The sequence below is a fragment of the Myodes glareolus genome, chromosome 4 (genome assembly GCF_982192425.1).
Source record: "Myodes glareolus chromosome 4, mMyoGla1.1, whole genome shotgun sequence".
Taxonomy (NCBI): Eukaryota; Metazoa; Chordata; class Mammalia; order Rodentia; family Cricetidae; genus Myodes; species Myodes glareolus.
The window spans coordinates 88,391,990-88,452,937 of NC_142029.1; the positions used below are offsets into that span (position 1 = coordinate 88,391,990).

General features: G+C 47.0%; 3 protein-coding genes across 4 annotated transcripts; 1 reads left to right on the top strand and 2 right to left on the bottom strand.

Moving 5' to 3' along the window:
* Positions 1-33,901: 33,901 nt before the first annotated feature.
* On the top strand, positions 33,902-41,994 carry Nrgn (neurogranin). Its single transcript, XM_048448456.3, has 4 exons — positions 33,902-34,177; positions 40,325-40,551; positions 40,759-40,776; positions 41,164-41,994. The coding sequence occupies exons 1-2, from the start codon at positions 34,163-34,165 to the stop codon at positions 40,544-40,546; spliced, it is 237 nt and encodes a 78-aa protein (XP_048304413.1). The 5' UTR covers positions 33,902-34,162; the 3' UTR covers positions 40,547-40,551; positions 40,759-40,776; positions 41,164-41,994.
* A 261-nt stretch (positions 41,995-42,255) lies between these two features.
* Vsig2 (V-set and immunoglobulin domain containing 2) lies at positions 42,256-47,480 on the bottom strand. 2 transcript variants are annotated; one of them, XM_048448441.3, is made up of 7 exons: positions 47,302-47,480; positions 46,675-46,838; positions 46,205-46,412; positions 45,208-45,366; positions 44,265-44,384; positions 44,007-44,151; positions 42,256-42,448 (listed from the first exon to the last, which is right to left on the bottom strand). In XM_048448441.3, exons 1-7 carry the CDS (start codon positions 47,363-47,365, stop codon positions 42,319-42,321), a joined length of 990 nt encoding a protein of 329 aa, XP_048304398.1. In that variant the 5' UTR covers positions 47,366-47,480; the 3' UTR covers positions 42,256-42,318. The 2 variants fall into 2 exon arrangements, with proteins under 2 accessions (XP_048304398.1, XP_085545865.1); XM_085689739.2 differs by lacking the exon at positions 44,007-44,151.
* An 869-nt stretch (positions 47,481-48,349) lies between these two features.
* On the bottom strand, positions 48,350-58,285 carry Esam (endothelial cell adhesion molecule). The gene is made up of 7 exons (XM_087905703.1): positions 58,074-58,285; positions 54,570-54,757; positions 52,287-52,488; positions 51,946-52,101; positions 49,808-49,930; positions 49,404-49,530; positions 48,350-49,160 (listed from the first exon to the last, which is right to left on the bottom strand). The coding sequence occupies exons 1-7, from the start codon at positions 58,141-58,143 to the stop codon at positions 48,842-48,844; spliced, it is 1,185 nt and encodes a 394-aa protein (XP_087761829.1). The 5' UTR covers positions 58,144-58,285; the 3' UTR covers positions 48,350-48,841.
* Between the last annotated feature and the right edge of the window lie 2,663 nt (positions 58,286-60,948).

Below are 60,948 nucleotides of genomic sequence, written 5' to 3' on the forward strand. Positions count from 1 at the left end.
GTAAAAATTATATAGGTTTCCTTTTTCTGCTTTTCTATATTATTTGTTTGTTTAATTGGCCTGTTGAGAATGGAGGGCCAAACATGGCTTATAAGATCTGACAGGGGAAGTAGAAAAAGACAAGATCTCCTGAGTAAATTGGGAACATGGGGACCTTGGGAGAAGATTGAAGGGAAGGGGAAAGGCAAGGAGGGGAGTAGAGAAAAATGTAGAACTCATTAACATACACACACACACACACACACACACACACACACACACACACACACATATATATATATATATATATATATATATATATATATATATATATTCCGACAGATCTGACAGACTCAGGCCTGGGCCTAATAATTCTGAGCAGTATAACAGTAAGTGATAAGGCACTTAGTTAGCATATGGAAGGTTCTGGATTAGATTCCCCACCACTGGGAGGAAATACCCCAAACTCTCCAGCTTCCATCTCCCACCATAAGCTAATTGTACTAATGAAAACCCAATGAAACCTTGAGATGTTGGAGAGAGTTATACAGGTCCAACTGAGACCAGAATCTGAGCTTCAAATCACCCTAAACCTCCAACAGCAGGATTATAGCTGTTCATTTGCAAAGAATTAAAAAATTCTGAAGACCATACCTTGGAAAGGTGCCATACTATACAATGAAATGTGATTTTCCTGAATATCTTTTTCCATGATCTTCCATAGCTTCTAATCCCTCAAAGAGAATTAAATACCAACAGAGTCCAGGTGATGAAAGTGTAAAACCTAAGAGGAGATGAAGCTTCTACCTAAGGAAGAGCAGAAATTTAAAACCTTAAATCAGGATCTGGGTATCTTGTGTTCAAGTGGGTTCCATAGTCAGTAGGCCAAGTAGATACAACAAGATTTGATGAGGATGACTGTGCTTAAGTGGAGGCACCATGGAGAATTGGAGTTTCCTCACATGATCTGAGGAAGCAGCATGGAGTCAGCTAAGCTGTTCGAAAGTTACAGGCAGCAAAGTTGAGACATCAGAACGTCCCTGGAACCTAGCAGACATGGTAAGTCATTAAAATGCTAAAGGACAGGAAAAAAGTAAACTAGATACACCATGTGTGCTTTGATCCCTGACTGGGTGTCCATATTCTCCTCAGAGGACAAAGGACATTAAGAAATTAACTAAAACTCCTACAGCTGATAAACACTTTTGGCAAAGTGGCTGGATACAAAATTAACTCACACAACAGTAGCCTTCTTATATACAAATGACAAATGGACTGGGAAGGAACCAGGGAAACAACAAATACCTTCCACATATCTTGATATAACTCTAATCAAGCAAGTGAAACTCTTGTATGATAAAGACTTCAAGTCACTGAAGAAAGAAATTGAAGAAGGTATCAGAAGATGGAAAGATCTCCCATAGTAAACATGGCAATCATACTAAAAACAATCTACAGATTCAACACAACCCCCATCAAAATTCCAATACAGTTCTTCACAGACCTTGAAATAACAAATTTCAGTTTCATATAGAAACACACAGAGACAGAGAATAGATAAATCTTTCCTAAATAATGCAAGAGCTGCTAGAATTATCACCATCCCCAATTTCAAGTTGTACTACAGAACTATAGCGATAAAAATAGCATGGCAGTGGCACAAAAACAGACATGTTGGTCAATGGAATCAAACTGAAGACCTAGACCTAAGTCTACACATGTATGGATGCCTGATTTTTAACAAGGAAACCAGAAATACACACTGGAAAGAAGACAGCATCTTCAATAAATGGTGCTGGTCAAACTGGATGACTGCACATAGAAGAATACAAATAGATCCATACTTAGCACGCCGCACAAAACTGTAGTGGTGTTTCATTTGTATTTTAATAAATAAAGCTTGTCTGAAGGTTAGTGCAAAGCAGTCACACTAGTCAGCCATACAGGCGAGGCAGTGGCTGCACACAGCTTTAATCCCAGCAGCAATAGTCAGCCATAGAGGCCTGGCAGAGGCAGTGCCTGCCTTTGATTCCAGCACTAGAGAGGGATATAAAGAGGGATGAGACAGGAAGTCATTATCTTTCAGTTTGAAGATTTCAAAGAGGTAAGAACTCTCTAGTAGCTTGGCTGCTTTTGCTTTTCTTATTTTTATTTGAGCCCCAATATCTGTCTCTGGGTTTTTCATTAATTGTGGTACAATTGATGCCCAATGGGGGCTTGAACCTATGACCTTGAGATTAAAAATCTCATTGCTCTACTGACTGAGCTAGTCAGTAACTAGCTCCAAATGGACCAGAGACCTCAACATAAAACCAGATGCACTGGACCAGATAAAAGAGAGAGTGAGGAATATCTCAACTAATCGGGACAGGAAAAAACTTCTGAACAGAACACCAATAGCACAGGCACGAAGATCAACAATTAATAAATGGAACCTCATGAAACTGAGAAGCTTCTTCATGGCAAAAGACACTGCCATTCAGACAAAACGGCAACCTACTGAATGGGAAAGAATTTTTTTTAACCAACCAATAAAGGACTAATATCCAAAATATATAAAGAAATAAGAAACTATATATCAAAAAAACAAACAACCCAATTTAAAAATGAGGGTATGTATCTAAACAGAATTCCCAATAGAAGAATTTCATGTGACTGGAAAACACTTAAAGAAATGTTCAACATCCTTAGGCATTTGGAAAATACAAATTAAAACTACTCTGAGATTTCATCTTACACCTGTTAGAGTGGCTAAGATCAACAAAACAAGTGACATCTCACGCTGATGAAGATGTGGAGTAAGGGAACACTCATCCATTGCTTGTACAGCCACTATGGAAATCAGTGTGGCAGTTCTTCTGGAAGATGGGAATCAATCTACCTCAAGATCCAGCTATATCATTCTTGAGCATATATCGAAAGGATTCTGCATCCTATCAAAGAGATTCTTTTCAACCATGTTTATTACCCTACGTTCATAATAGACAGAAATTGGAAACAACCTAGATGCCCCTCAACAGAAAAGTGGATAATGAAAATGTGGTACATTTACACAATGGGGTATTACTCATCTGTTTGAAAAATAAAATTATAAAATTCATAAATAAATAGATGGAACTAAAAAAGACATCCTAAATGAGATATCCCAGACCCAGAAAGACAAATATGGCATGTATCAGCTTATATGTGAATATTAGCTGTTAAGTCAAGGATAAGCTACAATCTGTAAAACCACAGAGGTTTAGCATATGGTAAGGGACTAGGGTGACAGAGAGATCTTGTGGGAAAATGGAAAAGAATAGATAATTATGGAGGAAGAGGGGGGCTAGAACAGAAGGATCAAGTAGAAAGGGGAAGGAAAGAGGAGGCCAAGGAAGGGAAGACAGGGAGAGACAGTTAAAATTAATGACCATTTGAGGGCTAGCATTGAAACCAAATACAGTAGAATCTTCATAAAATGTAATACATATGAAGGAGATCTAAATGAAATAACCAAATAGTGGGAGAGACAGAGCCCAACTGTACATCTCCTGGCACCAAATGAAGTTTCCAGTCCTAGGATTGGGTTACATCTAATTGATTTATTGGTCAAAGGGGTCCCATAAGAATCCCCAAACAACCTAGCCTGTTGCCAAGACTATAGGTTGCTCTCCACAAACTGACCGCAAGGCCCCATTGCTGAAGACAACACTTTAACAACTCATTAAAAGTGGGAAGATCAAGCTGGTACCTGCATGGAGCCTTCACTACTACGTTCTAGTGTATTTGGTGCAGAAGGAACTCTGAATGCTACCAAAAGAGAAACATAAACACCAATCCAGTCATAAACTGTTTGATCTACAAAGGTGTCCTTCCTGTAAATTATGCTAGGTCAACGACAGCACAAGGCTTGTAGGAGTAACCAATCAATATCTGATTTGACTTAAGGCCCACTCCACAAGAAAGAACCCATACCTGACAGTGCTTGGGTGACCAATAACCAGAGACTAGGTAGATAGCTTAGGGAATTAAGGGTAAAACCAAATACTACTGTTGTTCAAAACATAGCAATAAAATGACTCCTAATGACATTCTACTATGTACATAAACCAGTGTCTTTTGATCAGTCATCATCAGAAGCTTCCTCCTGCAGCTGATGGGAACAAATACAGTGACCCACAGACAGACATTATAAGAAGAGTGAGAGACCCTGGAATGCTCAACCCTAAATGGGATGTCTCCATAAAATCCCTCCCCTCAGATCTCAGAGAACCGTGATGAAGAGGAGGTAGAAAGAGTGTAAGAGCTAGAGGGGATGGTGGACATCAGGAAAATAAGACCCTTTAGATTAAAAAAGCTCACATGAACTCACAGAGATGGAGGTAGCATGCACAGACCCTGCACTAATCTGCACCAGGTCTTTTACATATATATTATGGTTTCCAGTTTAGTGCTTTTATAGGATTCCTGAGTGTGCTAATAAGTAGGTCTCTGCTTCCTGTGCCTTCTCTTGGGTTCTTTTTTTTTCTTTGTGTTTGTTTGTTCTGTTCAATTCTAATGTTTTAGTTTTTGTTTTATCCTACTGTATTTTATTTTATTATTATTCCTTAGAAGCCTATTTTGTTGTTATTGGTTTTTTGTTTTGGTTTGGTTTGGTTTGGTTTTTTTGGTTTTTCAAGACAAGGTTTCTCTGTAGTTTTGAAGCCTGTCTTGGAACTAGCTCTTGTAGAGCAGGCTGGCTTCAAACTCACAGAGATCCACCCGCCTCTGCCTCCCGTGTGCTGGGATTAAAGGAGTACGCCATCACCACCTGGCTGTTTTCTAATTAGAGACAGGAAAGAAGTGGTTCTGGATAGACAAATTGGAATAAGTACAGGAAGTGGAAACCATAATCAGAATATATTATTCAGGGGGAATTTTTTTCAGTAAAAGGAGACACAGATGCTTAAAAATAAGAAAATAAAAAAAAAGAAATTGAACTGATTCTAATAATAAAACCTAAAATGCCATCTTGGTTGACTAATGATGAAAATATCCTTCTTAACAACAGGTTCCCACCAGGCAATAGTGGCACACACCTTTAATCCCAGTTCTCGGGAGGTAGAGGCAAGTGGATCTCTGAGTGTGAGGCCAGACTGGTCTACAGAGTGAGTTTCAGAATAGCCAGGGCTACACAGAGAAACCCTGTCTCAAAAAAACAGTTCAAGATTTATCTAAGACCAGTGGTATTTTGTGATTTCTGGCCTCAGAATGAATATTTTGAGTCAATCTTTAGTAACTGGGAGAATCCTATATAGATTCCCTGATTCTTAGAGTAGAATCTACTGTAGCCTGAAGCGAGTTCTAAGTAGCAAATAGTAGCTCCTAGAATCAACCCAGCCCAACCCAGTCTTCCTTACTAAGCTAATAACCCAAGGTCACCGTCCTGGGGGGACCCCAGACTATCCTACTTACTGGTGATTACACGCAGGCAGAGCTGTGATTCCAACCGTATCTCTGCTTAGTTTCCACAGACTGTTTGGAAGACGCACTCATGGGTGGTATCATTCATGACTGATTCTGGATGCAGTAACTTGGCGGAGCTAAACAGTACAGCCCTTGGAAGCTAGTCTGTGGAAAGTAGCTTAACAAAATTTTTTTCCTACCGGTCCCATCACCAAAGATAATCAGAAGCAACTTAACTTCTTGTAGCAAAGAGAGAGGTATGCTACCCTTCATACCTCAGCCTAGCCTAAGCTGGTCTAGAGATACCCTGGGTGACTCAAAATGCTAGAGAACACTGAGTTACTTTATTTCTTAGTGATGTGACAAAATTCTCAAAGACTTCCCACATCAGTGAAGATCCAAAAGATCATAGTTCATGTCGTGATACAATTTCTAATGTAAAGAGCAAATGATTGCTCACCGTACGGCTGCTTGTCCATCATGTGTCACCTTCACATGACCCTCAGGTCAATGTTCAAATTGCATGGACTTTTCCTTCTCTCCTTCTCCAGGTAGCTTCTGAGATTTATGGCTTGCCTGCCCTAGGGTCTCTCCTTTAAACTCTAATAAAATTGTTCACTTTAGATAGACTTTATTTTGGGGGGGGAGGAAAGAGGGGTAAGTGGTTCCATCTATCAAAAGAAAAAGAAAAAGGCCAGATGAGTGGGTGGTCTCTGCACACTTTGGAAGCGAAGTGACAAGTGCCACATGTCAAAATTTGCTTTCACCCTTTGCTCTGGAAACTCCCATAGTGCTGCCAGTTTCAAGTGGGGTTCAGAATAAGGAAAAGTTTGCCAACCATCCAGGCAAGCTCTCCTGCCACCCTTAAGTTTAGCAGACAACACCGTTTATACAGTCAGAGATCAGGACAGGCAGGGCAGTCTCTGCAATGGTTGTTCTGCACAGCCACAGTGAAGGAAGGCTTCGGAGTGAAAGACCACAATCTGGAAGGAAGCAAGTGGCTGAAATAACATCAGACAGTAACCTAAGGAAAAGGAGCTCAGTGTCCCCGGGGAAACGTTTGCACAGTGTAATAGCTGTGACTGCTTTTGTCTGATACGTCTGAAAATCATTTACTTTATGTTTTAAAAACTTGTTTTGTTTTTTTGAGACAGGATCTCACAGGCTAGCCTTAAACTCACAAAAATTCTCCTGCCTCATCCTCCCAACCACTAGGATTTTAGGTGTGAGCCACAATGCCCAACTATTTAATTTAATTTTACTTATTGCTAGAAACATAAAATTGTACATATTTATGGCCTCTCATGTAAAATTTTCAATATATGTAAACATAGTATAATGTTTAAATCAGAATAAACATTGATCTCAAACACACAACATCTATGATGACAACATTTAAAACTAGTACTCTGGGGTTTTTTTGTATTTTGGTTTGGTTTTACTTTTGATTTTTCAAGACAGGGTTTCACTATGTACTCTTGGCTGTCCTAGAATTCACACTACACAGACCAGGCTGGCCTCTAACTCTGAGATCTACCTGCTTCTGCCTCTCAGGTGCTAGGATTAAAGGTAGGCGCCATTACTGCCTTGTTTAAAACTAATCTTTTTTAATTGTTTTTATTGAGCTCTACATTTTTCTCTGCTCGCCTTTCTTCCTCCCCCTCCCCTTCTACCCTCTCCCATGGTCTCCATGCTCCCAATTTACTCAGAAGATCTTGTCTTTTTCTACTTCCCATGTAGATTAGACCTATGTGTGTCTCTCTTAGGGTCCTCTTTGTTGTCTAGGTTCTCTGGGATTGTGATCTGTAGGCTGGCTTTCCTTTGCTTTATGTCTAAAAGCCATTTATGAATGAGTACATATGATGTTTGTCTTTCTGGGTCTGGGTCACTGAACTCAATATGATGTAAAACTAATATCTTTAAAAGCATTTCCTACTTCAAAACAGCTATGATTCCCTGGAAGACGGACTTCTTTGTAGGAGTGGGATTTGGATGTCTAGAACTGGCTTCTGAGAATCTTTTTCCTTTAGTATTTGTTTGTTTGTTTGTTTTATGTATCTGTGTGTGTATATGAGTATACACATGCCTGAGAAGAGGCAAGAAGAGACCAGAAGAGGGTATCAAATAGATCTCCTGAATTTGGAACTACAGATGGTTGTGAGCCAGCTTCTGGATGCTGGGAATCAAATCTGGGTCCTCTGGAAGAGCAGTCAGTTCTCTAAACCGCTGAGCCATCTTTCCAGGCCCCTGTGACTCCTTTTTATTGGTCCCCAAATTAGCATTGAGAGGTCAGAGAAAGGGGAGAGACAGATACCCTACCTCTGGATATGGCCACGTTGAAAATGGCACCTCGCACCCATCTTCCTGATATTTGTGAACAGATGGGAACACCCATGTGTATCCCCCACCCCATATGTACTGAACCCTATTCCACATGAGATGGTCTTTTAACATGGGGTCTTTAGAGGCAGTGATTCCCTCATGGTGAGATTAGTAACCTCATTAGAAGAGAGACCTGATGGCCATGCCTGTTGTCCCAACACTGGAAAGCAGAAGCAGGAGGATCACTCACAAGTTTAAGGTAAACCTAGGCTAAGTAGGGAGTTTCAGGCCAATGTGGGCTTCATAGTGACACCTTGTCTCAAAAAACAAAACAGACAGAGCTGGCTTCCTCTCTGTCTCCCCTCTTCATCATGAGAGGGAACACAGAGAAGACTAGTGTCTGTAGATCAGGAAGACGGCCCTATCCAGGAACACTGGATTAGCCAGCACCTGGATCTTGGTCTTTGAACCTCCAGAGCTGGAGACATAAACATTTATCATTTAAGCCATCAGTCTCCAGTGTATCAGCGATAACTGTGGGCGGCCCTAGCTAATAGACAGCAGATTATAAATGTGCTTTCTTGGAAATCTTTTTGGGGTTTTTTTTTCTGGTTTCTAAAGTAAATATATGTTTTTTATTTTTTAATTGTTTGAGAATTTCAGACAAGCATGCAATGCACTTGGTCATATCCCTCTTCTCCTGGATACACCTCCACTCCGACACCCTCCCCGTACCTCCTGCCCCGGCATTATTTCTCCTTCTCCTTCTCCTTCTCCTTCTCCTTCTCCTTCTCCTTCTCCTTCTCCTTCTCCTTCTCCTCCTCCTCCTCCTCCTCCTCCTCCTCCTCCTCCTCCTCCTCCTCCTCCTTCTTCTTCTTCTTCTTCTTCTTCTTCTTGTAGCCCACTGGTTCCAACTTGTATTACTCATATACCCATGAATGTAGAGCCACACAATGGAACATGGCTGACCTATCAGAGATCATTAGATAAAATTTACTATCCCTCCCACAGAAGCCATCAACTGTCAGTAGCTTCTCAGCTAAAGGTAGGGGCTTGTCAGTTCTTACCCCCCTCCATGCTGGAGTATTGACCTGCTTGGTTTTGGGCAGGTCTTGAACAGACAGCTACAACTGCTCTGAGTTTAGCACTGCAGCAGTCCTATCGTGCCCAAAAGGCATCATCTCAGTCCTTTACCACCTATGATCTTTCTGTCTTCTCTTTCACAATGGTCTCTGAGCCCTGGGAGCAGAAAGGGTGAGCTAGAGGTCTCATTTGTGGCAGAGCGCTCCACAGACTCTATTCTCTACATTTTGAACAGTTGTGAGGTTTTGCACTAATGCTCATTCATTGCACAAAGAAACTGCAGTAATCAATCTATTGATACAGAGATGCAAACGCAGATGGTAGTTTGATATTATGACCACTCAGCAAAATAATAGTAGTAGTTTTGCCACAGGATACCAGCCCTGGATTCCTTGGCAGATTTACAGGACCAGGCACACATTTCCCCCTGAAGTGTAAGGCCTTAAATCTAATCACAAATCAGCCGATTAGCCCCATATCATGCACACCACTGTTGCACCACAGAGCATAACTTGCCACAGTTGTCATTATAATTCACAACTGGGTAATACTATTGTACTCCATCCAATAGCCTGCAAACTGCTTCAGGGGGTCAGGGGAAGAATTTCCTGGTCAGTATCAACTTGATTTCTCATTGTCCTGGGTTATGGAAAATTTGTACTGTGTGGAGATATATTGCAGTGATTGGTTTAATAAATATCTGAAAGGCCAATAGCTAGTCAGGAGGTATAGGTGGGACTTCCAGGTAGAGAGAGGAAGTAGGGAGAAGATAATCGAGGGGCAGACAGGATGTCAACGAGACATGGCAGGATCGGACATATAGAATGAAAAAAAGGTAAAAAGCCGCAAGGCAAAAATGTAGATTAATAAAAATGGGTCAGTTTAAGTTATAAGAGCCAGTGGGACATGGTAAGGCCTAGCTTTCATAATTAAGAAGTCTCCATATCATTATCTGTAAGCGGGCCACCGACAACAAAGCTTACTACAGTCCTCTGGTCATATTTTATGGTGTCTTTAGCAGCAAGGTCTTACCATTCGGCTCAGGAGAGCAACCAAAAGCAATAACAAGCCTGTAATATTTGGGGGCAGGGGGTGGTTCTCCAGGATATCCCTGACCAACAACTAGAGGCAGGCTGATCCACACATGGCACTGGCTTTTTTCTTTGGCATCCTATGACTTGACACACAGTTTGAAGTCCTTGTGCCCGATGGCTTCAGCCATCCTCTCTGTCTCTCCAAAAGATGCATTAACAGTGATTCTCTGACCAGCTGAGCCTGCGGTGGCTGAGAAGCAAGGAGCACAGTAAAACTTCGGAACAGTTAGCAGCCTTTGGAGAAGGAAAGCAAGAAGGACTGTGATCTGGTCGCCATGTAGAGGCCCAGGCAGCAAGAGCGTAGTGTTTGCGCCATTCCCCAAAGGAGGGAAAGCAGGGAACCATGTTCCCCTCCCCTCCTTGCAGAGTTGCATGGACAGAAAAAGAGTGCAGCGAGCAAACAGAAGCCAGCTGCAGCAGGGGCATCAACAGTCAGGCAGTCCCCAAGCCAAGGTGGCTGAGACGCCCACATGCGAGTGCATGCCCTTCTGGGACTGGGGAGTTCTAGGCAGCATAATGATTTGTTGCTCCCCAACCGCAGAGTTGTCAATGGTGGCAGCAGTGGTGTTATTGTTGTGGTTTAGCGCTTGGCAGCCTCCAGGCGCTGTGCTCGCTGGCTCTCAACAGCAGTTCTCAGTAGCTCTCTGCCAACCCCTGGGCACAGCCTCCCCCAGCACCTAAGTCCCAGGCAGGCTGGCCTCCTCCTCTTCCTCCTCCTCCTCTCCATCCTCCTACTCACCCTCCTCCAGGACCCAGGCAGTGCACAGCTAGAGAGGGGGCAGACGGGATGCTGAGGTACTAATTGTATTAATGAAAATGGCAAACACACATCCTTTCCATCTGGCAGCACAAAAGAGAGGCTGTTGGGGATGCAATTACCCACTACAGGAGAGAGTAAAGTATTTGTCAGGTTTAGCAATAAAATTAATATCCCCCAATTACTAGAGCCTCGCTAATGAGATGAATACAAATTGCCTTCCTTAGTTGCAAGAAGAAGAACCTGTCACATTAAATCCAAAGTGCCATGTTTTTGTTTGTCTTGCTTTTTTCTAAACCTGAGAATCTCTGCCACCAAGACAGGCATTTTGTATGCCTGACAATTCAGAATAGAGAAGCTAGAGATTACGATCCTGTGGCTGCTGGAGTCCTGTCATCGCAAATGGGGGTGTTGGAGTGGGTGTCTTCTGTGCCAAAGGGCCCACAGCTAGCCTGCACCTACAAGACAAGATTGCTGAAGACTCCAGCACATTGACCCACTTAGCCACTCTACCCACTCTATCCTGCGGGTCTCCTGCAGACAGTGGTATAGTATCCCACTTTCCACCAGATAATGCAATTTCCGACATAGTTTGCCTTTGTGAAATTTGTATATAGCAAAAGCTGGGTTTGCTTTAAGCAGAGCATATGCTTCATATTTATTGGAATAAGTTTCCTAGTTCCTTAGCATTCTGTTCACTGATATTCCGTATGTTAAAAATATCTCTGCTTTTCCCCTGATACTCAGTAGTAGGCAGCCACAGTTTGCCTCTATAGTTTTTCTGGGCAGAAACCAGAACATGTTCTCTACAGCCTGAGGGAGTTTGCTATACCTTGGCAGAGCCTGACCTGATTTCCCACCCATGAAGAGAAATATGATTTTCTTGCTTTCTACCAGTTTCATAGATAATGATGTCAGGCAGCTTTATTCCTGGGAGCTGGGACCTTTATTTATTTCAGAAAGGAAAAGTCAGACACCTTGTTTCTCACTATGGAAGTCTGGGATCATAATTCCTGGTGCCCAAGTCGAATGTGTTTGTACAGGAGGTAAAGAGAACGAAATCCAAGCTTCGGTGCTTCTGAGACTCCAGGAGATGTGATGAGCTCAGCAGGTGTACTTTTCCCAGGAGGGGTGGGTTGGAATTCTCTGGGGGTCTCTCTACCTGAGCCCACTGGTAAGTTGTCTCTGGGATTTCCCAGAGGTTCAGTGCAATGCCCCTTTAGACACAGGAGCCACCATCTCGGCGATGGGACATTGATTTTTACAACTCCAGCAACAAGGAGCCAGCAAATAAGCCAGAACTGCTCACAGGAATAGACTGGAGTTCAAATGGCAGGATCAAAATCCAAACTCACAGTTCTGCATACGAGAGGGAGAGAGAAAGTCAGGCAGAGACTGAGGTGGAGGGAGTGTGGAGTCATAACTAAGAGAAAAGAACAAATTCTTTGGAAGAGAATTCAGTGAAATGTGTCTTCATCTGTGCTGCTGGAACACACACACATACACACACATACACACACACACACACATACACACACATACACACACACACACACACATACACACACATATACACACACACATACACACACATACACATACACACACACATACACACATATACACACACATACACACACACATACACACACATACACACACATACACACACATATACACACATACACACACACATACACACACACATATACACACATACACACACATATACACACACACATACACACACACACACATACACACACACACATATGCGTGCACAAATGCATGCACACTCCTACCTCTTCAAAATCTACTTATAAAAATCCCTATGACTCTGTTGTCTTGACTGAGTGAAGGCGCTGTCCAGAGTAGGGCTAGCGCTTGATAGGCTGTCTTCCCAGCCTCAGCGAGAACTCTGAAGCATACCAAACATCCACTCACTGCTTCATATATCTTGTGTCAATTGACTACCCATAATTTGATGTATCCTTTGGCATGTAAACAACTTCAGCAAATGTCTATTGTATACTTGCTGTGCTGTGAAAAACAAAACAGAGAAATGACATGCCCAGATCAACCCATCAAAGCTGCCAATTACAAAAGCAAAGCCATTTTTTTATGTGATGAAGAATTGTAACCACAGCTCCATCTTGGGCTACCTGGAAAATAGCATTCTCTGCCTTGGCAATAGCAGTTGAATCTCCACCTGGTCTCTGAGCAACCGCTACCACAAGTAAGAAGTGTAGAAAGCAATATTTATTGAGTGCCTATTGTATGTCTGGCTATACCAGTTCTTTCACATAGATCTTTGAAACAGACTCATTGCTCTCATTTTATAGTTGAAGAAGCCAACCCTCAGGAGCTAGGAAAGTGTAGACTAAGATCACGGAATCGACAACCTCAAATTTGAGTCGGGCTACAGACACTAAAGTCCTTCTAGTCATCGGCTGATCACCTCCATTTGGGGCTTTGGCCAGGAAGGATAAGGCAGCATAGGAAAAGAAGAACTAAAGACTCTCTCAGGTGCTGTGGGGATGTCCATTGGGAAGTGAAGCATGCAGATGCACACTGAGAGATCATACGGGGGCCAGTGGCTCCAAAATCAAGCTCTGGATACAATAGTGTTCCTGATGCATTTGTTTTATCCACCCCTGGAGCCCGTAGGAGCAACCGTGTTCCCCCGAGTCTCCAGTATCCAGCTGGAACTAAACCCTGTTCTCCCTGGTGTGTTCTAGGTGAGATGCTGTGGGAGGGCTGCAGTAGCGAGCCAGGGTGTGAGTAATGAAGGAACCGCTTATGTAAGAGAGATCCACGCCATCTAGGGTATGTGGACCTCTCTGGGAACCAGAGCCAGAAGCTTTTCCAAGTTTCTGTCTCACGTCCACGCACATTTGGGTCAATCCTCTTGGGCAAGTCATCGTCACCTTCTCCAGTTTTCTGAACACGGAAGTGTTCTTCCTCCTTTTTCTCCAGGACAGAAGCCCCCAAGGCAGGCCAAGAACCCAGCGGTGCTCCTGCTGAGCCTCCCAGCTAAGGCCTCTTTCACTTTCACAGCCTCGCTTTTACACGCTGCCTCTCTAGGCTTGTGCCCACCCCTACTTTGTCGCTCAAGCGTCTTCAGCCTTTTTGGAAGCGCCTAAAATGACTGGTTTTTTTCCCCCAGGGGCCCAGCAAGGTTATCATGGCTTCTAATTATCAAGCTGTGCGCAGAGGAGGGTTGTCAGCAGCTTCTACTTAAGATGAAATGTCTCAGCCTGGAACCCTGTTTTCCAATTCCTCCTCCGCTACTAATTACTTCTGTGTCCTGGGAAATTCACTTACCTCTCTTGACCTCAGTTTCTTCCTTCATAGCAGGGGGTTAAACCAGATGTCTTAGAGAGTCTTCGCAGTTTCCTAATGTTGATCCCTTTACTTAGTAACCTGAACTACCTTGCATCTTCCTCCATTCCGAAACTTTGGAAATGACTAACCTCCGTGGATTGGCTGCAATGGACCACATAAGCAAGCTCATAACCCCAAGGCCCTTCCCAGCAACTATCTAGCCTCTCCCTGAGTTAGCCCTCTTCTAGCAAGTTCTCTGAGAGATTGGGCTCCTGCCACCCCACTAGGGAGGGGTGTCGCCCTAGGGCATTCCTCTCTAACCCCTGTTCTTTTGCCTGCACCTCCTCTCCACACCTGGTCCTCTGCCAATCCAGCATATAGGAGGTTCCTTTGGCCCAGCAGGTGGCTGCCCACAAATCAACGAATCAGCCCCTCCCAAAAATTGGAGGAGGCCAACTGGAAGAGGAGACTCGCTCCTCACCCGAACCACCCGCATCTCAGCCGCAGGACAGTTCTACTCTGCTCCGCACGCCCTGCGTAGGCTGGCTCCTGTTGCTAGGAGAACCTGACCATTTACATTTCCTGCTGTTTTTATTTTAGATGAGCAGCCACACTGCTGCAAGAACACGGGGTATTTTAAGAGAGACAGAAAAAGAAAGGGTGAGGGGAGAACCTAAGGCGAGCCCTTTTGCATGGGCCAAAGTGATAACCATGACAGACTCCAACCCAGCCAGCTCCTTGGCTCCTCTTCCCCCATCCCAGAGCAGTTCTGACACCTTCACCAGCACCTTCCAGTCACATGGGAACATGACAGCACAGTTTTCTTCCAGGAAAGGCAGAGGTCAAACCTCAAAATCAACCTAACACACAGAGCACTAGTTTCCTGTTGTTAGAAATATAGAATCACTTTGAGATCCCAAACACCTGGTGTCCAGACACACTCCGGCTTTCTCCTTTGCTCTGGTTCATTCTTTCCCAAGTCTCTCAGATACATGTGGGATTTTTCCTGCAAGTCATCACAGAAACTTGAGTTCCCTTCTCTTCTAAATTCCCAGGCCCTTATACCACTGCCTTTTCATGAGTCCAACAGTTAAGTCTTCCATCTCTGTGCTTCTAGAAGCTGATGTCTAAGTCATTTTAATGCTAGCTCCTTTCTTGCTTTTGTAATGTCTTGCTCATAATAGGTGCTCCTTAAAAATAACCTTTGAACTTCAATGTGATAGCTTTTGTTTTATCATATATATAAAATATCATATATAAACCACATATATATATAGTTTTTCATATATATATGAATACATATATTCATATATATAATATATGGTTTTTCAAGACTGGGTTTCTCTGTGTAACAACTCTGGCTGTCCTGGGACTCTCTTTGTAGACCAGACTAGCCTCAAACTCACAGAGATCCTCCTGCCTCTGCCTTCCGAGTACAGGGGTTAAAGGCGTGCACCACCACCACCCAGCCATCTTATTATTTTTATCATGTTACATTTTAATATTATCTCTTAGAAGACTGTTGTTTCCTAATGAGAAACAGAAATGGAGTAGATCTGAATGGACAGGGAGGAGAGGGAGGAACTGGGAGGAGTAGAAGGAGGGGAGCTGCAATCAGATGTTATGTGAGAAAAGAACCTACTTTCAATAACACTAAAGCGGTGGTGGTCCGCGCCTTTAATACCAACACTCAGGAGGCAGAGGCCAGAGGACCTCTGACTTCAAGGCCAGACTGATCGACAGAGTGAGTTGCCGGACAGCCAAGGCTACACAGAGAAATCCACTCTCAAAAAAACAAATAAAAAAATTAACAAAAAAATTAATTAGAAAACTTTGCACATCTCCGCCAGGCACATACTGATCCCCACTAAGAAGGATATGCCATGAAACCTCCTCTACCACAAGAGAGCTCTATCCCTGGGGAGGGGGAGACTTTACATGACATGATGAACATGGTAATGAAGACATGAGACCATCAGAGAGTCGCGAGAAGGCTCCTAGGACAGGATGGGGTGGAGAGAATGGGAGAGAGTAACTAAGGCTGGCTTCCTAGAGCAGACTCTTGGAGAAGGATTGAGAGTCCGCTAGAAATGTCCACTGAAGTCAGATAAATCAGCTTGTGCCAAAGTGCAAAAACCTAAGAGAAATAACACCCCCTCCCTGTGATCCTAACCACACAGACTTTCAGTTCACCCTCCTACGTCTTTCCCAATTGTAGCTCTCTCAAGGAGGGAGAAATGGCTTCTCTTCCTTTGTCCATCTGTTCCAGATGTAGGGAGCAAAGTGCTGTTAGGATGATGAAAACTATCAGGGAGCAGTCATTCCTAGATACACACCACAAAGCCCCCTGCCAAGCTGTGCTCCTCGGTGAAACCAGAGCCTCTCGTATTCTTATCGATACCATCGCCATTATTATTCGGCAGTTTCAGACATGTATTATGTATTCCGTTCACTTCCAAGCTCCCCATTGTATTCTGCCATCTCTCTCCCACTCCCACTGAACCCCTTCCTCTTCCCAACAAGTCCTCCTGTCCCCACGGCCTCTCATTGTTCTTTTTCATGTGTGACCCTCTGAGATTAATTAGGGCTGTTTTCATGAGTGCGAATGAAGGCTTATTTACTAAAGCATGGGTAATTTACTAATTGCTGCACCAAGGCAGAAAATGACTCCTCTTCCCACAGCATCCGATAAGGGCTCCTAGCTGGAAGTAGGACCCTGTGAGTCCCTCTCCTATCCATGATGGGATGTTGACAGCTTCCATCTTGTACAGACTTGCGCAGGTCACAGGGGCTGTGGGTTCATGAGCACAGCGGCCATGTCGTGGCCAGAGGACAGTGTTTCCTTTCCACAGCACCCCTCTGTACTCTCTTACATTCTTTCCATCCCCTTAGGATGTACCCCAAGGCTTGGGATTTGGGGTTATATAGATGTCCTGTTTAGCACAGCACTCTCAACAATCACTTAGTCTCAGGACCTCTATCGGTTATGACTCTCTACATTGACCATTGTTGACTTCAGTCAGAAGCTACTCTGGCTGAGACAGACAGCAGCGCTCATCTATAGGCACAAATGAAAACAGTTGGGAAGTTGATTTGACATCATGTCCGTTTAGCAAAACAACAATCCTAGGTTACCTGTTAGGACCTATGACCTCCTCAGCCCTGGACTTTGGAACAGATTTAATGTAGTGGGTATGAGTTCCCTTCTGTAGAGCAGGCCTCAGATCTAATTTAAGAAAGCAGTCGATTAGACTCCATAGCAGACAGGCCACTATTGCATCAGGGGGCATATCTGGCCTGGCCGGTTGATGATGTAGTTTCCAAGGTTCATAGCTGAGTAAGACAAGCATCTCCTTTGTAAGCCTCCTTTGAAATAACTGGGCCCTGATCAAAGACTAGCTCTGCCAGCCTCAGTTAGGACAGCCAGCTTCGGAAGCCCAAGTTGGGAGCTGAGGAGAAGCCAAAGCACCCATTTCAAGATCAAGTGCCTCCCATCAGTTTTGTTGTTGTTGTTTTGCCTTGTTGTTGTTGTTGTTGGAGGTATTCGAGACACGCTTTCTCTGTGTAACCATTCTAACTGTCCTGGAACTAGCTCTGTAGACCAGGTTGGCCTCTAACTCTCTAACTCACAGAGATCCACCTGCCTCTGCCTCCAGGGTGCTGGGATTAAAGGTGTGCACCACCACCGCCCCACCCTTCCGTCATTTTCATCTGGGAATTTGGACTTGGAATCATCCTAACACTTCTCTCCCCATATCAGATATTCATATCTTTTCTGAGGCAGAGAATAACAGAAACTCCTGGTTGTCTACCATTTACTCTTCTTTGCTCTTCATTAACAAAAACACTGGTTTTTGTGTGGAGCTACGTGTAGTCAGCTAGAAGATTATGTTTTCCAGTCTCTCTTGTAGGTTTCTCTTACTTCCACCAGTAAGTTAGAAGCGAATTTCTAGGGAAACTCATTAACCCATTTACCTGATTCTCTAACCCATCTCTACTTCCTCTTCCTGCCTAGAATACACTCGTTCCGCTAGGAGCTGTAGCAGTCATCTTAAGCCTGGCGTGCCTTTACTGATACATACCACGTGATGAGAGTGGCGCTGTAAATCTACCAGTCCTGCTAGAAACCCACCACTCTGTCTCCAGATACCCCCCTGTGTGCACTTTGCAAGCTGTTCTGGAAGTCTGATAAACCATCACAGAAATGCATGAAGGTCAGGCTCAGAGCCTCGCCTTATTCCACAGTACACAGGCTACAGGAATGTGCTCTGGACTCGTCACAGGACTCACTGGGTACACTGGCAGACATCCCTGATCTACTGCAAGAGGAAGCTCAGTGTTAAATATCGACCATTTGCATAATCTGTTACATCCCATTGCTTTGTTAATTATTCTGCTGTTGTTTGTGGGTTTTTCTATACTGAGTATTAACCTTGCTAAGCAAGTCCTTTACCACTAAGCAATATCCACCATTCTTTTTTGACTTTTTATTTTGATACAGAATCTCACAAAGCTAACCAAGGTGGCTTGTCCCTATATAATCCCCCTGCCCAAGTAGTTGGATTATGGGCTGAAGTATCAAGCCGGGGTGTATGCTAGAATTTTTAATTATAAGAGCATTGTATAAAGAAAAAAACAAAGAACCCTGTTTTATAGGCATGAAAGGAGCTACTACTTCCCTGACCTCTCAGATCCCTGTTGTTAGAAGGAGAGAGCCTAGATCCACACTGGAACCATGTCCTCTGTCATCAGCAAAGCCCTGGCCTTCCTCTCAAACCATCCCTGTCTCGTGACCCTCTTAGCAGTTACGACCCCACCCTCACCACCCGTCTCCTGCTTCCTTTCCTTCTCCAGCTCTTCTCTCTGGGCTGCCAGTCCCACCCCAGAGTTACTTTATACCTGTAAGGAAATTAGCATTTGTGTTGGGACAGAAAGTGACACTGTTCAGTTCTCACTGTCATTCTGCTCTTAATTAATATTTAACCTCGGAGAGATTGTGTAGCAGACGGAAGTGGCTGATGGGAGAACAAAGCCCTGGCTGGCTCTCCTTGTCAACACTGCCTCCCCCACTTCCAGCTCCTCTTCTTGCATGGAAGGGTTCCGAAGGGCCCAGAGGCCCAGGAAAAAATGACAAGGAGTACCAGGAGCACCCTGAGGACCCTCAACTGTACTTTTGGTGGATTACTCCCCCAGATCTCGCAGAGTGCCAATCCTTCTACCACTAAGTGAGAACAGCTGGTACCCAGAACCTGTCTTCAATGCCCAGAGCTAGACCAGGGCCTGGCATACCAGTAAGGATGAAGAGATAGGCAGGGGGGAAAGAAAAGCAATGCAAATGTGCCCCTCAACAGATTATATTTAATGCACTATTTTTAGTTGCCTTCAATCCCTCGGGGCTGTCAGGGCGGTTGCAGCCCCACTCCCCCGGGAGAGGAAATGACAGGCATTATTACCCAGCCCAGGAACACTGGTGCAATGAGTGCGTGGTGGGTGGGGGAGGTGCTGCCTTGCCAGCTCCAAAATTTGGGAACTTAAACTTCCAACGGGGAAATCGAGGACACAGAGAGGCAGCTACAGGACCACCTCCTCCGTTTGCAACCAGCCAGCCAGATCAGCCCTGCGCACTTGTCCACTGGGCCCAGACCAGGAGTGTGGGAGTCTCTTCAGTCCTCAAGTTGTCTCAAAAAGTAGGTTATACAACATCCTTCACTGCCAAGTTCTTCCTGCTCTCTAATCTTAGCCCTGCCTCCGGTCTAAGCCCAGTTCCCTTTGCTCCGCATGCAGAGGCAATGGAGGACAGCTGGCCATCATCCCCCAGCCAGAGCCCTTCTTTGTCTTGAAGAAAATGATTCAGTTTCCTCTCAGCCTTCTCTTCTCCAATCTGAGTCATCTGAAATCTTTAACCTTTCCACGTGTCATTTTTTTCTTCCAGCTCTTCTCCTTGTTGCTCCTCTAACCCTGCCTCGACTATGTCCGCGAGTTCCTCCTAGGAATCTGAAGAGACCCTAGACTTGCCCCAGGGAGCACCAGAGCTTAAATGGAGAAACTTATTACAGGCCGTCCTGGACAGGTTCGCTAATTGCCATGGTTATCCTGTCTCTCCACGAGATCAGAGGCCCCACATGGGCTGCACCTCCACCCTCACTCCTGCAGCCTCCCTCACCTCCTCTGCACCCAGCTGAGTGCAAGGCTTGTAACATGTGGCACATAAATTTTCATGATGTCTGATTTGCAATGAGGTGCACACATGAAATCTTTGGCAAAGGGCTTATAATTCACTGATAAATTACACAGATACTTCTGAGTTCCAGTTTTTATTATTGCGGTACACACTAGACAGACCTTTGGAGAATGCTTATAGTTTTAACTACAGAATTGTAAACTATATGAGCCATAGCAGTGTATGACATTCATTCAATAAATATTTATTGAACTCCTACCATATGTCAGGCACTATGCTAAATGCTGGGGTGTCAAAATGAAAGGCCAAATTCTGCTTCTGCAAGCACTGACAGCCGCCATGGGGAAGGAAAGAAGGTACAGTGAGCACACAGTGTTACAAATGAAGAGCCAGGGGACACTGGGGAGCAAAGGAATGGCCGTAGCTGTGTCCTAATGATTTCACCTTGCTAGAAATTGATGGAAATGGTTTTAATTGGCCATCCTTTCCTGGGTTTGGCCTGCCATCTCTGTGACCCCACGTCACCCTGGAGTTTTTGTCTGTGTGGTGGGTGCTGTAATTTGGATCCTGAATGCTCTCCAAAGTCCGTGCGCATTAAAGGTTCCATCACCAGCAGGGGCATTTCTAAGAGGTCAAGAGTTTCTTCCTAGTGAGAGGAAGCCAGGTCTCTGGAAGCACCCTTTGGAAGGGATTATTGCAAACCTGACCCTTTCCTCTCTCTGAAGTGAATAGGCTCTTCCACCACACAACGCCCACCACAGTGTACTGCCACACCACAGACCCGAGGCAACAGGACCAAGCAAACAGGGACTGAAACCTCCGAAGCTATGAGCTGCTGAAAAGTCGTGACGTTCCTCCTCACGACTGACTGTCTCGGGCACTTCGTCATAGTGATGGAAATCTGACTAACATGATGGGCAAACGTCCGAGGAGTACCTGGAGTCCTTCCCAAGATACGTGGATACACAGAAACATAATCTCTTTTCTTTTCAAGGTTTAGAATGTCAGCAACTCTCCGTCTTATAGCATACCTACCTGTGGGCATGGCCAGCAGAAAGTCTCTGAGGGAACCTTTGCTGAATGATAGGGAGGAAAAATAAAAGACCCCACATCTTTCCAAGCCCTGGGTCCAGCCATCCCATTCCAGCTAAGCATCCTAATTAATGCCTGGTTTTGTTTAGGCTAGGACAGTGCTTCTCAACCTTCCTGCTGCTGGGACTCTTTAAATACAGTTCCTCATGTCATGGTGACCCCCAACTATAAAATTACTTTTGTTGCTTCTTGCAATTTTGCGACAGTCATGATTCATAATGTAAATATCTGATATGCAGGATATCTGAGCTGTGTGATCCTAGGAGATTGTGACCCACAGGTTGAGAACCACTGCTCTAGCAGGAAGCACACACTTCAAAGTGTGTTTGATGGCAAGGTGGCCTCTCCCACAGGGGATCAAGAGGTTAAAAATGGTTTCTTGATGGGCAAATGGATTTCTGATTCTATAATGTACAGATTGAGGAGACATTGTCAGGGCAGTAGAGATGACCAAATAGTGTAGTGGCTGGAATTAAAGGGAACCCTAAGTTTGCTGCCTATCACCTGTATGCCCTCGCCCCATCTACTGAGCCACTGTTTCCCCTTGAGGGCCTTCCCTATAAATATATGTGTTCCACTGGATCATCTTGAGCATGACATGACCTGATACACTAAGACGAGCAGACAGGCCCTAGTCACTGTCGAGCACACCTGTCCTCTATGGAACACTGCTCTCGTTCCAACTCCAACCAAAAGCTTCTGGAAGATACCACGGGTAAAACCATCCGTCTGACCACACGGGATAGTTCAATTTTAACATTCCCTCTCCATTACTACAAGGATGGGTGTAAGCAAAACAAGGGTCCCCATCTAGACCTGAAAGACCTCATCAAGAATTTTTGAATTTTTATGGATGAAATTAGGATTGAAGGGTAATATTGCCTCTTAGATCCCAAGTTTATAATGGCTTCGGTTCAAAGTGGCCAATTGTCAGAGGTCCAGGGTAGGTGCTGGCAGCAGAAAAAGCAAAGACGACAGTCAGAGGGAAGGAGGTAGTGATGGAGTTCTGCACTCTATACTAGTCATTCCTTCACAGCCTTCCACGGTGTAGCAAAGGAGGTTCCCGGCATGTCGAATCCTTCAAAGTAAAGGACAGTGCATTGGTGTGGTGGCTCAGCAGGTTCTTACCATCACACCTGGTGAACTGTCCTGAATTAGATCCCTGGACGGGACCCTGATTACTCCCCACGTGGTAGAAGGCCTGAACCTGCTCTATCAGGTTGTTCTCCAACCCATTCAGTGTGCCGTAAAAGAAAGTCCCTTTCTCCTGCTGGGCAAAATGACGCACTCCTTTATTCTCAGCTCAAGGGACTCAGAAGCAGGTGGATGGATCTCTGAGTTCAAGGCCAGTCTGGTCTGCAAAGCAAGTTCCAGAACAGACAGGGCTACACAGAGAAACCGTGTCTCACAAACAAGACAAAACAAGAGGTCCCTTTGTTAGGGTTTAAGAGATAGCTCAGTGATTAAGAGCACTTGCTCTTCCAGAGGCTCTGTACTTGATTCCCAAAACCCACATAGCCACCTAAATGGAGGTTCAAAGTTCTACAGAGTTCGATGCCGTGTTCTTCACCAGTCATGTACATGGTGTGCATACATATGTGCAAGCAAAACACTCACACACATAAAGAAAAGCAATTTCAAATCATTTAAAAAAGATATTTCTATATATCTATCTACATAGTATATATTACATGATATAATATACCTATATTATATATAATTATATGTGTATATATATGTATGTGTATACACACATATATATGAAATTTTAGTCTCTGAGCATTTACCCGTTTTGCTAGCCAACTTTCCATTATTATGACAAAACAGCTGGAACAGTCCATTGTAAGGAAGAAAGTTTTCTGGCTCACAGTGTCAGAGGCTCCAGCTCATGCTTGCTTGATCCTGTTGCTTTAGGCTACTGGTGATGCCACACTTCATATAGAAGTGTGGGGCAAAAGGGCTCAGTTTATCTCACGGTAACTGGATTGCCCATGAAACCCTGGGCCCCACCAGTGAATCAATGCTTATGCTAAGGTAAGCTGGATTTGTATCCCTTCTACCCAAAGGAGTCTTGATGAACACAGGGTGGGTGTGCTTGGTATCAAACAAATGGAATGTAATAAATGTTCATAATAAGGCAGGCGGATCTCTGTGAGTTTGAAGCCAGCCCTGGTCTACAAAGTGAGTTCCAGGACAGCTAGAGCTGTTACACAAAGAAACGCTGTCATGAAAACCAAAATTAATTAATTAATTAAAAACTAACTAATTAACTAATTACTTAAAAAGTAATAATTTAAAAATAAACGCTCTTAATAAATATTTGGCCCAAAAAGTGCTCCCAAAAATTGTTTGAGACCTTCCACACTCACAGATTCTATGCTTTAACTTAAGATAAACTCAGAAGCCCATGTGCACATGCATGCATCCAGGGTGCATGCTGGCTTATAATAACAATAATGGTGGTGACAATAATAATAATGAACAATAAAGAAGAAAAAAGGACCACCACCCCCCCTTTCGCAGTATCCCAGAGGTCTCAGATCACCAGTACAAGTCAGTCCTACCTAGTAGTTAAAGGTCCATTTCAAAGGAAACAAACCCACATTTGCTGAAAAATATGTAGCGAGTCTTTATCATTGAGGAGTTTAAATGCCCCTTCCGAATATTGGGATAGATTGGTAGCTGTATATGGGTTATCAACTATTCTCATTGCATTGGGAATGCAAAGGTTAGATAAATGAACATCCCTCTCCCTTTCATGGGTCTCCTTCCAGAGCTAACCTCAAAAAGGCTTTGTTTTTGTTTAAAGAAGTAGCCGACCACCCTGTTATCTGGCTAGAGAGAAAATGTTCAAAGTCACTTAGTTCTCATCTTTCTCTTAAGGGCCACCTCCTTAATTACTAGTAATTCTAATTGTAGCAAGCTTGTGCCCCAGACACAGAACATCTGGGAGAAGCTATAGACGCTACAGGAATAATGAGATACTGGGAGACAAGGCTTTTGAGGGCGACTGCAGAAACTGAATGGTCACCCCAAATTCTATAATGGGTCCTTCAACAAAGCAAAACTAAACTAGAACAACCAATTAGGAGAGCAAGGCTGTAGGAGGTTGCATGAGCTGAATTGCTAGTTGTTCCTGGAATTTTCTGAGACCGTCATCAAAGAATCCCTAGAAGTAACCTGCAAAACAATGGGTGCATTGTCATGATCTGACACCCTCTTAGCCATTGCAGTATCAGGGCTGCACTTTTGCCTTCTACCTAGTGGAGCAGGATGTTTTGTGTCCTTTTTAAGGACCAAACTTGCATTCTTTCTCTTTTGAAGAGAATATTCTGTATAAGACGGTGTAAACCCAGTCATACAAAGACTAAAGGACTGTTGAAATACTAATGAAATTTCTTGACGCCCAAGGGTCAGAAGGAAACACGGTTTTGCCTAGTATGTCTTCTCTCTATGCAGCAGGAACATTCCCACTAACAACCCAATCCAGAAACAAGTCATGTTCAGCTCTCCTCCCACTCACCCCACTCCAACACACAACCCAGTGAAGGCAAAGCAAAAATAACACAAATACATCAACCCAAACAATATGAGCGCAGACTCTTCAATGTTCCACATGAACTGCTGAATACCAAAAACTTAAGTTTTAACGATCTCTTATTTTTCAGGGCTCTAGCCTGACCAAAACTTTTACACAAAATAGAGATCAAGAAAACAAATTCACTCCCCAGGGTTGTGCAGGCAGGGTGTGTTATCTAGATAAAAGTATTCTTACTTTTCCATATGGAAATACATTGGCCCAAATAACCAAATTCCTACCCTGATCCCATCCCAAGGCTGTGTAAAATGCCTTTCATCCTGAGTAGTGCCCACAAGGAAGCTACGGTGACTGAGTTCTAATTGTTCGCCTTTATCATGACCATATTACACGGTAGCTGATGCAAACAATTCTGTTAATATGTCCTTCCTCCTGCAGATCAAGGGTAAGAGATGTTTCTATACTGACAGGCTCATTGTGAGAAGGACCTGTGACATTTCAGCAGATGACTTCTGTAGGTTTAAAGCCATCGTTGGTAGGTGCTAGACCCTTAACACCTTACAGTCAGTAGTCACACTTCAACCTTTGCACCCAACAGGATGCTGGCTTGTCCTAGTAGGCAGAAGCCTTTGTAAGGCTTAACTTGACACAAACTAGAGTAGGGAATTGCCTCCCTCAGATTGGCCTGTGGGGCACATCTCTGGGAAATTTTCTTGATTAATTATTGATGTGGGAGGACAAAGTCCACTGTAGGTGGAGCCACCCTCAGGTGAGTAGTCCTGAGTTCTATAAGAAAACAGTCTAGACAAGCCATGGGGAACAAGACAGTAAACAGCACCCCTCCCAGTTCTGCTCCAGTTTCTGCCTCCTGGCTCCTGCCTTCCCTCAGTGATGGACGACAGAAAGCCATGAGTTGAAATGAGCTCCTTCCCTCCCAGATTACCTTTCGGTATTGGTATGTATCATAGTAACAGAGAACAAACTAGACACTCATTAGCATATGAACTTATTCAAGGAATATGGGATCAATGACATCTCACTAGTCCATGAGAGAAATGTCCTGACTTTTTAAAAAATAAAAGTAAAGCTTTCTGAAATTATCACTAAAAAGAGACTCTCAAAATGAGAATGCACAAAGACTTCAAACTCTGAGGCAAGTTTCTCTTGCAGTACCTGCTTAGGCTCACAGCTGTCAAACTGACTGTCTTACTTTGGCCTCTCTTGTCAATACCTGGGATTCAGCTCTACCTTGAACATCCCTGGGCATAGGTGTGCCGATGTTGGAATGCTTAATCAAGTCAAAGAAAGAGACCGCTAAACTAAGATAAACAGTAACATTAAACCAAGTCAGGGGTACAAACATGGCTTCGACCTGGTTTGCAGGCCCTGGCATTCTTTCTCTGCCATGCTCCCACGAAGTCACCTCCCCAGGACATCTGAGAAGCTCATCTTCATGTCTCAGCTCATCAGAATGGAAACCTGAGACCTGACCGCAGAGCCGTGAAAATCTGTCTCTCTCAAGAAGACTTGCCTTATTATTTCTTTTGTTTGTTTGTTTTGGTCTTGGTTTGTTTTTTGAGACAGGGTTTCTCTTTGTAACCCTGGCTGTCCTGAAACTCATTCTGTAGACCAGGGTAGCCTCATACTCTGTAGACCACCTGCCTCTGTCTCCTGGGTGCTGGGATTAAAGGCGTGTGCCATGACCTCCTGGCTCCTATTTCATCTTTTAAAAATATTTACCTTATTTTATGTGTATAAGTGTTTTGTCTGCATGTATGTATATGTATAATATGTGTGTAGTGCCACCTGATTCCAGAAGAAGACATCAGATCACCTTAAAACTGGAGTTGAACACAGTTGTGAGGTGCCATGTGGGTGCTGGGAACTGAACTTGGGTCCTCTGCAAGAGCAGCAAGTGTTCTTGCCAGTGAGGTAGTGGACCTCTAACAGAATCAGTCCCACTTCCAGTAATGTCATGTCTGATTGCTGCAATGGTCAGTAATCTAAATCTTTCTTCCTCTTGACATTCATTCATGAATTTCACCCTTTATTAATTCAATTATTAGAAAAATGTTTATTGAGTGTCTACTATACCCCAAACAGCATGGTAAAGCTACATTGATTAAACAGTTCTAATTTTTCCTTATTGTTTTACATTTTATGTTTTCCCTAATATATATAATTGATCAATGAAATGATATATATTTAAGTATACAGTGCAATGATTTGGTTTTGTGTGTACTGTGCTGGCTAGTTTTATATCAACTTAACCTAAGCTATAGGCCTCATCTGAGAGGAAGAAACCTCAATTGAGAAAATGCCTCCATAAGATCAGGCTGCAGGCAAACCTGAAGGTCATTTTCTTCATTAGTGGTTGATGCAGTAGGTCACAGTTCATTGTGGGTGGGGCCACCCCAGGCTGGTGGTCCTGGGTTCTGTAAGAAAGCAGACTGAGCAAGCCAGTAAGCAACACTGCTCCGTGGCCTCTGCACCAGCTCCTGCCTCTAAGTTCCTGCTCATTGAGTTCCTGCCCTGACTTCCTTCAATGACAGACTATGATGTGGACGTGTAAGACAAATAAACCCTGTCTTTCCCAACTTGCTTTCAGTCATGGTGTTTCATCACAGCAATAGTAACCCTAATTAAGATATGACCATTATAAAATGGTTACCACAATCAAATTAACTCAACCCACACACAGTTACTGGTGTCTGTGTAGTGTACACTTAAGTCTTAGGAAATGTCATCATGTTACATTGTGTCCTAGAAGTTCACCTGCTTCCCTGTCGAACTCACAGTACAATGATTACAAGTTTTAAAAATAAGTATTTATGATCAGAACAACCACTCCAGGCTTGCAGAGGCCATCACTATGGTGAAGTACAGGCCCGCAACACTGACCACATACACACAGGCCAGGAGACGGTAACTCTGGATGATTTTCAGAGGACCCTCATCTCCTGGGTGAGTGGTCAGAACCCTCATTTGGATAAGTAGACTCACTACTGCTCAAACCAAGAATTGGTTTTTTTTAACCTATCAAGCTAAGTGACTAAAGAAGCCAAAGTCCTTAAAAGTACTATAGAATTAGAGAAAAATTATAGCTCAGTAAGTCTTTCTGTAAAAGCTTTAATTTCAATTAAAATGTTGCTATGAGTGCAGTCCAGTAAACCAAGTGCTTTCCTAGCAAGCATAAACCCATGGGTTCTGTTTGCCGCGCCACATAAACCAGGCAGGGTGGCACATGCCTGCAAACCCAACACTCGGGAAGTGAAGGCAGAAGACCCAGCAATTCAAGATCCTTGGCTATATATAGCAAATCTGAGGTCAGCCAAGTTTATATACATTAAACTTTGTCTTTAAAAAAATCAGTCACAAACAGACATGTGTCTGGACCTCTGACTGACAAGGTTATTTTTAGGTTGGTTCTGGAGTTTACTATTCAAATAACATTAGCTATTAAAATGCTCACATTGGGCAAATGTTCCAGGAAGATGTGTTAGCCCAGTCGGTACACACACTGGTCAGCCAGCAGAAGCTTTTGCTCATACACTAAGCAGGAAGCTAGCTGAAGGAAGGGAAGAGGAATTCTCTAATGAACAGTAAGGCTGAGTACTGAGGTAATGGGCATCATTGGGCACCATTTGGCATGCTCCTCATGGTCTAAACATGCTCCAATATGTCACCGTAAATGGCACTGAGACACTGAACTTCAAACATAAAATCCCGGAGCATGGGGAAGGAGATCAAGACTTCCATCACCAGGGTTCCTCCAGCCAGAGGAGCAGAGGGTATGAGTTCGGTGACATGAAATGAACATGGTGGCTCACAACATTTGCCCTACCTCCACTGCCCACGGTCAGGCCTCTCTCTCCACTTTTGTGAGTCCAAACCTTGCTTGAGGCAAGCTGCATCCAGAAAGTCTCTGTGATGACCCACATTCTCAGCTCCCATAATGGTCACTGTCTGTGGCATTCATTCAGCGTCTGACATTCATTACCTTTATTTTATGCACAATAAGTCAGAGAGAAGTGGACAGAACCAATTTTTTAATCAAACCCAACTCACCACACCAAACCCAATAGGATATGAGAGGTTGTGTGTGTTGGGGGGGTATGCATGCATGTGTAAGAGTTGTATGCTTGTAGAGACTTACTAACACGTGTCTTCATCAGTGACCCTCTAACTCATATTTGAGACAGGGTCCCTCACGAAACCTGGAACTCACTGACTAGGTAGGATAACTGGGCAATAAATTCAAGGTATTTATCCATCTCTCCCCTCCCCAGCACCCAGCTTTTACAGTAAGGCTGAGATTCAAACAAGCCCTCATGTTTGCATGTCCGGCATCATCTCCCTAGTCCTATAAGGTGTTTTTTGGGAAGAAGGTCAATATGCTGCAGCCCCAGTTCTGAGTCACACTGGAGACCTGATATCGCACAAAGAGCAGAGCATTTCACGTTGCCTTGGCCCCAGGAAGGGAATTTAAAATGCTAGCGTGTTCTTTAAAGTACCACACTGAATGATGCCCATGATAGCCTTCTGAACACACTTTATGGATTCAGCTTAGCATCCACTCATCACTGTTGGTTCTTTCTCTGGGACTCCCTCCCAGAGGCTCAAGTCTCTACTACAAAACAGCATGTTTGGGGCTGGGAAGATGGCTCAGCCATTAAGAGCAGGTCCTGCTTTTACAAAGAACCTATGTTTGGTTCCCAGCATTCCTATCAGGTGACTGACTCACAGTTGCCTGTCCAGCTGCAGGGGGATCTAACACCCTCTTCTGGTCTCCATGGGCACCTGCATTCATTTGCACATACCCACACAGAGACATATACATACACACATAAAAAAATCTAAATAATTTAGAAGTCCTTTAAAATGACATGTATTCATGTAGTCTCTGCAGATCCTTCCGTATATTTTAAACTTTCTCTGGCTTATGCATAAGACTTAATTCAATGTAAATGCTATGCAAATGATTCTTATACTGTATTATGGAACGATGACAAGAAAGGAAGTCTGGACGGTATAGATGAGTTTATTTTTCCCGAATATTTGCAGTCTGCACTTAGCTGAGTCCATACCTTCAGACCCATAGACTTGGAGTGTGAACTACATATTACACAGTTTTAGACCGTGTCCCTACCGCATTCTTCACAGGACAAGTTCAGCACAAGTTCTTCTCGATGATGCTGGAGATCATAAGGCTGCCGGTGATGAACAATGGCTGCTGGTAAAGATGACTTCATGGTCACCTACAGTCCAGCAACCCTCAATTTTAAGTTTGAACACGTCCCTTGTTCTCCCTCCTTTCTGACATGTGGGTTAAGGGCGTAAAGAGCCCTCCAGTCTGGCACGGGCCCCTTTAAAAATGTACCCAGGCTCTTCCTCTGCCAACCAGGTTGCTAAAAATACGGTTACAGCAAAAGCTGAAATATTTGCAGAGAAAACTGAATTTCCTGCTACCCCCACTCCCTCCACTCAAATGGGTAAAACCCTGACCTTAGAAGCCCTAGCACAGCTCTGCCGAAGGCACAAGCCTCCAGTTTTCCCACCCCTTCTTATTATGGAGTCTCTCTGTGGGCTTGAGCGGGGATGTTATGTTCAGAAAGGGCCCACTCCCAGGAGGGGAAGCCACAAGTATTGGCAAATAGATTGTCATGTGACACATCAGCTTCTCCCCCACCCCCTCTGCTTACTAGGACCAATCCTCTCCAAGCCCCTCTCCATCTGTTCCAAGGATGCGGATGTGTGTTGGACCATAGAGGTTCTACACTCACTTATGGTCTAACCATCTCTTCTCCCTGCCTTACCTCCTAGTCTTTACCTCCGCAATCCCTGCTGGCTCCGGCATAGGACTGTAACATGCCCCGGCTCCCTCCTTACTCTGGCCTTTCTGGAACTCTTCTTCCTCTCCTTCAGCAGCTGCGGGAGCTGGCAAATGGGCAGGGGAGTTGAAACTGGAAGAGTTACGAAGTATATGGTCTAAGCCAAATTAGCTCATAAACAGTTCTCTGAAACTTGACCTCTGACACCAGGCCCTAAGGCTAAACAGACTATGGTGGGAAGCATGACCTGACACCACTTTGCCAAAGACCAGACTCATGCAGCCACACTCAAGAGCCCCAGACTGCACCTGTCCCTTGTCCAAGCTCACCTAGAAAGCCGCAGGCAACAGACCCATCAGCTCACCTTGCTGACAAAGTTCGGGCTCCTTGTCCAGAAGAGGGGCTTCCTACCAGCCTCAATGTGTGCTCCAAGGCAGTGAGGGAGTCCAACAGGAAGAAGTGGTGGATGTCACAGTGTCACAGCCTGCTTGGGGTGTTTCTGAGGATATATGAGCAGCCAGTGGTGTGGGCCTTCGAGTCTGCCTCTATGTGTCACTTGCCTCTATGTTTTTGAATTGTGAGTGAGTCTGTCTTCTCACTCAAGGCTCTGCCTTCCTCTCTGTCTTTTCCTCACCTTGAAGTCTTCCCATCCCCCAGGCCAAGCACTGAGGCCAGTTCTGTGTGGGCACTTCAAGTGGGCTGCTCCTGGAATGCTTGTTCTGTGGATGGAACTGACAGTTGCCGTATCTGGCATCCCATGGGTCTGCCAGTGTTCAGACACCCTCACCCCACACAAAGGTGTTTTACAGGAGGAAGGGAGGGAGGTGCTGTGTGGGAGTTGGAAGAGGGGGATGAAGATACCCCTCCTTTCAGTTCTGACCAGCAGGAAGAAGGGCCCAGAGGCAGCACAGCCTGCAGAGCCATGTTGCCTAGCAACTCGGGAGACTTTACTGCAAACTCACCAAATCCCAGATTCCTCAGCTCTAATTTGGGAAAAGCAGAGGCCAGACCTGATATCCTCTCTGCCCCTCAGTTTCCCCCTTCCCTCTCCCCTCTGGATGCTGGAGTAAACGCGCAGGGGAAGTTGGCAAACCAGGGGCTCCAGGTGTGCCAGTCATTCCGGCAAGGACCCGAGTTCCTAGGACATCCTGCCATTTGGTGGAGGTGGGGGACTAGAGATGTGCCAGAGACAGATTGGGGAACAGATTTGCTGTTACAGGGGTGGGTGGGTCCCAAACATGCTTGGAGAGACACCCCTACACCCCAACTCTGGAATCCTAGCCAGCCTCCATCTCCACTTGGAGCCCCAAGCTGGCTAATCCTGATCCCAACCTGAGTGGACACTGGTACATCCCTCCCACTCATGTGCCTGTTAGCAAGGAAAACCATGTCCCAAACACTCAGTGAAATGGGCACTCAAGAGTCCCATTGTTGAGGCTGGCCTCTGACAGTGGATCCATTGCCGCTCTGCTACTTGGGGGTGCCCTGTCCTGCTTAGAGCCTTTCTTCCTCTCTTCTCTTCCCTGTAGCTCCAACAATCTCAGCTGAGGAGGACTTGGGTTTTCGCAGAGATGTCCCAACCACCTGCACATCATGCGACACAGTCAGCTATACTGCCTTGACAGTCTGGGAGGTTAAATGGCCACAAAAATATCAAGTTGCCTACCCCAGATATCCCTTCCACATTTCTGCTTCCCAGCCTCTCCCCAACCCACCCTCTTCCTCCAGCATGGGCTCAAGGGGCCAGCACTAGCGATAACCTCTATGCTGCTTGAGTCGACAGCATCTTTTTTCTTCCAAAGAACAAGAGTGAGAGTGGCTAACTTTTGTTTTATTTTGAGGTAGTGAATCAAAAGGTTAGGAAGTCTAGTGTGCAGCGTGGGAAGGGTGGGTGTACAAAATCTGTACCAGCATTCAAAATGGGTGCTGGTACATAAGTGATTTTATTGATGTGGATGAGTGGAAGGATCGATAGATGGGTAGACAGATCACAGATAGACACAAAACAGATACCTGGTTAGTGGGGCCTTCAGACACTTAGAACTAGTCAAAGTACTGAAAATAAATGGCTATTAAATGCCCAGCCATAGAGTGGATATGTTTATAAAATCAACCCTTCCAAGGCTCAGACAACATCGTGGAAAAGGGGGTGGAAAGAAGAAGGGAGATGAGATATGGAATTCTGACTTCCAGGAATGACTTAGCTGTTGTGCTTTTGAGCTCAGGGCATCTGGGTTACCTGCTCAAGATCTGTACAAGATTGGGCCCATCAATTCTCTGTCATGGAAAGGGGAGGGGCTCATGAGGTCCCATCTCTCCCAGAAGATTTATAAGCAGTTAATGGTTGGTGGGGTAGGGAGAGACATTTTCTTCAGTGGTGAGTCACTGGTAAGATGCCTACCTACGCTCCTGTAAACAACCCTAATAAAATTCAATGGGTTCCTCCCCTCTAAAAAGCGGCATGATAGTGAAAGGGGTACTTGTGGAAAGGGGTGGGAATTATCGGGAGTAGGAGGAAGGAAAGAGAGGCTAACCAGGTGAAAATTATTTAAATACATTATGTACCATATGAAAAAGTCATAATGAAACCAACATTATGTAGAATCAATATATGCTAAAACAATGCTTTAAATAAAATTTTTGGAAAAAGAAAGAATTTAATGCAGATATTGCCAGCAGCAGGAATGAAGGCATTTGTGTCTGTGTGCTAGCACCCAATTCCAAAGCAGGAAGTTTGCAATTTACCTGTGCCTCTCAGGGTGTGTGTACAAGTCCTGTGTGGTTGCTTTTGCCTGTTGTGTCTGCTGTGTCTGTATGTGGAAAGATAGGCACGCTTCACTGAGCCGGGAGTATATATGGATGTGTGAGAGTTGAGGCGTCAGCATCACTGTGTACCCATCCTGCAGGCTGTGTATCAACAGCTTTCTCCGTAGCTAGTGTGGTGAGGGCAATTTCTTTGCAGTTTCTGGACCATTTATTTGCAGAGAGAGGAGATAGAGGGGGTAATATTTGGGACTCTGGGTTGTGAAAGTATAGGGAGGTGGGTGGGGTACGTGGTTGTCTATGTATGGGCGGTGAGGCGTGCTGCGCCCAGATGTGTGTTTGTGCCCTGGATGTTGGGAGACTTGTGCCTACTCCGACATACATCTGCCTCGCAGTCTGTGGTTTAGAGCAGAGGGATTGAATTTGGGAGATGGGGTGTGTAGGAGGAATGGATGGAAGTGTGTAGGCGGAGGGGTTGGGGCATTAAAGCGAGCAAGGCAGAGAGCGTTGAGAGGGGAGTGGTCCTCGCTCCAGTTCTCCCCGCCTACCCTACTGAAAGTGCCTCCTGATTGGCTTCGAGGCCGCAGTGCTCAGGTTACATTCGCAAGAGTTGCAGAGCGCGGGAGACCGGACCCAAGAGGAGAGAGGTTGATTCTGTCCGGGTTCTGTTCTGGTCGGGGAGTGCCTGCCAGCCCCTGAGCTGCTACCCGGTATCGTACAGACGCCCCCGTCTTGCGCCAGGCTCCACCCCAGACAAGGACCCTCAACACCGGCATGGACTGCTGCACGGTAAGTCCATGCTTGAACTGGGGCAAGGGGCGCCCGAGAACCCCTGGAGGGTGAGTGAGGGATGGAAGTGGGTACGGAAGACCTAGGAGCCATGTGGGGAAAGAGGGTGCAGCGATATTTGTATTGGGTGGTGGAAGGCATGATCTGAGCCAAGCCCCAGGGAGAAATGCTCCCCAGCTCGCGGGGGCGTCTGAGCGCCCAGGGGCCAGGCAATCTAGGTTGGATCGGGAGCTGAGCAGAGCTTTCCTGCAGGGAAGCTGCAGGTTAGACGTCAGGTGGAATTTCCCCCAAGGAGATACTGGAAACTGTTGCTGGTGTGCAAGTGCTTTCCCTTGGAATTTTTTGGCCCCATACCATTTCCTACCCTATTGCTGCCGTCGTGGACCGTAGCAAGAGCTTCACGACCCTCGGATGATCGTCTAGCCTTTATATGGCTAAGGCGGGGAGAACCCACCAGGTCTTGGTGGTGATGGGCAGCAAAAAGCCTAGTCAGTGTGGTTCTAGGGAGGAGCTGGCCCGGCCCCCAACGCCTTCTCTTTTAGAAGGTGCTGGGTTAGTGACCGTGAGAGAGCCCTGCTGGCGAGGGGAGGAAGTGTCTGTGTCAGCGCCCACACGGAAACTGGATGCTGCAAGTGCCTAACGCCTAAGCAGATCCTGTTAAGAGACCTTGTGTGATGGTGCCCAGCACAGGACCTGGCTCCTGGCTGGCTTAAAGAATAGAGTGGCCAGACCTGTATAAGACGTGTGTGCTTATTCTTAGCCCCTATCTGCGAAGAAAGACGACTCCAAACCCCTGGCATTCTCTTTCTGTTAGCCTGGCTAAAGACGCCAGAGGGTACTTAAACGAGGGCACCCCCACCTTTCATCCACAGCGTGCAAAATATAAATAAATAAATAAATAAATAAATAAATAAATGAGTTTTGAAGGAAAGAGTAGCTCATTTCTTTAAGAGGTGAGACTTCCTGATGTCTGGGTGACAAACGGCAGTGAGAGCTTAGGAGCAAACCGTGATTGAAATTTTAACTCTTGTTAGAACCAATGACAGCGGCCGATGTGCCGGTTTTGTGAGGTAGGTCTTTTACAGTTGTACAAATGGAGGTTTAGAGATGTCATTTTCCCCCCAGGTAGGCATCTTTGACGAGCATGGAGCCTGCCCTCTCAAAAGGCTGCCTGCCCTCTAACCCCTCATTGAAGTATACTGTTTTCCATTACTGTAAATGCTCATAGCAGTTAATGTATAGACCAGAAAAACTATGAAAAAGAAGCATGTCAATCACATACAGTCCCGCCCCTGGAAGAAAACTCACAGACAGTTTCAGGGAAACTGTTTGTTATTCTCCAGAAAACAGTCTGTTTGCTTGTTTATTTATTTATTTACTTACTTACTTATTCCCGGTGCTGGAGATTGAACTCTGGACCTTCTGCGTGCTAAACATACACTCTGCCTCTGAGCTACACCCTCAGCCCAGGAATCACCTTTTGGCTCTGAAAGGAGAAATGCAGGAAGAGCCCCTCACCCCCAGCAATGGTTCATTAAGTAAGAAAATTAATAGATAGCCGATTATGAGCTATGAGTCAATGGGGGGAGGGTACTGCCGAGCAAGAAAGGATAGGCTGAGAAAGCAACAAGGCTGGGGAAAGGGATCAGGAGACACGGTCAGCAGGAAGACATGAGTGAGTCAAGGCTCTGGGGAGCCTGGGAAAGAATGGAGTTTCTTTCCTTCCTTAGGAATCTGCAGGGTGAGGCAGGTGAGATGTGGGGCTCCGGCCTGCAAGCCCTGTCTGTCCTGGATAGGGCTTGCAAATATCCAGGGAGCCATTGGTGCAGGGCTGCCTAACAGTGAGTCCCCAGGAAACCATTGGTACATGGCAGGTAGTGGTCGCCTGACCGATAACTGATGCTCTTAGATAGTAACTGAGGGTGTGGTTGGCATGTCTGGAATCAGTAGCCCCTAAGAAGAAGAGGGATGGCCCACCCAGTAGGGCTACTAGAGCTAGTGAATGCCCAGGACCCTGGGGCACCTCCTCCTATGGACCCTGAAACGGTCTTCTGTTTTCATGTCCCAAGTCCACTGGACCAAAGGGCCAAACTGTCAGTCTCAGCCTGTGGTGGTGGAGGGAGCAGGAAGAGGGGAAAAGGGCAAGAAGGATGGGGGGCTGGGGGCGGCCAGGGCTGCCACCAGGCACCTCCATGCCCTATGCTGTAGAGAGAGCAATGTGTCTCCTTCTCTTTTACACTGGGACTCCCCTCCAGGACCAACCCACCTGATGTTTGGGAAGAATTTAGTCTTTCCTTACTTGTTCCCCCACCCTACCCCTTGGTAAGCAAGCTTAGACAGAAATGAGGAAGAAGGAAACAGATCTGTGTTCTTTTTTTTTTTCAAGGAATGCTTTTTACAGAGCTATTAGTCAATGTTCCAGTGCCTGGTTGATGTAGCCAACATACGTTACTTTTCTGCCTTCATTTAATAGGAAAAGGAATCTGTTTTGATATCTCACTCCTCTGCTTTTTTGTAGTCTAGTTGACTCCATACCAGTTGACAGCAGCCGCCCAGGCAGTGGTCACAGTACAAGCTTCTGAACCGGATCATTTCACTATTTATTTGCTGTGCAAACCTGGGGGAGGTATAAAATGTCTCTGAGGTTGTTTCTTCACTTCTAAAATGGGGATTATATGGATAAAATGTGCCAAGTGCTTAGCACGAGGCCTGACATATAACAGTCAGCAGACGGGCATAGTTCTTAAAGCTGTCTGGGTTTAGGGGGCAGTAGGATACCATTCACCTGAGCTAAGCTCTGCTTGGCACAGAAGAAAATGAGAGTCTCAGAGGCAAAGTGGTGTGCCCATCCATGGCTCCTCCTTTTTGGCAAGTGCATTTCCACCACCCCCGCATGTCCCCAATTCATTCAGAGCCCCTCAGCACAGGCTGACATCAGTCTTGCCTTTAGGAGGCAGCTGCCCAAGCACCATGACCAATGAGCAGATCCTGGATTCCTTTCCCTCTTGCCTCCAGTTCTGCCTATGGGCAGCCATGAGCATCCTGTCCTAAGGAATCAGCCGGAGGGACAGGGAGCAGACTCAGGGGAGGAGCATCATAGGCAGCCTTATGCTAGCCCTGTGGGGGTGGCTTTTGCTTGTTTTTCCAGGTTTTGATTCTGCTGCTGATAAGGTCAGGTTAGGATGGTTGGAGAAAAACATTCCTTCGACACTCAACCCCTCGGCATCGGTCCGCAGCCTTTACAGTTCCCAAGACCAAGGAACGGGGACCTGGAATAGGCTATTAAGCGTGTTGTCCTCTTTCGAGATGCCTGTCTATTTCCTGAGACTATTCCAAGAAAGACTTGCACTCAGAGAATCAAAAAACCCAAAGGAGTTGATTTGGATTTTATGTGAAGAATAAGATGTCAGGGAGAGCCCTAGAGCTACGAAAGACAGAAAGATAAAGGGTGTTTAAGGCCCATCCGTCCTCACTCATACCAGCCTCTTGGCAACTCCTTGAAACTGTGTTTAGATCGATTGAGAAGCATCTTGAGCACAAATTTGGGAACTCTGAGGCCCAGGAAATGAGAGCAGCTGGGGAAACATGATGAGGAGGAGTCATTTGTGAACTTGGGCTTGGGTTTCTGGAGTAGAAAACCACAGGATTGGGTATGGGAGCTCACACCTGTATTTTCAACCCTCAGGAGGCAGAGGCAGGAGAACCGTGTGAAGTTCAAGACTAGCCTGGCCAAGTTGCTTATCACCGAAGGCTACATGATGAGTCCTTGTCTCAAAACATAAACCAAGATTAGCCAGGCAGTGGTGGCGCATGCCTTAAATCCCAGCAGGCAGAGGCAGGCAGATCTCTGTGAGTTCGAGGCCTGCCTGGTCGACAGAGCGAGTGAGTGCCAGGACAGTCTCCAAAGCTACACAGAAAACTGTCTCGAAAAATCAAAATTAATAACAATAATAAAAGGTAAAAAATAGAAATGAAGAAAATGTTTGTAGGGCAAATCTGTCAAGGGCAGAGGGCACTGAATCCTCACTCATCTCCTGCCCGTTTCTAACAATCATATAGACAGCTGTAGGTCAGGAGGAGGCAGAAGCCTACAGAATGGGGGCTTGGCCACCTGATGTGAGAAGAGTGAGACAGTGAAAGCAGTGAGCACTCTGGTCAAGAAATAAAGACAAAATTCCAGAAGCCTTAGGAGGCAGATCAAGAGAAAATGCCCTTCTGACATCATAGCAACATCCCCTCCCCAGCCATTACTGATGCTGCAGTGATCAGCCTCTGAAATTGTTATCACCCATTTCTTCATCCTCTCTTTATTCTTGTTTTGTCTGTGGTGGGGTGGTGGTGTGTCTGTGTGTGTCTGAGAGAAGATCCCATGTAGCTCAGGATGGCCTCAAACTCCTGATCTTTCTTCCTTGGGCATCATAGCTCCACAGTACTGAAAGTACAGGCATCTGCCACCATGTCTGGTTTTCATCCTTCCTCGTCTCACCTAGAGCAAGGTGACAGAGGAACCGAAACTGACATGAAAACATGCCCACAGTACTCTGTGGCTAGAGGCAGTAAGATCGAGAGTTCAAGGCTTGCCTGGGACACAAGTTGCCTTCTGTAGGGATGTAGCAAAACGGTAACCATTTGCCTATTGTGCACAAGGCCCTAGATGAGAAACAGCAGGAGTAAGAGAAAGTGAGAGAAAGGAAAGGAAAGGGAAGGGAAGGAACATTGGGGAATAGAGAAGGCTTTATAACTGTATCATACCTTCCTTAAGGATGAACTATGTCCTGAGAAATGTGTCATTAGACAAACTTCACAACGTTGCAAACATTACAGGGTATATTTATGAAACTAGGATGGCTATGTCATCACTAGTTGATATGATCCTATGAGACTTCCATCATATACATGATCATATACATGACGTATCAGTGGTCGGACCATCGCATGGCACATGATGTATTATTAGGACAAACTGTGCAAGATTGTTGTTATGGGACAACTTTGGGCTTATATAACCAATCATTTTACATCACCTTTTCCAAGATAAGCATAGCATAGCTACTGTTTTCTGATCAGCTAGATTATTGCGGACACTTTCTGGATACCATGTGACTTTACTGTTCTCCAGAACCCACAGAGGTGACTATTGTCATCCTGATTTTTCTCAAATGGAAGAGTTAAGACTGAGAAAGCTCAGAGAAACTTCCCCAAACCACACCATTACAACAAAGAGTCAAGCTAAGCTGATCAGCTGGTTTCCTTTCTTGGGCATTAAAATGAACTCTAGAACTTGACATACAAGGTTCCAATCTACCAATAACTGATAATTGTCTGGGACTCCAGGTAGGTTTTTTTTTTAATTTTGACATTCTAATCATTGACTTTTATCATGGTAAACTCAAGTAAGAATGAAAGAGTGTGGCAGCTTTATTGTTGAGGAAGAACTAAAAATACCTTGGCAAACACTGCTGTTGCACCTGGGACAAGGTAAGGGCTTAAATGAAACTGCTGGCTACATTTCTTCTGCGGACACCGACAAAAGAACTTCTTGCCTCCTGTTTCTTTTTTGTTGTTATTATTTCACTTCTTTTTTGGTGTGTGAGTCCACCTCTGGGCACCGTAGAAAATGGCAAGCCCAAAGGGAACACAGAATCCGGGCCTCTGGCTGCATCAAGGAGCAGTGACGCCCCAACTCTTCCCCAAACTCCAGTCTTGAGCGCTGGTGCAGTACCTCTGGGCAGGGGTGCTTTGGAGCAGACAGTTGTGTTCACTCACTGGGGAATCCTGTACACAGAAGGGCCCTTCTGAGCTGGAGGCATCTTCTCAGAGCAAACGGTAATCACTTTCAGGAGTGCGGCTGCTTTTCAGACCTTTTACTCAACTCCACAGCACCCTGAAACTAAAGGCTCCTTTCAGTAGGGCTAGCTGGCTTTCTCCTTTTTCCCTTCTCCCATGCACTCTCTTCCTGTGTCCTCCGGCCCAGAACCTTCTTAGTAGCTGATGCCTAAGTGGTGCACCTACCAGTCCCTCAGAGGCTTCCAGCTCTGCTTCTCCCACTGCCCTCGAGGTTCTCCCAATCTTCCATGGCACTAATTTATTCCATCCCCTCGGGAGTATGGGCCTTATCAGCCATAAGAATCCCTGCCCCATCCTCAGGAGAGCGCCTGCTCCAAGCCAGACGACGATATTCTAGACATCCCGCTGGACGATCCGGGAGCCAACGCCGCTGCAGCCAAAATTCAGGCGAGTTTCCGGGGCCACATGGCGAGGAAGAAGATAAAGAGCGGAGAGTGCGGCCGGAAGGGACCGGGCCCCGGGGGACCGGGCGGAGCTGGGGGCGCCCGGGGAGGCGCGGGCGGCGGCCCCAGCGGAGACTAGGCCAGGTGAGACTGGCTACGGGGGCATGGCGGGCCGGAGGCTCTTGGTTTTCATGATTGCTCGGAAAAAGCTGGGGAAGTCTAAGATTGGGGTGGTAGTGGAGAAGAACGTGGAGGGAGTTAAGGGTGGGTGAGAGAAGGCCAAGGATGCTAATATACCTAGCGCTCACCTGTTTCTTCCTCCCTCTCTTCTGCCTCACCTTGAATCGAAAGAACTGAACGTTTTAGAAGGTAACTAATACGTCTCCAAAGCTGCAAAGAGTGTAGGGGAGGATGCTGGGTGGGGAAAATTGACCCTGTTGCCCAGTCCTTCTCTCCGCTTGCCGTTAACCCCTCCCCCCCGTCACGGAACATAACTTTGCAGACCCTCTGGTATGCCGACGTGCCTGAGGCTGCAGCAGGAATACACATGAATCAACACAGACACGCAGTCACCCTCATTTGACTGCACAAGCGCAGCCGAGGGCCATAAGCACTAGGAGAGACTCACTCACGTACCAGCCCCGGGGCTAATTTCAACTCAGTGAGCAGGGGAGGGCGTGTGGGTGACACACTCCGCAAGGGGGGGGGGAGATGGCGCTGGCAGGGGGCAGATTCTCAGACCTTCTCTCTCCTCAGTTCCAGAGGAGAGATGGATGCCGCGTCCCCTTCGCAGTGACAAGACTTCCCTACTGTGTTTGTGATCCTCTCCTCCCCACCAACCAGCCAGCTTCAGGAGCCCTCCCCACCACCTCGCCCCGCCGCGTCCTAGAGACTCCCTCTCCAGGCTGGCTTCGTCGCGACGTCGCCAAGTCCGTCCCCTTTAAGTTAGCTCTCCAGTCTAACGTGGCCCCCTTTCACCTTTTCTCCCCACCCTCATCCCAAACCCCATATTCGCAAAATTGTCCTTTTGCTTCACACCCACCTGTCCCTGCGCCCAGCATGCAGCTCTGCCTCCGCAGCCTCGGTGCGCTTCGCTGCGCGTACTGCAGAGGGCGCCCAATGCGTCGCCCAAGTACTCTCAAAACAAGAAAAAGAAAAGAAAAAGAAAAGCAACCACAAGTCCTTTCGTTCTGTGGGCAACGAAAGGGGGCGCCCCGAGTTTTGTGCCGTCACCCCAGCCTAGCCTCAACCCCTTAAATCTGGGGCTAGGAAAGAGGGAAAGAGGGTTTTCATGGTGTCTGATAATGCCCCTTGCTCTGATGGGAAGGGAAGTCCTATCCCACACCTGCCGGTCACCCACTTTTCCTTCCGAGCGCACCCGAGAGCAGCCCCTCCCGCTCTCCTTTGTTTATGCAAAAGCCTCCGTGCGCCTAGAGGCTCGGTAGGAGGAGTCTTCCGCGGCCCTGCCCCCAGATAGCCCCTCCCCCGTTGGGCTCCTGGGGTTGTGGCTGGAAGGTTTTTAATCTCTGCGTGTGCATGTTACCATTCTGGGTTGGAATGTGAACAATAAAGAGGAATGTCCAAGTGTTCAGAGGGTGCAGGGTGGGAGGCGGGAGGGAATGGGAAGTGAGGGGGGAAGGGCTTGCATAATGGACTAATGGGAGTCGAAACAACGGGACTGAAGGGTGAAAGGTGTGCAAAGACACCTAGGTTGAAACCTATCCTTTTGACCCAGCCGAACTTCCTGCTTGAGCATCACTTCTGCACTTTCAGATCCATTCCTTCCCTTACGGGTAGTACTCTTTGGGTCACGGAGAGGAGAGGAATTCACCTCACCAGTAAAGGAGGTAACATGTTATCCAACGACTTTAATTATTAACATTACCCCTCACCACCCTCAGGGATCAGAAGTCAGACAACCATAGAGAGTTTGGACTTGGTCGTCACCATGCTGGCGGATGGGGACTTCTCCAGGAGCCCTTTGCTGAAATCGGCCCTCCGAGAAGCTTGCTCAGAAATCCCAGGTGCGGTGGCATCCTCCCTGAAGGATACAAGCAAAGACATACCGAGGCTAGAAACATCACCCTTCAGGCAACTGTCTTCCCCTAACCCAGGAACATTTAAATGTTGTTCTCCTGAGAATCATCTGCAGAACTTTGTTTTAAAATTAAGAGAGTCCACGCCCTGTCTCCCCCGACACACACACTTTGCCTTAGGAGGCACAGAAAATAGCCTAAATCTGAGTGTTTAAACAAGTTCCTAGTGGATTTCTCTAGGCCATCTGAGGGCCACATTTTAAGAGCTGTCCTGAGAGCTAAGGAGATGGCTCAGTGAGTTTCGTTTTTAAGCAGTTGACCTTAAAGTTCAACCCCAAAATCCTTGTAAAGTAAGTCAGGCACAAGCTTGTTATTCCAGAACTGGAAAGATGGAGAGAGGTAGATCCCTGGGGCTCACTTGCCATCTAGCAAAGTTGTCCTCTGACTTCCACATGGGTGACAGAGCACATATACCCCTCCACACAGGTACAACGTGAACACACAATAAATAAGAATAAGGTGGATAGCCTTCCTAGAAAGGCCAGGTTATCTTCTGGCCGCATACGTGCACACTTACCTGTGTGATCACATACACACGTACATTTGTGCACATGCAGACACACACACAAAAAGAAATGATTGGGTATGGTGGTGCACACCTTTGATCCTAGTACTTGGGAGCAGAAACATGAGAATCTCCTTGAGTTTGAGATTAGCCCTAAATCTACATAAGAGGTGCAGGCCAGCCAAGGCTACTAGTGAGACCCTGTCTAAGGAAAGAAAAAGAAATGCTATACCATTCCTTGTTCTGACCCCAAGCCTTTCAGCTAATGTGTCAAGTGTATAACAAAGAGAGTTTTGGCCTTTTGTGTTTGCCATCCCCAGAATAACTAATCTCAGGACAAATGCCACTCCTAGCATCCACCTTCTATCTCCCTTCAGTACTTCCATTTGAGATATAGATAGATAGATAGATAGAGATATAGAAATATATAGATATGTATGCACGTATATATGTATGTGTGTATCTCACATGGAAGTATGTGTGTCTACACGCACATATACATATATACACATACATACTTAAAAACACTAAGTAAGGTGTGTGCATATATATGTATATGTTTGTTGTGTATCTATGTATACACATTACGAAGAGAAAGAAACCAGGGGGTAGTGGCACAAGCCTTTAATCCCAGCACTTGAGAAACAGACAAAGCTCTGTAAGTCTGAGGCCAGCCTGGTCTACAGAGTGAGTTCCAGGACAACCAGGGCTACACAGAGAAACTTTGTCTTGAAAACAAACAAACAAACAAATAAAACAGAAAGAACCAAACAGAAAGAAAAAAAATTTCATTGTGAAGAGGAGGATCATCAGGGCAGTCCTGCAAACTGAGATATTCCTATCTTAGCTTATGAACCATTCCTCCATCCTGTGCCAGAGCTGAGCGCCAACTCCCGTCCTTAAATACTTTCAACGACATCACCTTGAAGGCTAAAGACATCCACTTTGAGCCCAAGATCTTTCATTGCCCTCGGCACCATCTCAGTTTTCCTGCTCACCGAAGGTCACTACCCCTGTATGTCTCCTTGGGCTCCTTTTTCCTCTCTTTCTGGAACCTGATCAGGCAGAAGGCAGTGACTGACAGCAGCAGCACACCCAGGAGCACCCCGATCAGCGTCCCGGCCACTCGGCCTTCAGATGAGTCTAGGGAGACAGGACCTTCAGAGTTGCAAAACTTTTGGGCCCACTCTCAGAATGTCATGTAGTCTCCCCAAGTCAAACCTTTTCCACAGGGCTCTCTACACAGCATCCCCTACCAGTCACTGAGAGGTCCAGCTCGCAGGAGGCACTGCCCATCTGGTTGCTGGCCACACAACGGTAGGTGCCGGAGGAGGTCAGGGAGAGATTGGTGAGAATGAGCTGGCCAGACACTTCATCTAGAGAATGAGAAGGAAGTGAGCTACCATGCATTCAACTCACATGAGCCCATACTACCACCACAATAGCTCATTGTATTCAGTCCTTAAAACAATCTACCAAGAAAGGTCTAGCCCCTTTGATTGGAGGGAATCCTGGCTCAACGGGAGTAATTTGAGAAGACCCAGAGAGGAAGTCCAAAGCCGGTGCAACTTCTGCACCCTTGCCACCCCCTATACAGCTGCTTTCTTAAGGGAGGAGAACCTGCATGTACAGGACGGTGAAATGCAAGGTGGGGTGCTTACTGGATGAGCTCACATCCTGGATGGTAGCAGAAGCCTTAGTAACTAAACATCCAGCTTCTAGAATAGTCGTAAGCTGACCCAACTGCTTTTCTGAACTCGGCTGCCTCAGAAGGCAGAGAACTAGGGGAGGAAACTTGCTGGATAAAGGGATTTACTGGGAAGGGAGCTACAGAATGAAACAGGACATCTGGAACCAACAAAAGGAAACGAAGGCTCCAAAGAAACCTAGCAAATGTTTGAGGCAGTCCGCACTACTCTCCCATTTCCTCTAGGGGGTTTGGAAGCAATTTGCCACCCTTTAAGAAATCCCCAATGAATGGGACAAATAGGAACTGTAAGACAGTTCCCTGCCCCCTACTCTTCCAGGCTGTCAGGATATTTAGAAGTATTTCCCAAGTAGCAGCAGGAAGACAGACAGGAAGGTATGAATACAAGGAAGCGGGGAAAGGGCCTTAGTCATGAACTGGTGTGGGGTGTGGGGTTTAGAGACCTGATCTTAGGTCTCCAACCCCATCTCCTCAATGCCCTGCACTCTTACCTTGAACCATGCTACCAGGAGGAGGTGTAGGAGAAGACCCAAGCCGGACCCAGTTGTACACTGGCTTGGGCGCTCCCTCGGAGGAGCTGCATCTCAATGCAACAGAACCTCCCACAGAGGTTCGCCCACTGCGGCTGCATAAGGGTTCACTGGGAGCCACTGCAAAATTCACAGAAGAACCTCAGTGATCCTCCTATTCTAGACCTGATGAGTTCAACATGTTCTGTTTGAACATCTTCGCCAAATCGTGGTTCATACCTCAGGAGTGATTTCCACTACCGGGGATTCTGAGTCTTAGAAAGGTCTTCCTCATTCTGAGGCCAAGCTCAGAATGTTGTTAATATAATAGCCGCTGATTGATTACAGTTTTTGCCACTGGGGCCCATAAATAGAGAAATTACAGTTTCTCCTTCACATGAAGGCCCTTCAGATATTTGAATATACAGGACACACAACCATATATCTTAGGTCTTCTCTTTTTTATATGCCCCTGTCTGCTTTCAAAACTTCTTATTGCTCAGCTTTGAACAGGCTCTAACTTAGAGTGAGGTGGAAGCTCTGAACACAATATGGTCCTCAGTTATAGAGGCTTTGTTCCTCTAATGGCCCCTTCCCTGCTTTGTCACTGACATTGGGAGTGACAGAATCCAAATATGAGGTTTCTGAATGAGTGGTGGGAGCTAGTGGAGTATGGCTGGGCTCCCCCTCCCCCAATAGTTGGTTCTCTTTCTTTCTCTTTCTCTCTCTGCTTTCCTCTCTTTCAATATGTGTTTCTTCTCTCTATCTCTCCCTCATTTTCTCCCCTCTCCATACATTGATACTAGGCCCTAAGAGAGATACTGTGGGGTAGAGTTGGAGTATAACCATCTAGATTAAAAGTCTTGGGGAGGGGTAACTTTTTCTGGAGGCTCCCAGTGCGGCTGTGTACTTGGACTTCAAATCAGGACGGAGAGGGTTTGGGTAGGGTCAGTGCACACCTAGAAGGCAGGAGCCTTACCCAGCACGGTAAGGTTGATTAACCCCAACCCATTGGTGTAGAAATCTGGTGGGTTGTTAACGCTGCAGAGGTAGGTTCCAGTGTCTGAGGGGCGGAGGTCAGTCAGTTTCAGAGTAGCCACTCCCCCTGTGGGGGGGTTGTGGAGAAGGCTGGCCCGATCTGCTTTGGAGCCGGTGGGATACAGGTGGTCATTGGTGAAGTACAGGATCTAAGAAAAAGTCCAAGACGTTCATGTCCCCTATGTATACTATACCAACAACCACACCACCTCGGGTTCAGTGAATTTGTTAACTGAAACAGGTTATGCTTGCTTAGGGGAACAGAACACAGGAGCTGTGGTTTCGAACGGAAGGGAGAACGTAGGGCCAAACTAGCTGAAGCCCCAGGAGGTAAACGCCCTTCCCACCCTTCATCCTGGGTGAATTTTCTGTCCCTGGCCAACCCAGCAGGCTCAGCTGCCCTCGACTCACCGGAAGAGATGCAGAGATGGGTTTCCCAGGCTGCACAAAGCTCCACTCCAAGGCGAAGTTGTCCCCCACCGACGTGCTGTACCTGCAGCTCAGTTCTGCTGTCTTGCCCTTGGGCATGCTCAGTGGCTCAGTGGGCACAGTCACCTCCACGGCTAGCCCTGGGACTGAGGAACCCAATCCCACCGATCTGGAGAGTCCGTCCCACACTACCTTGATAATTTAGAGGTTTGGGCTTCCCTTGCCACAGCGCCACACCTCCTTCTATTCAACCCCCTGACTCCTGAAACTTGAGGTTTCCGGGAGGGAGGAGCCCATGGCCCAACCCGGTTTTTGTGTGTAAAAGGTCCAAGACTGGGCCAGGTATGAGGATGTATTGATAGAAAAGGAAACAAGAAAAGGCCCTGCGGTGGTAAATCCTTAGATGGTGAGAGAGGCTGAATTCATTAGCCCGCCAGCTTGCCTCCCTGCTTCTCCCTCCCTGCTTTCAATGGCCCCTTCCCAGCCTGGCACAATGGCTCCTGGCCTAATGGACGTAGCTGGCCAGGTAAGCCCCGCCCTACTTCCTCCCCCCCCCCCCCCCCAGTCCGCTCTTGCTTAGGTTCAGTCCTCCCAGCCTCTCCTCCTCACCGCTCAGGCACATGAAGCCCAGAAAGGATCCGCAGAGGAAAGCCCCCACCAGGGCCCAGGCCATGGTCACGACTGTCTCGTAGTCCTGTCGTCTGTTAGTCTGGAGGACGTATGAGTCTAGGTAAGCCCAAGGGCAGCGCCTTGCGCTGGGCAGGAGAGAGACTGGCTATCTCAGAGCAAACAAGGGCAGAGGCGGGCATCCCCAAGTAAGGGAAACGCTCCTCCCTCCACCAGGCCCAATTCTGGGATCCTTCTTCCGCCCTAATTTCCCCCTAATTTCTGAAGCTTCCAGGCCCTGGAGAAGGAAAGAGGCTTGGGTAGTGCACCCTAAAGACAAGGATTTATAACTGGAACTCTGCTAGGAAAGTGTCTTTGGCAGGAGAGAAGGCATTCTGATACCCACTGTCCGAAGATGTCACGTTGGGGGGCATAGACAGCAAGCTTGCATCCCTGGGAGCTAAGGGAGTCCTGGACTCTTCAAAGATTTCCTTCCCACCACCGACAAGGGTAAATAAGAGTCTCTTCAGGGAAGCTACACCCACATCTCCATCTGAGAGCCACTAAGGACAGAGAAACAGAGATCTGAAAATACCCCCACTGCACATCTTAAGTCTTCTCTCAACTGGTAAAGGGGATAGCTAACCAAAGAGTAGGAAGATGCGTTCGTTTAAGGATGCAGAGGCATGGGAAAGAGAACACAGGTGAGGCTCCTCTCCTCAGCTGGGAGACAAACAGCAAAGCAATGCAGTGAGCGTAGACCTGAGCCCAGGGCACCAGCAGCAACTGCCCTGCCTCTTCATTATTCCCCCACCTTGTTGCTCAGGTTAGGTTAGGGGCTCCTCAACCTCGGGCTTTCGGCACCTTCCCTTTCCATATGATAGTGAATGGTCCTTCTACAAACTCTAAAAAAACTAAAAGTCAATAAGCCCCGCGGTCGTATAAAGTCTTCTGGACGCACAACCTGAGTAAGTAAGATCTACTTCATAGCCTCCCGCAACTCAGTTTCTGTGAAGCCCTAGTTAGCAAAAGTGATTTGATTACTAGTCCATGAAAATGCCAAGTATCTTTATTGAAATTTGCAAAATAAAAACAAAAACACTGGTTTCAAGTTAGTTTTCAAAACGTCTTCCCTATCCCCTGCTCCAACAAAACCCAGCCAAGCCAGCAGGACAGGTTATATTAATACAGGGAGCTGGAGTGGGTGGCAAAGGACAGCATTTGACAGGGTGTTTTTCCAGACCACAGAGCCAGGGGCCTCACTGACCGGCAGCCTCCTCCAGGGCCCTTGGAGGGTAGCCAGTCTCAGCAACATTCATCTGGCTTCACAGGGAAGAGGTGGAGCCCACCCCCCACCTCAGGCCCGTTTCCTTTGTTTCTCATTTGACCCAGACTTTGATCTTACTGACGCCCAGTTTTCCAACAATAAAGGGAGGGAGGGGCAGAGGACTGGAGGTCCAGAGTGTGGTTGTGCCCCCAAGATCCAATCCTCTGTGTCCCAGGAAGGTGAGATGCCAGGTTTCGTCAATGAGTGCCTGGACCGTCACACAAGAGACCCAGCCTGACTCTGAGCAGGCACCATCACAGGCACGGCACCCATACGGCTCAGAGCGGAAGAAGAAACCCCACCTGGGCTCAGGGAGACTGCCTGAGGCGGGGGTCCATCGGTCCTGGGCAGTCTTGGTGAGGATAGGGCCTGGCTAGAGATGCTAGGTGTGGGGGTAAATGTGCCAGGTCTTGGAGGAGCAGTCTTGGGTGGCCGGAGAGCCCGTGCAGAGGAGACGGAGGAAAGTGTTCCGTTCTTGGAGATTGTGTCTGAGCCTTTGGTCCAAGGCAAGGTCCGAGGAGCTATGGCATCTTCCCTGGTCATCAAAGAAGCAACACATCAGAAGCCAAAAGGAAAAGGGGGAAGAGTTCCTACATGTCTGTCTTTCTGCCCCTCCACACACACCCCAATTCCCTTTCTCTCTTCCTTTAAGTCTTCCCGTAGGAATGTTGCAATGGTTACTGTCCGCCTTTCCATTAAAAGTGGCAGAGGCCTAAATTCCAGACTCCAGAGAAAAGCCAGAAGAGTTCCTACCTCCTCAAAGATCAGGGACACCTACTTGATATCATTGGCCAGCTCCTCCAGGGACTTGGTCCGGCGTTGGTACAACAAGACCAGTCCAGCCAGCAGCACCAACCCAACCAGAGTGCCCACAACGGCTCCAACAACCACAGCAGCCTTAGACCCTGAAAAATCCTTAGTGTCAGGGGGAGGGACACTTTTCCATTCCTTGTCCACTCATGCTCCACGACTCAACTATCACTGTGTATGTTAGCCCTTTTCTCTGTTAGGATGGGGGAAGAGGGCTGACAAGTAGAAAATGGCCAGACACTGACCAAAGGTTGACCTGGCTTTGACCATGTTCAATGCCCAGTCACGGTTCAGTGAGAAACCTCAGCAGACAGGCTTCTCCTTTTCCTGCACAGCCACCCACTGACGTCTTCACACTTACCCCTCACTGACCTGTCATCACTTCCAGGGTCACGTTGCACTGGGAAAAGCCCATTCTGTTTTGGGCCTTGCAGACATAGACTCCAGACATGGAAGTGGAAATGTTGGTGAGCTTTAAAGATCCACGGACGGCATCTGTGGACACAATTTAGCTCTCAGTCCAAGGGCCGATGTTTCCATTAAGAAAACTTATATACCATGCCCTGCTTCTGGAATGCCCTCTTTGGGTCTCTGAAAGTCGCTGCTTATCCATGGCCTTATGAGTCGGAAGAATGTGGCAGCACTCTGGGCTCTGCGCACAGGCTAACTCAACCCCTGCTCCATTTCTATTCTCGGTTCTTCCGACTGATGTCTTAACAGGAAGTGCCACACAGAAACCCAAAGCATCATTTTGACATTTGTTTCTGAAAGGCAGTGTGAAGGGAGAAGGGGGCAGAAAAAAAAAAACCAAAACATTTGACTAGGAACTAGAAATGCTGGGATCCCAAACACCCCATGTGAGCCTTCATAGATGAAGTGGGGATAATGCTCCTTACCTGGTGGGGTTGAGAAGATTGTGTAGACTAACCATTCTGACCCTTTGACTATTGACTGTGCTGAGTCCAGCCTGAGCTCTTTACCTGTACTAGCTTATCAAACAAAAAACTTATTCGCTGAGCCCTTTCTAAATTATTATATACTTACTAAATGCACAAATGTGGGGCTAGGGAAATAGGTCAGAAAGTGCTGGCCAGACATCTTAGACAAATCAGCAAAGGTAGATCCCAATGAGAGACCCTGTGTCAAACCCTCGGGCAGATAGCTCCTGAGAGTGACACCAAGGGCTCAAGCATACACACTTCATTTCTATTTGAGGAGAAAAGTCAAATGGGCCCCAGGGGTTTAGTTCAGTAGCAAAATTGATGGTTAGAGTGTGAAAGATCCTGGGCTCCATCCATATACCAATAAAATAAAAATAAATAGGTTCAGTGAAAAGTAGAAAAGGGGAAAAAAGAAAATATTTATACCCACACCTACACCCAGCAATTAACACTTTGTTTTACTTATGTTATTTCTTCCTCTTCTCCCACTGACATTTTAAAGTAATATTTTGGGGCCAATGAGACGGTTCGGTGAGTAAAAACACTTGCCACACAAGCCTGGCCACCTAAATTCAGTCCCTGAAACCCACCCAAAAGTGAAAAGAGAGACTCAACTCCACAAAGTTGTCCTCAATCATGTGCCATGGCACACAATCATGGCTCAGACACCCATCATTCACACACACACAGTAATAATGATAATAAATAACTTCTTTAAAATATTTAAAATCATACTTCAAAATATATCTTCACAAACAATATCCATTAAGATGGCTGTGGTTATGCCCAGCTTTACCTCAGCACTTGGGAGGCAGAGGCAGGCAGGTCTCTGGGAGTTTAAGGTCAGTCCGGTCTACATAGTGAGTTCTAGGACAGCCAGAGATACATAGTGAGCCTCTGTTATTTTATACAGTCAGAATACCATTGCAAAGCCTCAGCAATTAGTAATGATCTTCTAGAGTTATCTAATACTTATACTTAAAATATTCCAGTTGCTGAGCATAGTAGTGTAAATCCCAGCACTCAGGAAGTCAAGGCAGAAGGATCATTAGTTTGAGGCCAACCTTAGTTAGCTAAATAGTAAGACTCTGTCTAAAAAACTAAAGAAGCTTGGGGTGTGACTCAGTGTTCAAGTGTCTGCCTTTTATGTACAAGGTCATAAGTTCAATTGTCAGCATCTCTCTCTCTCTCTCTCTCTCTCACACACACACACACACACACACACACACACACACACACAAATTCCCCCAAATATTTTTTTATAGCTGGTGTGTATAAATCTCATTTTACAAATAAGGGAATGGGAGTATAGTCACAAAGTTATTGAGCGGCAAGACTGGAATTTGAAGCAGCAAACAGTTTAGTTCCAGATCTCAGTACTACTATACGCGAAAGTTCTTGGAAGCATTGAGCATAGCACCTACACCAAATATGACATCTTTTTTACCCTCTTTCCACATCTCCTGTCTTTTTCTGCAATGCCTCCCCTTGTCACCCCAGTCTGTGAGAGACCTCTCAACCTTCCCCATCTGGAGTCACTATGTCAGTGACCTCTAGAAATCCCCTTACCTAATGCTGGTCCAAAGAAGACCTGGGCGGATGGGGCCAGCTTCTCCCATTGATATTGTGCAGTAGGCTTACTCCTTGGGGACTTGCAGTTCAGGGTCACATTGTTCCCCACATAGGGTGCACCCTGGAAACTACAGGATGGAGGAGCTGGAGGAACTAGTGAAGGGAAGATAGGTTACAATCCTTACCTTAAGGACCCCGCAGGTTCCCCTCCTCCAATCTCTTTTGTAATTCCACATTTCATCCCCAGGTCTTATACTCAGCCACTTGAGAGGAAGACCTTTCTGACCTCCCTTGTGCTGGGGTGGGAAGGGACCCGGAGATGTGCCCTTCTTACTCACCCAGCACCTTGAGCTCTATGCTTTTGCTGCTGTGACCCATGTCTGTGCTTCCACTGTCTTGCACCTTGACAAAACAACGATAGGTTCCAGAGTCCTCCTCCTGGAGAGCCTCCAGCCTCAGGGACACATTCCGCGTGGAGATAGGATGGACAAGGGATACTCGAGGTTTACTTGACACGGCCCCATTGATATAGGAAAACACCTAGTGGGGACAGGACATCTGTTACTTGTCTCTGATGTTCACACACAGGCTCAGCCTGTCTCCATGTGGACTTCCTCACAGCCTCCTCACGTGAATCACCTTTCACTTACCCATCTTCTCACCCACCCTCTGACAATACATGGCAGTTTTCCTTTCCCGAGTGGACCATCTCTTTCGCTTGTATGGTGGCTTTTTAGGTGATTACCACGGTGGGGGAAGAAGGGGCATTCAATGCAAGAGGAAGTGTGTATGAAAGAAATTTAGATTGTAGATTGTAAGATGTGAAAGTTCTACCATTGGAGCACAATTCTTTTTAAAAAGGAGAAAAGAGTTTTTATTTCTTAATTTTAAAAGTTATGGCTGTCCATGTAGAGGTGATGCATGACTTTCATCCCAGCACTCGGGAGACAGGGCAGGCGGATCTCTGAGTTCGAGGACAGCCTGGTCTACACGGTGAGTGAGTTCCGAGACAGCTAGGTCTATGCGTTCTTGGGTGAGAGGGAAGAAGAAAGGTATGGCTGGGAGGGATAGCTCAGTCTCTGATGTGCCTGTCTTGCAGTCATGAAGATCTTTAAAATCAATGCAAACAACCAAAGAATCCCAGCACAGTGGAGCACTTATAACCCTGAATCTGGAAAGTCACAAAAAGTGGTCTCTGGGACTAGTCAATGGGTGCACTCCAATGCTAGTATGAGGCCCTTTCTCAAAAACAAGGTAGATAGTGCCTGAAGGATGATGACAAGGTTGACTTCTGACTCTCACATGTTTGTGTACATGAGCATGTACACACAAGTACATACGTCAGCATGCACACGCATGCAAACATGCACATACACAAATGGGGGACTGAATGAGAAGCTAAGTTGGTAAGAGTCCCTGCCTTACCCGTGTGTGCAGGAATCTGTAGGTCCATACCAGCCTAACTCCAGCATGAGGAAGATAGAAGCCAGAGAATCTGAAGTTTAAGGCCAGAATAAACTATGATACTCTGTCTCAAGCAAAACAAAACAAGACCAGGCAGGGTAGCACACACCTTTAATCCCAGCATGTGGGAAGACATAAGCAGGAGGATCTCTAGGAGTTCAAGGTTAGCCTGCTCAACTCAGTGAGTTCCAGGATAGCCAGAGCTATAGAGAGACCTTGTGTCAAAAACCAAACAAACAAAAGACAAGATAGCAAGATCAAATGACTTCCCTGAATACATTTTCCAAGACCATGCAAGGAATCCATGCAAGTAGCAAGAATCTGGCCTCAGGTACTGGATAAAAGAGCCACTGAGTGCCAGTCCTGTGTAGAGGAGGAACAGAGATGCCAAATGGTGGAAGGAGGCCATACTGTCTTCCATAGATATAAAGAGTTTGGGGGCTTGGGGTTGGCAAGATGTCTCACTGGATAAAAGCATTTGCCACAGAGCCTGATGATCTGAGTTATGAACTCACATAAAGATAGAAGGAAAGAACTGATCCCTGAAAGTTGTTCTCTGACCTCTGTACTAGCACTGTGGCAATACAAGCCCACACATATACAAACAGGATGATGATGATGATGATGATGATAATGATGATGATGATGATGATGATTTGGGGGGGAAAGGGAGGGGATATGTGGAAGGCGGGTGGATCCAGGAAGAGATATGGCCTGTACTTGACAACATCTCAAGCCCCAAAAATGCCAACACACAGCATGTGGAACTTTCAAAATTGGTGGTATAGGCCATGATGCCCCCTGCCTTTAACCTCAGCGTTTGGGAGGCAGAGGCAAGAGGTGTCTGTGAGGCCAGCTGAATCTACTGGGTGAGACCGAGTCTCCAAAAAGAAAAGTTATATTTTACTCACCCTGTGTTTCCTCAATCCTTCTAGCGCCCCCAACACCACCACCACCACCACCACCATGCACGCATGTGTGCCTGCCTCTGTGCTTTAACCAGGCTTTATGTGCTGGATTTCACAATGAGAACCAATACTAGTACTGTGAGGTCGCTTGCTCTTCCCTATTTCCCTATACCTTTGGCTTCCGCCCTCATTCTCTGACATCTCATTCCTACATCCCTAGGTTGTCATTGGCTAAGATTTTCCCCTCACCTGGTTTAGTTCCTTCCCTTCTTGTTCCAAGAACCATATCAGCAGGGGCTCCTCCCAAGGTTGGGACGAAGACTGCTCCGGCGTCATCGTGTACCAAGCCGGGAGCACCACTTCCTGTCCCTCTACTGCCTCCAATTTGTTGAGGCCGGTGGGCACGTGCAGCTCTAGCTGAGCCAGTGAGAAGGAAGCTGAAAACAGAGCAAGGAGGTGTGATCTCCCAGGGCTAGCTCCCCGGTCAGCCCAAAGGTACTGACCAACGTCAGTCGCTTGACGGGGATGGAGGGGGAGAGGAGTAATGTCCCTCGAGGAGGAACAAAGCCTGGAGGAGTATCTGGAGACCTGTTTCCCAAGGTCCTGCTCCTCTTCACTCCAAAGTATTGCGTCTAGAGTGGGAATGGGACCACATTTCTAAGTCTCCATTCTAATCCAGAGGCACAGAATCTTAGCAGATTCCATGTCGGGGAGGGGCGATTCCAGAAGGGAAGGCAGACCCACTTTTGATCCACACACCACGTTACACACTTGCTCCTCCAGTCTCCTTGGTGAAAAGCAAGGGAGAATGGAGGTGCCGGTCTAGGTCATCCAGACTCCGTGGACAGATTGGGGAGGGGGGGCAGAGCGGGGGATTGAGCAGTTACTCATTAACCACGCGATTCCTTCTGAACCACCGATTGCGAGCATGAGTACTGCGTTTCCCAGCTCCCGTGCCTGTCGGTGACTATGGGAATCCCAGGCCTCCGCTCAGTTCCATGGAGTCTGCTCCGCTAGGAAAACGCACGACTGAGACCCAGCCAAATCCTCGAGAAAACTTTTGGCTATCAAAGCAAGTGCTGCTGGATTGCAGGGAATTTCAGAGTGGGATGTGAGGACAATCTTCTCACAAGTACAAAACTCCCCGTGCGTGCATCCTGCGTCCGGGTGAACAGGGGTGTCAGCTTCAGTTAGGGGAACACTGATGATACTCCAATGCCAAGAACACTTGCTTTTTGCCCTTCGGAGGGGCGAGAGGGTATGCAGTGCTAAAGCTTTTGGAGAAATAACTTTGAATGAGTACAGAATCGAGCCTGGGGACGCGAACGGCTCTGGTCCCGGGGCCTGCTCTCCCGGGATCATCACACTCGTTGGCACTCGGAACTAGCTGCCACCTTGGAGAAGCTGAGCAGGCGGCAATAGCTCAGAGGCCACAGACCGACTGTGCTGGCAGAGCCGGGTGGAAGGCTCGGGAGACTCCAAACCCACCGAGTCAGGATGAGCGCCTCCCCCACCGCTTCCCGGCCACGTCTTAACCCAGGACCCCACCCCTATTCCTTGTCCTTCGTGGCATCCCCCACCCCTTACATTTCCTGGCAGGTCCCTGCGGTAGGAGCAGGAAACTTGCGCCCAGCCGATAAGGCAGAAGACAATGAAGCCGGGGCTGCTACACCGGAGGCTCTGCAGGCGAAAACAACCCCGCCTTGAGAAGCTCCACTTCCCCCGGAGACTTTGCCTGCTGGCGCACCTGGAGACTCCTGGCGGCGGTCGGTCTTCCTAGCCCTTTCAGAAACACTCGCTGTAAGGCCAGTTAGGAGGGGAAATGGTCCGTACCCAGATGGACTCGAGCTTGACTCGCCAAGGGTGCACTATCTGCCTACTCCAGGTTTTTGTATTTGCAGTTTGCAAAGTGCGGGACGACGGGGGAGCTGCAGTGAGATGCAGCAATGGATGGACACACTTACTTAGTCTTTCAGTGGGAAACTAGGCGTGCAAGAGGTCCTGAGATTTCTCAGCCCTCTGCTCTGGCGTCACTTGGAACGGAAGACCCCTAATTGGTCAGACCTTTTGGTAACTGGGTGTCACATGGAGGAAAATGGGGAGTTACTGGGTTCCAATGAAGGACTCTGGAACAGTTCAAGAATAGCATCATTTGGCCCAATCTGAGACCAGTGTGAGAGAACAGACGGAGGGCCTAAGCAGAGCGAATGGGCCCTGCTCCCCAGGGCTACTATTTTTAGTTTCCCTCTTTCTCTGAGAAACTCCCCTTGTGGGCTTCTCACGCTCCAGGGGCAGCTATGAGCCACGAAGGAGCAGTTGGAGCAGGAGGGCCTTGTTGCCTTGTGCCTCCCCTAGGAGCGGCAAGCACATTTAACCCTCCAGAGGCCAAGAAGGGCAACCTTCAGGACATCATATAGCAACTTAGGCTCTGGGTCTTTGATATGACAAACTAAGCCGCAATGCTAAAAGAAAAGAAAAAAAGGAGGGGCCCACGGGTGACCCGCAGAGGATGTCTATGATGCTCAGGCAGCCAATATAGACTTTTTTTTTTCTCTCCCTTGCTTGGAGACTGACACTGTCCCTTCCAACACAGAAAAGTCAAGTTGAGAAAGAATGTAGAAAAGAAACCGAACATGAGGTTGAAGATGCAAAAGTAGAGCGGAGAAGCTGAAGAAGGAGGAAATTCTTTAAGCTTTGGAGGACTAAGGAGGGTGGAGGTTCATGAGACTCATGTATCTGGGGTCCTTAAGATCCCATGCCCTCAACACCACTGGCACACAGGCTGAGAGAGAGGCTGTGGGCAGGAACAAAGGGATCCCCCCCCCCAACATGACTGAATTTTACTCCACATTCTTCCAGGTCTTGCTTGCTCTGGCATCCTCTAGCCTGAGAAAGGAGTTAAAGCCCAGGACGCCAAACCCAGATAGCAAAATAGCCCAGGGAATAACTAATAACTTGGTTCCTACTGGGTCTTTTCTCTCCAGCTAGAGCACTGGGTCATGGTCAGCTCCTGCTCGATGTCCCAGGAAGCTCTCCCAAGCACTTCTGGCTTCAGGAGGTCCCTTCCTCTTGGACACTCTAGCACCCTTTCCCCGTTTTCCTTATTCCTTCGGATCCATCCAGGAAAAGAAAAGGATCATGGTAGACCTGAGAATGTGCTGTGTTACTAGTCTCAGCTTTTGACCTCTTCCCGAATTTCCTGTGTCCAAATGACCTCATGGTCAGGCTTTGGGGACATCTCCTTTGATTTCCAGGGCAGGAAGCAGGAGGGAAAGAAAGCAATGTGGTGGGGGAAATGCCCTGACGTAAAGTACTGCCTTGAAGTACTTGCGTCAAGGCAGAGGACCAGACATTCCCCCAAGGGACTTTCATATCAGCTTGAATGGAGGGGGGGGTGGAATTAAGTCCTTAAGCTCTTTGGTTACCGTTTCATCTGGTGCCTCAGCTTATCCAGATGAGATGAGTGGGGGTGGTGAGTACACGGGAATAGCTGCCCCAACTCATCCCAGAGATCTTGCCTGGAGATGCCTCTATCCCCTCCCAACACCGCACCCCACACCAAAGCCGGGAGCTGTTCTGGCCATAGAAGGGAGAAAACATAGCACCCACCAGGGACACCCTGAAGTGGAGGGTGATGAAGAAAGAGAAGAATGTCAAGCAAGAGTCGCGTCACAGCCACTCCCAAAGTCCTCCCTAGGATCTCGGATCGGATCTCTCTGATCAAAGACCCTCCAGGTCCGAGGTTTGACTCACCGAGGGTACTCAGTCCCAGGAACAAACCCCGCAGCAAGCTGGTCTCGGGGGTTCCAGCCGGAATAATCATGGCCCTCCTTGGCCCGGAGTACTCAGAACAGATGGGGCACACACTGTCTACAGGTGCTGTGGTAAGCGGCGGCAACTCGAATGTGCACAGGAACCAGGCTACTGACAAGTGTGGCTCCAACCCAAGACTGCGGGTGTGCGGATGGAGAGGTGGGGTGGGGACCAACTGGACAGGGGGCGGGGCATTCAAAGGGGTGGAGAGGTCACCGTCCTGCAGGGCGCGGCGCGCTAGTGACCCGCAGCGGGGGAGGAGAGCTCTGCCCGAGCTCGGATAGCCGGATCCGCTGCCTCTGTCCGTTTACTCTTCGTACTGGGGTTGGTGAGGTCGTGGTACCCCACGAACCAGACCTAGGAGTCATGCACACCTCCCGCGCAGGCGTTGGGCATTGAGGTGACAGAAGGAATGGGAGACTAAACCAAGTCTAGGAGCCACCCTCACCCGACACTAAAAGCCCAATAGCCGTGGCCAGAACCGCCCGCTCCAAGCCCGGGGTGCCGCGTTGCAGAGCGACCTTCTCAGAGGAAGAAGGGGCCCTTGCTGTGTGTGGAGTGCGAGGTCAGGTGGGCCAGGAGCAGCTGCCGAGGTGGGGATTCGAACTTTCGTCCAGCTCCCTCTCAGCCCGGCTCAGGCTCGAGGCTCCAGGCCAGGAAGTCTAAGATAGCTGACACCACAGGCCTTTCTTCTCTTAGGGCAAGAGAGAGGCCGGTTCTCCAGAACTTCTAGGAACTGAGGCCCGAGGGAGTCGCGGCCTTTTGCCTCATTGCTGCAAACAGGGAAGACTGGTACAAGGAAACTGAGCAGGAAACTGAGGCGACTGTCCCCAGCTCCTCATCCGTAATGCGGACTGGGGAGGAGGGACAGATGCAGGGGGACCGGATATAAATTTCCTTTTCTTCTGTACAGCCACTGGTGTCTTCACTGCTGACCATCCCTTGCAGTGAACGGCTTAGGCCGGCTCTGATCCTTTAATTCCTAGATCTTTCCTCTGCGAATTTAATTCCAACCCCACACCCCTCCCCACGCCATTCGGTGGAGGCAACTCTGCGCCCTCTGATGGCCGAGGCTGCTTCAGCAGGGCACTCAGCGGTGCTTGCCTTTGCCCAACCGCCAAGAAACAACGGGAAAAGATGCTGCAAATTATTCGAGCCGAGCTTCGCCACTCAACAAAGGTTACAGAGAGCAGAAGGCATTACCATGGATGCCTGGCATAGCCTGTTCGGAGGTAGTCGAGTACTACAGACAGGTAGTAGAGGCAGCCGGGCCCCCTCAACAGCACACAGGGCACCGGCTCCAGCATTGCATAACGACTTTTCCCACCTGTAGGGCCCCAGCAACTTCTCACCAGTGCGGTCAGCCTGGCTCCTCTTCAAATACCCGTCATGCAGTGGCTCTACAAAATGCCTGGGCAAACACTAGACTGCTCCTGACATCTCTGGAATCTACCTCTTGGCAGCTCAGTCAAGTGCAGAGACCTTCAAACTGGGATTGTCAAAGAGGTGGTGCTAGGGGTTTGAGTTTCCTAGTCAATCAAATTCAAATTTTTCTCAATTTCAGAATATTATAAGTACTTTTAAAAATGGGCATTTTGCCTGCACATGCTGTCTGTGTATGACGTGTCCGCGCCTGTAGAGGCCAGAAGAGGGTGTTGAATGCCCTGGAACTGGAGTAGTAGTCTATTTCGAACCGCCATCTGAGTGTTCAGAGTCAAACCACGTGCTCTGAAGAAGCAGGGAGAGCTCTTAGGCTCGAAGCCATCTCTCTAGCCCCATTAAGCACCTCTTGCAAAAAGTCCTCATTCGTTTCTGGACCAGGTCCGTCACTCCAAATAACTCCTCCCGGAAAAGGGGGTACAAAGCCCTGGATCTAGCCCAGACACTAATGCATCTGATGACTCAGGTGCCCATTGTGGTCCAGAAGCTGCTTCCCCAAAAGCTTACCTTAGGTACAGGACTGCCACAAGGATCTGGCAGGAGCGACTGTCTCCATGCGACACAGATGCAGTCTTCCCAAGCTTTTACCAAAAGGAATTTCCTTGACTGTCCCCTATCCAACCACATCTGAGCCTGAGAAAGTCAATTCGTGAGCAGGGAAGCTCTACGACACACCACAAACTCTGGCTTACCTTTTAGGGCAGACATCTCTCCACTGTGGTGTAAAACTCTCTATCAACACACACCTGCACTAAGAACCGTTTACATAAACATTGGATGTGTGCAAGCCTAGTTCACAACTTCATAGCTTTCTCTCAACCACACTTCTCAGATCTTCCGAAGAATTGATAATCTGGGTTTGGAGAGAAGGGCTGGGCAGAGGCCAAGAGTTCAATTCCCAGCATCCGCATGGTTTACAACCATCCAGAACTCCCGAACTAGATCTGACGCTATTCTCACCTCCCAGCACACACATGCACAAACACATATATGCAAGCAAGACACTCCTGCATGTAAAGAAAGTTAAATTTAAAAAAAAAAAGTAATTCTAAAAGTCTTTGAAAAACATTTGAATAAAGGGCCTCCATACCTCCTGGATCAGATAAAAAGTATACTTACGGCCTTAACTGTTTTTAGTAATGCCCAGTTACCAGACAGCCTTTTCTAGACTGCTCTGGTCAGATAGGATATTCCTATCAGCAAGTCATGGTCCTGACAAGCCTCCATTTCCCAACACTCAGTCTTGTTCTCTTCCCTGACCTTCAAACCATTTCAAGTCAACAGAAACCCAGGCTTGGTCTCATCTTTGCCCTCATCCTGATGGCAGGAGTCTAACAATGCTACACTTCTAGTAACAGGAGTTATTTTATGCAGG

Excerpts from the sequence above, each read along its gene's own strand:
- Vsig2 (XM_048448441.3), bottom strand. The coding sequence starts at position 47,365 with ATGGCCTGGGCCCTGGTGGGGGCTTTCCTCTGCGGATCCTTTCTGGGC. Across the intron at positions 44,385-45,207 it reads TCCTGGTAGCATGGTTCAAG|ATGAAGTGTCTGGCCAGCTC; the intron begins GTAAGAGTGCAG and ends CTCATTCTCTAG. Across the intron at positions 44,152-44,264 it reads GCTGGACCTCTCAGTGACTG|ACTCATCTGAAGGCCGAGTG; the intron begins GTAGGGGATGCT and ends CTGTCTCCCTAG.
- Esam (XM_087905703.1), bottom strand. The coding sequence starts at position 58,143 with ATGATTATTCCGGCTGGAACCCCCGAGACCAGCTTGCTGCGGGGTTTG. Across the intron at positions 52,102-52,286 it reads CATAGAGCTCAAGGTGCTGG|TTCCTCCAGCTCCTCCATCC; the intron begins GTGAGTAAGAAG and ends TCCCTTCACTAG. Across the intron at positions 49,931-51,945 it reads CTTCTTTGGACCAGCATTAG|ATGCCGTCCGTGGATCTTTA; the intron begins GTAAGGGGATTT and ends TTGTGTCCACAG.